The sequence below is a fragment of the Pterocles gutturalis genome, unplaced genomic scaffold, assembly GCF_000699245.1.
Source record: "Pterocles gutturalis isolate BGI_N339 unplaced genomic scaffold, ASM69924v1 scaffold1626, whole genome shotgun sequence".
Classification (NCBI taxonomy): domain Eukaryota; kingdom Metazoa; phylum Chordata; class Aves; order Pterocliformes; family Pteroclidae; genus Pterocles; species Pterocles gutturalis.
This window is the reverse complement of record NW_010102663.1, coordinates 44,233-105,588: the sequence shown is the minus strand read 5'-3', so window position 1 is coordinate 105,588 and position 61,356 is coordinate 44,233. Positions and strand designations below refer to the sequence as shown.

At 37.9% G+C, this 61,356-nt stretch overlaps 1 protein-coding gene across 1 annotated transcript; it reads right to left on the bottom strand.

Annotated features, from left to right (window-relative positions):
* Positions 1 to 1,371: 1,371 nt before the first annotated feature.
* LOC104471124 (talin-2) lies at positions 1,372 to 43,487 on the bottom strand (the record flags this gene model as incomplete). Its single annotated transcript, XM_010086355.1, has 25 exons — positions 43,352 to 43,487; positions 40,429 to 40,526; positions 39,644 to 39,773; positions 37,980 to 38,132; positions 36,959 to 37,101; positions 35,357 to 35,484; positions 30,077 to 30,140; positions 27,650 to 27,754; positions 25,711 to 25,866; positions 24,749 to 24,850; positions 22,504 to 22,580; positions 20,605 to 20,785; positions 18,586 to 18,699; positions 17,819 to 17,927; positions 16,918 to 17,126; positions 15,988 to 16,086; positions 13,874 to 14,041; positions 12,095 to 12,389; positions 9,598 to 9,764; positions 8,341 to 8,469; positions 6,677 to 6,790; positions 4,698 to 4,811; positions 3,211 to 3,345; positions 2,099 to 2,227; positions 1,372 to 1,474 (listed from the first exon to the last, which is right to left on the bottom strand). Coding segments are annotated over exons 1-25 (3,358 nt in total), but the record flags the coding sequence as incomplete, so codon positions are not given.
* Positions 43,488 to 61,356: the final 17,869 nt, after the last annotated feature.

The following is a 61,356-nucleotide window of genomic DNA, read 5'->3' as shown; positions in this document are numbered from 1 at the left end:
TCGCTGAATGGCAGCACAGCCTTCTGGCTGAATGCAGTCACAGAGAGGATGTCATGAAATTAGTTTCTGTGGTCTGTCTAGCCAACATCGCAAGACATTCAACATCTCTAGCGCTAAGGCATACAACTGTATGAGTAATGGTCCCATTCTTCTATTTTCGAAATTTAGTTTCATCGTCTACAATGATTTTCAGTACAAAGTGAAAAGAAACTTATGTGATGATTGCAGACAACGGGAAATTATTAAATAGTGAACATAAGCTGTAAAGATTTTTTATCACAGAGAAACAGCAGAACATCATAATTCAAACACTCAGTACTTGCTTGGGCACACAACAGTTTTTCATAACAAGACAGTACAATACAAGATAGAAAATAGTTATGTGAGCTTTGAAAAGGAACTCATTGCTTTGTAGGATTTCACAACCACACAGTTCTTACAGCTTGACGTTAAGAGAGCTACTAGATTCAATTATTTTATATCAGCTGCAAGTATCTGTATTCCTTTGCCAGATACCCAGTGCTAACTTCTGCATAACTCTGATAGAAATGCGAACCACTTTAATGCAATTACACACACCTCAAATGAAAGCAACTGTAAGTTATGTAGCCCTGATGCAATTGTATCCAACGAAGTGGTAATATCCATAACGCATTTTATCAGTAAGATTTAAAAAAAAATCCTACTGTAGTATTTGCACCAACAGCTCTCATTTCTCACAGAAATTTGGAGACAGAACATTTTACCATCTAAGTGTAAACCTTTTTTCCCCCGCAAGGAGTATTTTCCTTATCAAGGTGGTTTTGATTTCTAAAAGTACAGGTACAAAAACAAATTGCAGAATCTGTGTGCCTACATTCTCTGTTGGCTTTAACTCAAGCCATGCAAATGTGATCAATGAGTCAGAGAGACTAGCTGCGTTATGCATGTAAACTGGTAACATCTAGTACAAGATGCAGTTTTAAACCAAGCTATCCCAAGTATGTTTGTATCCTGTGCTTCAAAAAATATCCAAAAACCCTTTTAACCTTCTGAAAGGACATAGCAACATTTCCAGTGGCACTGACCTTTAGACTGCACTTCATTTTAGTTCTGTCCTTCAGAGTTTCAGTGGCATATATTTACAAAAACAACAGATGTCTCAATCTATTCTGATTATATACAGACACATAGCAGATTGCAACACTACTCTTCTGTGAAACACATTATTTACACTAGCCATTCCTAGTAACTTGCTGCAATTCACTATCAGCATAAAAAAAAAAGTGAGCAATTCCTTGATTTAAGTAGCTAGTGACACAAAAACCAAAAAAATCAAGTATTTTATGGAAAGCAGAGGTTTCGCAAAGACATTACAAAAAAACCCACTACCTGTGTAGTGCTCGTTGCCTTGAGCAGCACAAGTTAACAACTGGGCCATTGACGAACCGACCGCTTTGGATGTACTTCCCAGGTCCTGAGCACATTTCTCAAGCTGTGAAAAATGGTAAAAGGACAAAATTCTTTGTTTAAGCTCAACTAAAACATACTTGTTTTTAAAACAGTGTTAAAAATGTCCTCATTCCACAAAAATCAAGATTTTACCTCAGCTACTGAACATACACATTGTTTCTCTGAAATCTGTTTAGCATGTTTTCCCTGTCCAGGGTGAAATAAATTAACATATTAGATAATATGAACAACTCCTTCATAGTTAGCAATGGAAATCAATACCTTCATTGGAGAAGAAGGGGGGTTTTGCAAAACAAAACATTTAACTTTCTAAGCCTACCAGGACTAGTAGCCTTAGAATTACTGAGTTCTCATCTTTGTCACTATGAAAAAGAAATTCTTTTTGACAAGAAAAGACTGAAATATTGCTGCTACTAAATTGTAATTTGTACAATACAGAAGGAGGCCCTACAGTCCGATGAGTAATTCTGCTACAGAACATGCTTCTGGTATCGTAGGAATATATACTCTTTTTAAGAGAATTAGCGTAAAATCCTATCAGTGTCATCATTATCCAAAGCCTCATGACTTGTTTTGCCTAATACTTAAAATTTTTAGCAGCTAACTTTGTTTGTTTGTTTTTAAATGAACATCCCTCCTCAATTACAGTTTCTCCTGGAAGAGGTTTTAACTGTCCATCCACAGCTGCCATCTTCGCATCTTGCAGTTCATTTTTGAGTGTCTGTACTGTATTCAAAGCAGAATCGATTTCCATCGGGCCACATGCTTCATGAGCCTATTCAGAAATCAAATCAATATCATTGTTAGCAGCTGTAAGCCACTATCAGCAATAGTTAAGGCTTCAGATATAATCCCCCCCTCTCAAATTACTGCTCTAATGACTTTAGAGGCCACTGTGGGCACTTTAAGCGTTACACATCATGGATTCCAAACTCCCACACAATATTCTTAGCTTGTGAATAGAATAACACACAGTTAAGAGCCACCATGGGAATGAGATATACTTCACTTCTGTACACAGACCTTTACACTAGGCAGTTGAGTTACTGAGAAAATAACTGCTGCAGTCTGGACTTCACCTTTGACAAACAGCCTAACTAGACATCATGACTGCAGTCACACTGAACCCTCTGATGTGGCAGCTCACAATCATCAGTACCTGAGCTGGAAATCATTAGCTCAGAAGTAGCCACCTATATGCTACAATCCTGGTTTTGGGCCGCAGTGTACACATGCAAAAAAGAGCAGACTTTCCACTGATACTTTTTTTTTTTTTTAAAGCCCATATATAGTTTAGAAATTTGTGTGAGAAACACAGAGCTTCTGCTTCCCTGAATTTTAGAGATGATAGCTCCAGTTCACAATCACAGCATTCACCACAGCAGTGCCATATCTAGGTTCTCCCTGGCTTGGCAGATGCATGAGATACGCTCCCCTTTCCCTGCTCTCCCTCAGGTGTTAACAGCAGCTCAGAGCTTTGATGTGCTGCACTGTGTATAGCCTCCTCCTGTCTTTCTTGTATGGAAAGGGTAGCACAAGCTTTTCCGTTTTCTTGGCACTTCTTCCTCCCCTTTCTATTGTGACACAGAAGCCACCTGGGAGTCCGAGCAAACTGTGCACAAAAAGCAACACTGAAGTGAACACTGCCTGGGTACGATCCATTCCTTTGGGGGAGACATAGTGGGCCAAACAGGAGTGAGCCTGTGACCACCATCCAAGCCACCTTGCTTTAGCTGGTTAAAACTAGTCTTTACCCACCTTCTGGGAGGCAGTTCGTAGCTCAGCTAAGCTGGTAGCAAGATTCTTCGCACACTGACTTAGCTGCATTGCTGCTGCTTGATCAGTCACAGTGGGGACTGCAGCTTTAGCAGATGCCACCATTTTACTTCCAGGCTGTTTGAAGAAGAGCAGTGAACACAATTGGTTTTACTAGCTCATTTGATTTAAAGAAGGCAATAATAATAATAATGACAACAAGAACAACAAACTGCTTCCTCCATTCACACACTCATGAGGTTTCTAGGTCTTCTGTAGTGACCATTTAATGCACTTCCCTGCTCCTTAACCATACACCTTCTAGATCCCAGCCTTTTACTCACATGCTGCAGCCAGACTAATTTGTGCTTCACTAGTACAATGACTTCATTGGTCTCAAGGTCTGCCTGAGGCCTTTGAGTATTCACGTAGACTACTTAAAAATGTTTAAATGTGCAGTTTTGCCATTCACCATCCATGTAGTCTGAGCAAGTCCAGGTGACACAGAGGGCAAATTTGTCTCCATGTTTCTAAATATTAAAGTCTGACAAAATTCTATAAATGGAAAACTGTAATTCAAGCAATGACTCTTCACAGGGTTTGCTGCTAATACAATTAAAATACTTTGCTAATTCTCACCATCACCATGGTACACACATTCAGCCAGAAAGGAGATGGATCATTTTAATGACTCCAGACGGAATCATATAGCAGAACACTCAAACAGAGTGAGAGCATTGTTTGTGATACCTCTACCTACATGGGGCCATAAAGGACCTGCTAACAACAGTCAATGAAAGGGTTCATTTCCATTCCACATTTAAGGCAGGACTAACTGGTACTAAGCAATGATCATGTCATTACATGGAGAATTGGTTTCTTCTGTTTGTTTCTTGCAATGTCAACAATAAACCCAATAGTTTGTTATCAATGCTCAATATATATATATTTTTTTAAAAAGATGTTTCAGAAGACGCACAGAGTCAAATTTTGTGTTTTGCTCAAAACTTCAATCAAGATCCATTATGCATGCAGGGTAGTATCTGAAAAAACATGGTAATATTTCCTTTTATTTGTGAAGAATTCTGGAGCTTGTTGCTGCAACACTAACTTTACTTTCACTAAGAAATGTTACAACAGCATCTCACATATCCAGACTTCTGCTTAGAAAGATGCTGAATTTTCTCCATCTTGTTCTTCTTTCCCAGAAGGCAAGTGCCACAGCAATGACTGTTTCTTCTCCATACACTTTCATTTTCTTGCTACTTTTATCCTCAATTTTGGCAGTCTTCACTCCACAGATTCAACATACTTCAGCCATCTGACCTGAGTAACTAAATTCTCTTTAGCTATGGCACTCAGTCAGTGATGAACTTCTTTACATGGTTCTTAACAGTTTACTGCTTATTTATCACAAATGAAAACATACAGCACTAAAAAAATGCTTTTTGCTCTGACAGAATCTACTACAGTGACTTGATTCACTTCACCTGAAGGAAATTCTGGCTGGAATTTATTAAAGCAAGCTGGGCACTGAGGTCTTCTGCCTGAGCTTGACTTCCTCTTACACCCTGCACCAACTGAGGAATGTGGTCTGCAACATTCTGTAATAAACAAAGGGAGAAGATTTTAGTAAGATAAATAAAAACTCCAAACCCTCTGACACTAAAGCAAGCCCTCTCCCCACCCGTCTTAAAGACAACCTATAACATTCACAGGTACAATACTCTTGTGCTTTCACAGAATTTGTTTAGGATTCCATGGAACTGAATTAATACATGATAGGATTTTTCAGAGACATTCTACTTTTACTTAAGACACGTTTGATCCTACAAGACAATCTAAGATTTTTCTGCAAAATTATGTATACAAAGTATTTTTAATTACTTCCTTTGCATGTTCAAGTGCCAGCAGTGGAGGCTACAGATTTTTCAAGACAATGTCTTGCTTTCAAAATAACAGTCTTTTACACACAAGCACCTCAGCCTACTCTTCCTTTATTTCTAACAAACTTTATAGTATGGCTGGAGCATTCTAAAGTGTGTATTGCTAAAACTTGATGCCTGGACTCCCTAGATTCATGCTCCTTGTCCATCCTTTTCACAATAACACCTATTTCAGAAGTGCAATACTAATTTTTTCCCCCCCAAGAAAGTAAAAATGTAGGTATCGGATCTTTTTTGCTATCCAGTAAATCATCATCAAGAACAAATCAGAATGACCTGTAAACAATACAGTGATTCAGCTTTTTTCTTCTTCATACTGAAATAGCAGCTGCCTATAACACAATCTTGAGATGTACTTGAACTATCTTGTTCAATTCCAACATTTCTTAGCAATACTACCATCAAAAGAAATAACTGCTGAATGTTAATGTGGCTTTTAACGAAGCCTTCTTTAATGGTTTTGTTCTCATTCTCCACATAACTGCTGTTCCATCCAGAAAGGAACCCCCTTCTGCATTCTATTGTCTTTTTCAATTTTTTGTTCAAATGTAATTTCTTTAAAAACCCTGAAGCAACATTAGTCAGAGCTAGAAGTTAAGCTGCCAAATGTAGCTCAAACACAAAAGAGAACAGTTTTTCACCAGACTCTAAATTCTAGCTGGGAACTATATAAATGTGCTTGACTTCAATCATACCTTGAAATCTAAGGTCTTGGTAGGTTTAACTTCAGGCTAGGAATCCCGTTAACCCCATAGTAAGGTCTATAACTTATATTTTTACAGTGACATTTAAGGCCCCGCTTGCTTGCAGGCTGAAGATCAGAATAGCAGGATCAGTGTTTTTAGTTATGTAACCAATTACATAACCCACACATTAAATAAGGATTTAACTCAATTCTAGTACAAATCACTATCACTGTCCATCCTTCGTTGTGGAAAATTCAGAAGTTACCTTAATTCCATAGTTACCTTAATTCCATAGAGAGATTTTGACAATCATAGAGCTAAGTCACCTGCTGAAGACCACATTCATGCACTGAATGCATGGCCAAGACTTCTTGCCCGTGTACAAATTTCTGAGCAACTGCACCCCACCACCCAGTGCTTCTAGCATAGCTCTGCATATATACTGCTGCTGACTGATTTACAACAAAACTTTTACTTGAAGCACTTGCTTCAGGTGAATTGGTTGTTACTCAACAGATACATGCTAAGGTATATAAGCCTGTCCATCCTTTCTAATAAGGTGTTTGCAGGGGTATTTGTAACAGGCAAGTACTACATGGCACTTACAGTAGCTCAGCTTTCCAACTCTCTCCACACAGTAATGCATAGAAACTACAGATAACACAATAAATAAGGGTTCTCCAGAGTCCATACAGATGAATGGGGGTTGTGTTGATTTTGGTTGTGGTTTTTTAAAATCTTATTTTGAAATTGTACCAGTATTATTACAGAAGGTGATCTTCAGTTCCCCATAAAGCAGAGTTCAAGAGTTTTGTCAGTGGGTCATGATATGTTTACCTTACAGCTCTGCACAAGCTGCTGGTGGGCTGCTGTGTTCTTATTTGAGACAGCTGCATTCTGAGAAGCTGCAATTGTCTGAGTAGCAGCAGCTGCGGCTTGTTTCGCTGCAATCTTTGGAGAAAAAGAAACTGAGTTAAACCAGTGGAAAAATCTGAATAATTCAGAGGATTAAGTATATATTATAGGCAACTTTGACAGTAACAACTTTGACAGACTAATACATTATATCCCTTGATGTTTGATTTGCCTTCAGGAAACTCAGGCTTGCTCTTCTCTCCAGATTAAAAGGAGATGGAGAACAGTGTTCAGCTCAAACTTGCCAAAAAAGAAAAAGGTGGAACTAGAAGGATTCTAAACTCTTACTCCTTCATAGCTTAGGTTGCAATATGACCAAAACAAGCCAATTACAGAGAGCAGAAATGGTCTCATCAATTAACTCCTTACAAAGGCGGTGAGAGAAAACAGGCTAAGTACATATAGCGCTTCACATGGCTAACTACATTAAGACCTCTGACCAAAGACTCAAAGGAGCCTACTTCTACTGAGAGTGCTCTACGGCAAAAGACGCTAAAACAATGCAAAGACACAAAATACTCATATTACTGAGTCTAAAAGCACTGAGAAGACCTTCTTCAAATATCTAGGAGTCTTATCATCACCCTCTCCCTATTACAAAACTAAAAATTCAACAATTTATCCAAGGTATTCCAACAGGCTGTACAATACTTTCATTTAACTGGCCCACTAAATACAACCAAGCATGAAATTAATATATGTTAAATGAGCAAAACAAAAGAAGTCCATTCTATAAAGCTTTTTTGTATGCTGTTAGAAAATTGAGACATCAGCCTTTATTTCCCAAAATACTCTTAATTTTTAGTTCTAGCCAGATACAGTAATTTAAATGCACTTCTGGAACACTGTTACCTACTTAGATCTCCTTGTTTGTCTAATCTCATTGCACTTGAATCAGACTTCTGTAAAACCACAGCTAGGAATTATGAAAGGCTTCTTGTTTTAATCTGTTTTTTCTAGGTTTTAGCTGAGAATGGGAAGATCAAACCTTGCCTACAAGACAAACTTCAGAGATATTTTATCTTTAGTGCAGAGTAAATTGCCTTTCTCCCCCCATTGGCTGTCCTACCAGCTATGGTATCTCTTTTCACTTTTGTTTCTTCTGCTTTGATTTTTTGAATAATTTATCGTTTTTATTGGATATGGTGAAATTCAATATAACTTTGTACGGAAATTTACACAAAACTCTGGCAGATATGCTAGTCAAGTCACCAAAAGATATTGCGTGTAAATGACAGATCATACAGATAAATTAAAACACTATAATAAAGTAGTTTCAGCTCAGCTGTTTGAAAACTCATCTGTTCTAATTTTATAACTAAGCCACCGTCAAATACCTTCTAAGTCAAATTCTTACACCAGCTTACTATGTCAGTGATAAAAGTTGCTCAGTTTTCTGAGATTATGGTATCATATGCTGGCATCTCTAATTCCAAGCTTTGTACTCTCGAACTGAGTCTACAGTGCTATCATTCTAAGCTTAACACTCTTCCCAAAATATGCATTTCTACTTGCTTGAAATTATCTGCAGATTCTAATTATCAAAACTGAGTAAACTGAAAAGTCAACAACATCTACTTTCCAACCTCTAATCTGTTGACAATTTTCTTCTTGATGGCATTCTGTGCAGCAGCATTTGTAGCAACCCGCAGTCCCTCTGCTGCTTCTCTCAGACGCTGCTGCTGATCCTCATTTTCAGGATTGGCTGCAGCTCCCTGCACAAAATTTCAGAGCAAAACACATTAGCCTCAGTAAAAATTCCTGGTGAAAACGTAGATGAAGACAAAGGCTTTAGTTTCAGACAGTGTCTGCTATATCTGCCTTAATTTTTCTTATCTTAGACAAAGTTAGAAGAACATTAAAATGTTACAAGACTTTGAAACAGAAAATTTATTGCTAGTGCAAGGTTGTTACTGTATACGGTAGGTACTTTGAGGAAGGGAGGTCAACATTTGCTTCATCTACTACTTCAGGTGCTGGGGAAAAAGCCTTTGTAAACTGCTTCCACTATGATCTGTAATAACGCACTTTGTCTGTATGAATGTAGGTTTAAAAAAAAAAAAAAAGTTTTACAATTTCCAATTCAGTATGCCTTTCAGTAACTGCAGTCCAAACCTTGAGATTTAACACAGTAGGCTTTCTCCATTTGAAGTCTGAGAAAGTACTGGAAAGTCAAGGCTATGCTCTGTGGCCAGGCATACAGGCCTTCTAGAGCCCTAGCAGAATGGCTGGCCCTGATCTTTAAAAATCATTTAAGTGCAGGATCTGGGAAACAATTCAAAGAACATATTCCTCCCTAGTGGATTTAAATAGGTTTCTTTAAATAGGTTTCTAGAACACAAAGTGAAGAAAAGGTTAGATATTTGCCTCTCTTTTGAGAAGGCAGGGTTTGGGGGGAACAAAACAGGCAAGATTCCCCAGGTGGAAGAAACTGTTCCCAAGACAGAGGCAGAGTTCCTTGTTAATGGCTTTTGTAAGAGACATTCGTAAAGAGATTGCTATGGGTTTGTTGTTCCACTCGTATTGGTAGACTGGCACAAGACTTTGCATCACAGTGGTTATGTCTGGTGATAACTGCCCTTGATGGCTTCAGTCATGACCACCCTGCACACAGGTGAGCAAAGCAGTGCAAGAAGGGTTTTTAAAACCAAAAAAACCAGGTAACTAATAAATTGCTTTTTCTGAATGTACCTAGGATAAGCCATTAAATGCAGGACATTGACAAGGTAAGAAAAACCACCTCTACTATCAGCCAGATCCAATCTCTAACAGCCCACATACCATCTCTTCTTTGCGTATAAGCATACAATTTTAAGCTCACAGTTAGTTCATTTTCCTGGTACCTTTGCAGCTTCAACCATGCGGGCTGTAGAATCTGCCAGAAGCTTTGCAGCAGCCAGAAGCTTCTTAGAGTTGTCCATGTCGATTTCTGCTTCGGCATCTGACCTCATAGCATTGACGAGATCAGAAGTGGCTTGAGCCAGCACCCTAGCCTGCCGTACCATTTCACCTGTGGTATACAATTATATTTTTACTTTCCTTCTCTCTGCATTTCATTTTTTTGGTTTCAAAAGCCATCTCAAGCAGATGAAAATAAAGTTACATTTGCTGAAGTATTCTTTTGACTTGAAAATGATATTCAAGTAGTTCATAACTTAGAAGTTCCATAAACAAAATCTTGGATTGCAACGTAAATGTAGGAATACACTACAGCAGAAATTAAAAAAAGAAAAAAAAAAAAGCAGTATTTGCATTCTAGATAGCAAGACACATACAAAAAAAATCAATACTTTAAGGCAATTTTGAATCTACAGTTCAGGGAAAGCCCTGTCCCAGTGAAGACTAATAATTTTGCTTTCAAATTACAGCCAAGATTTCACTACTTTAATAAAAATTACCCATCTTTCACTTATTCTTCTTTTGAGAAAATTATTTTAGGGAATTATCTTCTGTCTAGTATAAACTAAATTAAGACCTCTGTCAGAAGAGAGTCAGCAGCAATTAGCTGGTTTTGGCCAAAAATAAGGTGTTTATTTAAGATACTGGAGTCATGTTCTGGTAATGGTGAAGAACAGAGATGGAATTGCAATGCTTCTGAAGTGGATACATGCCCTTTCTAGAACAGATTCATTTGGTCACTAAAACATACACTTGAACTCCTTCATAACAGATTTAAAGCCATAAAGCCTTTGGCTTTCTTTAGCTTATCAAAACAAGTAAGACACATTCGGGTCTAAGGCCTCATTCTTTCCAAACACTCTGTAAAAAAATCACGGGAAAGAAAATCAAAGCAGCATTTGCCTTCTGCATGAAGGTGACTTGTGGTCTTCAGAATTAAATGCCTTCTTACCAGGCTCCTTTGGTCAGGCACAGGAAAAAAAACATAAAGTTTTCTAGCTGTTATCAACTATTTCCCAGCATGCAATATTGCAACTGCAATTTTTACCAATAATGGCTAACTCAGCTCCCAGTCTAAATAATCTACTTGAAAAAGATCCCTTTAAATACACTTTCTTACAGTATTAAGCCAGTAAATCAAAGAGAAAGAATAACTTGCTTGGGCAACAATACTGAAGTCATAGCCGGAATCCCTTTGCTGGTAAAATTGCAACTGCAGGAGTGCAATAGTAAGTTGGAAACACCGACTGGAATCTGAATGCCTCGTACTAATATGGCACAACAAGGTATTTGACTGTGAACAGAAAATAAATGCTATCCAAGATCATCTCTTTCACTGCATCCTTCTGCACAGAAACTGAATGGTAAGTGACAGTTAAACATAAAGCTCGACATGCTTTCTTGTGCACATCTACAGTAGTTCAATTCTTTAGGGTACCTACAGAGCACCAGAAAACTCTTTCCACAGTTTTAAAGTGGAAGATTAAGAGTGGTTTAGCAAACATGCCTGTGCATCTTTTACAAAATTTAATCACTTAGATTTCTCGTAAAGAAGATTCTAGGGTCAAAACACAGTTTCACTAATTGCTTCCCTGCACCTATTCCTCTAGAAGAGTGCTGCACAGCTAAAATGACAGTTCCTTAAAAAGAGAAACATCTGAAAGTTTTACCTCTTAAAAGTAACAGATAAGAGGACTCTACAAGAAAAGACTGGTTTGTTCATATCAACTGTTACTTGAACATAACTGTGACTGAAATATTTACTTAACTGGCCCTGTGTTTATACAACATGAAAGAAAGGATCAAAACCACACTATTCACCATAAATGCTTTCAAAAACTGATTCCATTTTCAACTTCCTATGACTTGTCTTGATTACAAGTTGATGCTGCCCTATCATGGTGTTCTACTTGATAACATTTAGAATTATTGAAATTTCACAATTCGAAATAATTTAATGGTTCTTTACTAAAAATTTATATTGGATCGGTTAAATGCTAGGCATTTCAAGTTTTGGTTGGTTCTAGAAGCTGTATGTTTTAGAAATATCATAAGCAGCAGCAGAAGTAATTTTCAAAGCCTCCAACAAAATCTAAGCATAATAAAATAAATCACTGTGAAGCATTCGCTCAGGTACCCGTCTTCATATTTGGAGACAAGAAATTGCTACGTGATTCTGCAAAGTGAAGCAGTGCTAGAAAACAGACAAAATACTACAGTGATCCTTTAGCATGCTATTGATTGCTGTTGCAGAATATGCATTCTATCTAGCACACAGCTACATGCATTTTGCTGATAGAATATTCTGGGTTGAATGACTCGCCATTGCGACAGCACTAGCCTAGAAGCACAGTACACTTCAGAGGTGGTGTTTTACTTCTATTATTTGAAATGGGCACATCTCTGAATCATGGAAAGCTACTGTCCATTAGAGAAACTTACCAGCATCTCCCATCGAACTGAAAATACTCTCTGTGACACACATGATGGTATCCGTAGCCTGGTCATAGCGTCCAATGGGCTCTCCCCTGCTCGCAAACTGGCGGACATGCTGCAGGAGGTCATTCAGGGCTTGGCTGACAATGCTGGCAGCTGCACTGACCTGCTTCAGTAACTCAGTGTCATCTGTGGCAGCCTGGCAGGCCCTTACACAGTTCTCCACTGAACGGTCTACCAGTTTCCCTGCCTCGATCAGCTGTTCCTGACACACTGGAGAGCTGATGGTGGGACTCACAACCTGCACAAGGAAAGGACAGAAAGCATTCAGAAAAGGCTTACTTGCAAATTTCCTAACTACTAACAAGTGAAACATCTACTACATTAGTTTTTAACCTTTAACTTACCTGTTTTCTCTAGACAGAAAACCCTCAAAGTGAGTATTTAAATAGGAAGCTTCAGACATCTAGATTAGGAATCTGGGCTCTACAAATAATTAATTTAATCTCAATTTAGATTCTGAGAATGGAGGCCTCCGCTTTGTTTCATGCTTCTTCAGCAGCTGCTGAACTAAACAAACAGTAGACAGTGGTTCTGGAGGGCAGGCAGGGGCCAAACTCCTCCAGAGTAACTGTGTCCACTGGCACACTTCTGTGCCCTGGAATTCCAAATACAAAGAAATTTTAATTGGAATTGGTCTTGTAAAGCCTTCTTATTACCAGCCTTTTGTTTGTTTGTTTAATTAGAAGTAGTGCTTGGCACAAGCCAAACAATGTTCTACTTCTGGAGCCACAAGACAAGTAATAAACCCTGTAATCTACAGATTAGAAACTATCTTCCCCCATTTTGTTCAGGCATATCCACACAGCTTTTAGCGACAGGAAAACTGGGCGTATCTTATGAGAAAAACAGGATGCCACTGGGTGTCTTATGCCATACTGAAGAAATTCACAGAGTAAGAACATCAAGTCCAAACATAGCAAATTCATACATATGCAGTACAAAAAGCCCTTGCAGCCAGAGAAAGAAGAAAATTGAATACCTAATATTGGCTATTGATTTTAATACAAACCTTCTGAATGTTTCACAACAGTTGAATCCCCATCTCTGTGTGAAAGCTGGTACTGCAGACTCCAAAAGCAGAATCCAAGTAAGAAATGCAAACTATTTCATTTTTAAAATTAAATGAGTATTTTATTTAAAGACAAAAAAGGCTGCACAATGTTTAATGCTCCAATTACAGACTTCAGAATTCAAGGTCTGATCTCAACTCTTGTGATTTGCTTAGACTGAAAATCAGTACTTGGCCAAAAGCAATGGATCTATTAAAACAATTGGGCTACTGTAAATTAGCGCAAATATATTTAAAATCAATGATCACCAACTCAATTTTATTTTCAGCAAGAATACCAACTTTCAATTGCTTAGCTTTAGACCAGGTGAACTCATCCTAATTCTAGGCTTTATTAGAAAACTTGCACAGTCCCCCAGGCAAGCTGTGCTTCTTGAACTAATACTTTTTACTTTTTTATTTTATCAATATTAGTAATTCATCAGATGGGCTCTGTTATCTGTGGAACCTTCTCTGGAGATTACAGCAACAACTCAAATCCTCTGAGCTTCTGATTGCCACCTATGGGTGACAATTTATTAACCAACAACTTTGATATTGCGTAAGTCTAGAGCTATGACATTAACACGGCATATTGCCTGAGACCGCTGGAAACACATAGAAGTATAAACTCAAAATGATGCCTTCCACCTCACGAACGTTGCTAGCCTCACCTTCGCACAAGCCACAAGCTGGGAAGTAGACAGTGCACACTGTGTAGCAGCAGCGATGACCCTGTTCTGCAGGACTGTATCCTCAGCGACCTGTGCCACATTCTTGGCCTTCAGCACTAACATGGCAGCAGCATTTGCAACAGCTTTGGCCAGACTCATCAGAACATCCTGGTAAAATAAAGGGAAAACTCAGTCTTATGAACAAAAAAGATAATACTAAATTCAAGTACTTAATTGTGCTTAACAGTAATGACAACTGCCATTCCATTTTTGAAAATGCCATTTCCAACCACAAGATTTTCTTGTCCATGATGTAAATATAGGCCTACAAATTATTGCTCCACAGCAGAACTCAAAACAGGTCTTAATTCCAGAACATTTTTCCCTCGTACAAAAAGAATGTAGATAATTCAGAAATCTCAAAATTAAAACACACGCATGTGTTAACTCCTGCAATGAAAAAGTTCAGAAATTCTCTTCCTGTTTCCTCACTTCAAATGCTACATTCCATGTACTTCAGTTTTTCAGTGGGATGGAGTCTTCCTAATGCCTGTACTGTTAAAACGACCTGGCTTTCCTGTAAAAGGATCATGCAGATACTATTATGCATAATTTTAACTTCACAGCAAAATTAAAACTTTGGATTTCAAAAACTAAGAACACTGGCTTTCATTTTGTTTTTAGGCTATGAAGGGACAATAAACCATCCCTCTCCTTACCCACCTTCTCCAACACTCCATAGCACTTACCAGAATGTTTAGGTTTTTTCCCCTTACCCAAGATAGAGAGAGCTGCAATACATACTCAGCTAGGAATACAAATGAGAACTCTGATGAAACTTGCAAACAGATTTACTAGTAGCTCAAGGAAAATGGCCTGTAAGTTACATTAGCAGACATCTTGCACACAGTGCATTCCAGAGGTCTCTCTGTTGCTGGAAATTACTTCCCCCTGGTTCTGGTGCAAACCTGTTCTTGGCATTGAGCAACAAAATCCAGACATGTCTTTAACAGAATATTTAAGAACAATGGTTTTAAACTGCTAATAGCTAACACTGTTATTAAGTAATACAGGCACTTTAATTCTTAAAGGAATTATGTTTGTAATACAATAATTTTCTTCTACTCGGTTTACCAAAAGACTGTGTAAACTTTTGGGTTACATGCATATGTACAGGCACAGCAAACAGTTACGTGAAAACAACTATAAGAAAAATAAATACTTGTTATTTATTAATAAACACTCATTCAGTCTTTATAAATACATGGCATAATAGGTCATCAGCTTGGAAAGACGGTCAAATACAGGGAAGGCCAAGGATTGAAGTTGTCTGTGTGCATGTGAAAGTTTTAATACCCCTACGGCATTCAGAACAATTGATTAAGACTACGCATGTACCCCTGGAAAACTCAATTATAATTGCATCGTACACAGTGTACTTAGTGAAGATAGGCAGAGCTTTTAAAAATAAGTTGTTTGTTGTTCTTTATTTTCTGCATCTGCCTTGGCACTGTGCGATATAGCTTACACTCTGCTGCAAGGGAAGCAAATGAAAACTGTGATTCAAACATTATCAAGCAACATGTCAGGAATTTTAGAGATCAACAGGTCATAGGGTATCTCAAATCAGCAAATCTCTGAAATTCCATGACAAATTTTCCAGCTGTAAAATGGAATGACAGTTCCACATTCTACAGGAAAGCTGTAAAATGTATTATCCATGCAACATTAAGGTCCTGAAAGTCACCATAAAAGAAGCCAGTGATGAACATAGTGGTGAAGGTAGAAAGTATACTAGAATTTGAAAAGCAAAAATCTGACTGGTATGCAAATAGCATGAGCCATGCTCACTGAAGTGAGTACAGTGCCAACAGCTTCCCATGAAGCAAGAAAGTATCTGTACGTTGCACAGAATGAAGTAGGAGGTCCTATGAAATCAGCACTCTGTGATTGTGTAATTAAAAATAATTTTATAATGGATTAACCTCAGTTAGCATTGAGAAACTTCAAACCTAACATTTCCTAACTGTGCTTTGGGAAGCCCGGTTTTATGCAGTGGTGTCCTCACCAGAAAGCTGAACAGTTCTGACAGTAACAAGTAACTCCCTCATTACCTGGAACCTTTCATCTGTTTCATTCTCTCCAATTTGTTTCAGTAGCTCCCCACTTGCTTGCCCAATGCTTCCAGCTGCAGTCAAAACTGTCTGTCGAGGCTGAAAAAAAATATAACGGAGAAATAAGTTAATTCAAAGAAAATGAGCTTTAACTGAATTTTAGATTTTCTCAAGGAACTTCTGCATTAGTGTGCAACCAATATGTCTGAAAAAATTACACAACAAATACTTTGGTAAAAATCTTTACTTTTCCACATGCACAACTGCACATCCATATTTCAGGAGTTTCATCTGAAGTGCTCCCAGAGAATGTGTAAAAAATTTTGAAGAGCTTGAATAGACATCGTTGTAGTAACTCCAAGGATCATTAAGGATGGACAATCAATATGTCAACTGATCTGAAACATCAGAAGACCTCAGTTCTTCAAAACATAAATACCCGAAGAGACGAGATCTAAGGCAAACTGGCTGCCAACTCCAACTCATAACACACTGATCAAGATAGGCTATCCTGTTCACTCCTACTCTCATTTCTAGAAAACTACAACGGAGGAATGAAATTCTCATTTCATATGTCAAAGCAGACAAAGATAGCAAATAAAAAAGTAATGAATTAGTATATCTCCATTTCCTATTAAACTGAGTCACAGCACTGCTTGAAATTTGTTTCTAAAAGAGAATACAGTAGCCAGATAAATTAACCACTTCTTACACAAATCAGTTAACCACTGCATACAACACAGAACATTCTAATATCAAGCTGCAAGACTTAAGGCGTAAAGACGGAAAGAGATGAAGGAATAAGAAATAGACGTTTTTGCACAGGGGACATTATGTGGCACTGAGCAGGTGAGGCTTAGAAGCTACGTCTCAAAAAAGCCAAAGCCATGCACTTGAAAAAGGTAACCTGAGAAGTTTCCATCTACTCACCTCTCCTGAAGTAGGTTGCACAGCCTTCAGCAAGTCTGAGACAGCACTGGCCAATGTTCTAGCAGCTTTCAGCAGGTCTTCTCCACTTCCAACTTCATCATCCATGAGAGCAGCAAGGAGTTTCACACCTTTAGACATCTCAGTGAGGTTGGAAGAGATGGTTGTAATTGCACATCCCACAGCAGTGTAATCAGTGTCAACTGGGTCCCCTGTAGAGCAAACGTGTTTTTTTCACTATCAGAATGTGTTAAGTGGTTAAAAGGGAAAAAAAAATCAGCTACCACAAGCTACTGGTGAGAGACTACAGAAACATTTCAAGATAGCCACGCAATGCCTACTACGCAATTTCGTTGTCACTTTAAAAAAAATAAAGACTGCTATAATGTTCCCCATTTCTACATTTCTTCTTCTACAAGAATTGGTAATAGAATTTCTCCTCATTCAATGCAATTTTCTGTGAAGTTCACAGTTTCAGCTATCAGGATCCAAGGTAACACGGTACTGGCCCCTTTAAACCACTCATAGATCCTTCAGCTTGTAATTTGCTGAAGAAAAAGCCACCGTCAATAAAGAAAAAATCTCTAACAACTGTCAGATCAAAAATGCTTTTTTTGCAGTAATGTTGCAAACACCCTCTACCTTACTCTGCTGAATAAGCAAGCTACATTTTATCTTTATTAATGGTCATACCTTTAGCATGTGAGAGGAATGGAAGATACAAAAATTGTGTTGGGAGGGACAGAAAGCTTGTTCCACACGTCAATTAATTTAGCTATTGGAGTATTTTGGAAAAAAAACCCCAAACTTTCTCCAGCTGCCCCATACTCAGTCCCTATGTTACTTGAATTAGACCGATAAACACCTAAGAGACTGCAAGGAAATCCTTCCCTTTGAGATTTACCTGCTGTAAGGTTAACAACAGATGCAGTTCCTGCAGTGATCGCATCAACCTGAGAGTGTATTTCATGTTTTGATTCATCAACCTTGTTCTGAACCCATACTCTTGATGCCTGGAGAGCAATAACAGAAATAAGAATTAAGGATTGCTGTAAAGTTCTGTAGGAGGAGATAATATGTAAATCTCTTGCTCCTTCATGAGTCTTTAAAATGAAACAACAGGGCAACCATCAAGCCCTTAAAGTGAAATATATGAAAGCAAGCATTTTCTTTTGCTGAATCATTCACTACAGAATTGCCACCACATTTCAACAGCTGCCTTAAGGTAAATGCCATGCACAAACGCATCCAAGAAGGCTAAACACTTGACTGACAGCCCCTGACAAGCAACAGTATCTTGATCTGTCCTCCTGCCCTGATCTGGATCAGGAATGACAGAATCATATTGTGTTCTTATTTTTCAAGTGTCTGGGAGGCAGTCATTCCCGCCATAAACATCGCCTGTAATTTGCATTTAATTGCACACGTGCACATGAAAGAAACAGGATTCCAGACACAGTTATGCAAGAAAGCCTGCTACGTCTCATCGCAGAAGACTGATCAGAGTGAGGTGGAACACTGTGCGTGAATTTGTTAAGGAGAGCACAAAATTTTTATCTCATTTGAAAAGCTTCAGCAACACCACGTTAGATCCAGGGACAATGACTCATCTGACCTGTAAACACCCCAAGGCATTATGACCCATTTCTGTAAGGGATCAGAAAAACTCACCATGTCCTGCCCTAGAGGTGGCAGGTTATCAACTTCGCTGAGGTCGGCTTGCGCCTGTTGAACAGCATGCATACTGGTATTGATAGTCCCCATCAGGGCCTGCTGGGCCGAGGTCTGAAAGGCAAAACAAGGCTGTGTGCCATGTTCCAAATGGCACTTCAAGCAGATGTTACATATGCATGAAAAGACTGAGTGACAACAATCCAACAACCACAACAGGCCGTTTCCGATAGCTAGCTTTTCCCTGGTGCAATGGAGAAAGCAAAGCTCTCTAGCACTCCTCTCACAGTCCTGTTTCTGCCTATGCCATTTTACATTCCTCTGTACTTGCACACATTTATAAAATGCCGAACTTCTCAGATCAAACAATGTCCAACAAAAAAACACCAAGCTGTCTTACTGACTTGCATTCTAGGAACATGAAAACTGAATTTGCTTCTAGGATATCATTATTAATTTCCTGGAAGAGCCTACTAATGTAATCAAGGAAGATTCTAAAACTAATTTGCCATCAATATGCATAAGATAACAGAAAACAGCAGAGATTTAGGCAGAGCAAGATGGCCATCTATATTGGGTGTCTGTCGGAAGATTTTGGCTCCAGGTGGAGCCTCTATGAGAGGAGGCCAGGGGCTGCCCCATGCTGGGTACAGTTGGTTCCAGAGAGCTCCAACAGACCCACCACAGGACACAGCTGAGCCCAGCAGCCAAGCTGGTGGCACCTCTGGGAAAACATCATTAAGAAAAGGCAAAACACCACATGGCAATGAGTGGTTAAGAGAAAAAAAGTTCAAGAAACAGCCCCACAAACACCAATGTCTGAGAAGAATGGGGAGGAAGTGCTCCAGGCAGCAGAGCAGAAATTCCCCCGCAGCCCATAGGAGAGATGACAGCAGAGGAGGTATTTCCCTGCAGCCTGTGCAGAGGGCCGTGCCAGAGCAGAGATCCACCCTGCAGCTCACCAAGGAGCCCGCATTGCCGCAGGTAGATATCTCCCTGAAAGAAACTACAGCCTACGGAGAGCCCACACTGGAGCCAGGTCCTGACAGAAACCGCTGCTGGAGCAGGCTGTCCTAACAGGAACTGCCACTCACAGGGGACCCATGCTGGAGCCAGTTTATCCTGAAGGACTGCAGCCCATAGGAAGGACCCATGCCGGAGCTGGGGAAAAGTGTGAGGAGGAATGAGAAGCAGGGAGGGGCTGTTATAAACTGACCACTTGGGAGCAGGAAGTAGAATAGTCAGAAATGGAGGAGTGAAGTTCAGTCCGAGTAAAAAAGGGGGTGGTGGGAAGGTGTTTTAGTTTTTGTCTGTCTCTCACCATCCAACTGTATTTTAATTGACAATAAATTAAATTAATTTTCCACAAGTTGAGTGTTTTGGCCATGTAGGTAAATGGTAATCGCCTTGTCTTTATGTCAACCTATGTTGAGATAAAGCTTTTTTAATCTTATTTTCTACCCCTACACCTTGTTGAGGAGCAGGAGTGAAAGAGCACCTGGGTGGGCATTTGGCAATCAGCCAAGGCCAATTCACTACCCATACTAAGTTCTGGTGGCGTGTCATGATCTTAACCATTGATTATATTGTCTACAGCCTGTTTAGGCCTTTTGATAGTCATTTAATTTAAATGAGAAAACTCAGCATCAGCTTTAAGCCTGCTAAAAAAAAAATAAATCTAAATTGGTGGGCTAGTGACAAGCTAAATGTAAGCTTTTTTCTTAAAATTGCTTACTTTTGCCAGTCTTCAAGCCTTTTTTTCTGACCCCTGAATACTAGTTTAACTACTTAGAAGTAAAGAGAAGGCCGGAAGAGCTGGCTTTAAGAAAAGTGAAGAAATAAGTCAAAACATGATACCCTAAACAGGGTACGCTCTAAGCTTCTGTTCAGTAGGACAGCCAGGAAGCCACACTCGCTATCTCAAGTATAACATGCTATTTCTGACTATTTGCAGCACAGACAAGTTTTAAATGCAAAAAAAAAAAAAAGTTTCAAATACAAAAAAAGGAGTTTCCTCACAAGTGGGGGCATATGTCCTCTATGCATCTGACCAATTGTGACTTGTTGCTGGGGCGAAGGCATGATGCCAATGTTGAAAGTCTCTGGGCCACTGGACCCTGAACGCATAACAGCTGGTAGTGCCACAGAGCCATGTTCCACCTTCCCTGTTCGGTTGAACTGCTGTTGCAAGATGGTAGATCTAAAAAAAAAAAAAAAACCAACAAAAAAACACCAAACAAAGAAACACACCCAAAACCAAAAAACCAAAACCAACCAACCAAAAACACAAAAAAGAAAAATCCAACACAGAGAGAATTAGTTAGCTCCTGTGAATCAAATCCTGAAATATATTCTTCCTTCAAAATTTTAAATTGCATTTCACAACATATGAGAAGCTGGAATTTACAGTCTTTTTTCCTAACCATTTTCTAGCACATTAGAAAAAAATCTAGGGCTTTTGGCAGATCACATATTAACAGCACTAACGAGCAGGCACTATGGAAAGAAGGCAACGTGCAGTTTTGGTATACGTCATATAATGGCTTTACCCCTCTAAGATGCACGGCAAGCATAACCAGAACAAGGTTTATGGCATAACAACTACTTTGTTTCAGTTGTATCAGAGGCTGATCAATAGAAAATCAAAGCCTGAACCCTGTGGATGACTTTTGCAAGCAATCCCTAGATTTTGGATAGAAGCTAACATTCTTTCTTCTGTCTTTATACACACATGCACACACAGTACTTTCTAATAATCTGGAAGCCTATCAGATAATGGGCTGGGAGGCAGGACGCTTTCAAGAATAATGAAGTTACTGTCATCCATGGTCATGAACCACTTTGCCAGATACATTGCTTGTATTTAAATATGGTTCCAGCCTTAACAGCTACAAGCGTTGACAGGAATTCTGGCTTTAACAACAACAACAATCTGCTGGGGAAAAAAATAATTTCAATTGTGAACACTCTTGTTTTCACCTATTACAAGTTTTGGGCTTCTCTGCAAAATACTTAGCTAACACTACATTCTGGAAGTGATTTAGAAAAGTCAACGGCAAAAGAAAGCACATCTGAACATGTGTGATCTGTCAAAAGTTGAAATTTCACATAAGACCATGTGAAATATCTAACAAGTCTATCTCCTATAAACTGTATGCTTAACAATAAATCAAACAGACTTTTCACATACACGGGGCTGACACTGCCATCCTTAAAAGTTCCAAGAGGAGACCTCATTGGCTCATTAGAGCTTATAATGTCACAAACCTATTTCTATTCCTTCTCTGCAAATAAAGATTTAATATTCCTTTTCAAGAGTACAGCCAGCTCTACAGTTCTGCTTTTTTGCTATATTAAGTTACTCTCCCAGTAGAGCCTGATGTACCACTACCAAAACCTTACCTTTACCCACATCACCTATGACTGGTTTGTCTAAAGTGGTTTGGTGAAATAAATCAGCTCTGTTCATGACATAGTGTAAAACTCAACTGACAGGAGTCAAATTTACTGGAAACCATGGGCCTGGCAGACCCAGGCAACTAAAGCCTTGTAAATCCTAGGTGTTTGCATGAAGATCAAAAATCTAATATGATATTTTCCGCTCTGCATCACTACTCCCCCACCAGCATTTTACTAACTTACAGCCTGAGTTCCTTTGTTCAAGGGTCAAGTTACCACAAACTGACACCATTGCTGGTTGCCTTAACCAACAATTTTAAGACAAATACCTGCTCCTCAATCCTCAAATGAAGCTAGCCTGCTGAATTGCCTGGGGATAGTATTTCCTTCTATTGAAATACCTTGTAGGAAATTATTCTTTAATAGAAATAACTATACCATTTCATTTGAAAAAAGCTGTCACAGTTAAAATTTGTCAATCTTAAATAAACAGCATTTCCTCCTGTTGTATACACTCACTTCTTAGGTGAAACAGACTCTTCCAACATGGTTGATTCCTCATCACCTTCAAGCCCAAATCTATCTTTACTTTGTTTCTGGAGGGGGGGAAAAGAAAAAAAAAAAGTTAAACAACATGTGCTGCTTTTTGCTTTCTCTCCACAATTTCCTTGCCATTTATCAGGAATCTAGCCAAATTATTTGCAGAGTCTTGTCCAGTGCTAGGCACCACACTTTTTGGCAGTGCATAACAATCTAAGCTCCACCTCAGAAGAGGTGCCTTTCAGCATCTAACAGACCACATTCTAAGCCCTGGCAGATTAAGCGCATAAAGGAAAAAAGGCCTATTGGTGCCTTTTAGAACAAAGTGGTATAAAGAAAGTGCTGAGATACTGTCTTTTCTCACAGAAAAAAACAACATTCCGAGGACTGAGTGATATGCAACAACAGCAAATCCCAGCACAGACAGGACATGTACCAGCCCTTTTGCCATTCTCTTCTAACTCACGAACATCAGACTGACCCAGCTAACAAACTCAGCTATAAGCTGAGCATCCTGAAATGCTATTATACAGTGCTACCTACCACTATGAAATACATATCTATAGGAAAGATGACAAACGTAATGCTGTATCCAAGTTATTTTACCATAGTTACTTCAAACTTCTGGACAGTCTGCACATCTGATTTTTTGAGGCAGTTTTTTAGAGCGGTACAAGTGGCATAAATATACACAAAGGGATTAAGTCTAAACCACTAGGAGCAACAGGAAACTACCAAAGTCATAAAGGCAGTGCCTTGTAAAACCACTTCACTTCTGCTTCTGTAGTACAAAGATACTGTCTGCTTTCCATCTTGTTATGTGATTTGTAGTCTGAAAAGATATATATATATATATAAAGTGTGTAAATAGAGAAACATCCACTATGACCTTGGGTACATTTAACGGGAACTCCTCACGCATATCCATACACAGCTCCCTCCAACTTTCACTGAAGAAGTTCTTACTACTACAGTTTTGAGTTTACTCATGCACTGAAACTGCCTGTTTCTAGTCAAGATTGTGCCTTACTTCCATATCCATGTGTAGTAAAAAAATGTATCTAGATTAAAAAAAGGTAGAAGTTGCTCAAGTCCAGGGTTCCCTGTCAACTGATTAATGACCTATCACTAAAACTGCAGGACAAGAGTGGTTGGGGGCTGAGGGTGGGAAGTGTTACATCAATAATACTTTAGCAGAAAAAAAGTGCCACCAATCCACATCAGAGCAAATAGGTTGGAATAGTCCAAAACACACCAAGAATTAACATTAGGCAACTGAGAGCAATAAACCATACTTTGAGGCATGCATCACAGAGAAAACTGCATGGTTCTCATACAGATCATGAAGCATCACCGGTGTTTATTACTTAACCTGTTCCTAATTCATTCATTTTAAAACTGGCTGTGTCAGCAGATTGTAAAGAAGAAATCAAAGGTCTGGAAGGGAGTAGAAATACACATCTGTATTCTATCAAGACGGAAAGGCAGCTTTCATTTGGCACTAGAAAGTAAAGCTACTTTTGAAACTTAAGAGCTAGAATCAAGTTCTAAACCTTCTATAGAAACCTGGAGTTTAAGATTTATTAAAGTTTCAAGACAGTCTAGCTTCTTCAAAAATAGGTTTTATCCCTCTCTCTGCACAACCAAGATGTAATTCTTTTCTTTACTGATCACAATATTTTTAAAGGAATATAACAATATTTTTTTAAGTTTTGCAAAAAAACTTTCTCAGCTTTGATGCATTATGTCTATAATGCATCAAATAATATAATATATATAACATATAATAAGAGGCTGCTGGACAACTATTGTGTAGTCCTTAATGTAGTTTTAAATGTTATTTCCACTGGATCATTTCTTCCTGCCTGATTCACCACTTTGGTTCATGGCTTAAAATCCATAGTTCAAGCTTTAAGCTCTTCTCTAGATACACACAGAGCCAGCAGTTCATCTTCCAGACAGAAAAAACAAAGCCCAGGCATGCTGTGCCTGGCCCATATTACCCCTATAGTTAACAGCCCTGATATTTTCCAGAAGCACTCACTTATATTAAACAGAAAGAGCTTATATTACTTAAAGGTAAAAATAAGTAACATCAAAACATAATATACAACATTTGACTTAATGAGAGAAAGAAAACTGCAGCTTGCACACATTTGAGCTTTTGCAGCGCTGTACAGTGATTTTTACTGCATTTTTACTACATGTCATCTTGATACTATACCTTCTTTAGGATGATATCAATGTAACCTGCAATTAACTGAGAGATCTGCTCTCCTTCAGTGGTCTGTACTGAGTAATAACTTTCCTGATATTCACCAAAATCCTGAAGGAAAAGAGGAAAAAAAAACCTCTTTGAAAATGGAAAGTAATAAATGAAGAAACAGTATCAAATATGAGTGAGAATTCAAATTTTAAAATTTTTTGTATACATATTTCATCATATCCAACAGTAAATGAAACTGCTTCAAGATTCTAAACCAGTCTATACAGGGGGTTTAGGAGTAGAAGGGAAGGATGATTTTTATTGCAGCTTAATCACAGACGTTTGATAAATTGAAATGCCAGAGGATCAAGAGATACTTAGTCTGACTTTATCAGACTCAGTCACCAAGGGACAGAGAAAAGTCTTTAGAATTTTATTCTAAAGCATAATTACCCATACAACTGGAAATTAGAGGCACATGATTAAAGTGAATGTAATTTTCTAGTCACTGCCTCTTGCTCTACCACTTTGAGCAACCTTTCAATTAAAAAACCATCACATTCATCTAAGTTCTTAAAAATCATAATTATCAAATGTATTAATGAACCACCTAGCTTTGTTTATGTTCATACCTTGCAAGTTACAAAGCACTTTATGAATGGCAAGCACCAAAAGGGTTTAACCACGTGTCAGTAATGATGCTTTCCTAACTGTTTCAGTGATTAACCACAGAATGGATTTAAACAGTGTTTTTTGAAAAGATTGCAATAGTACTTTTGGGGAACCAGTCTGTTCAGAAACATCAAAATACGGCTTGACCCTAGACACCCATATGGGCCAATTCATTAGTTTAGGACTCAGGGACTTTATTGCTAGAAAACTACAGATAGAACAAGTTACATTAAAGAAACTGTTTTGAGTATAAGTTCATCTTCCCTTCTCCCTCCCCCACAGATCTTCTGAATACACAAAAAGATTACCAGAGTGAAGCTTTTAGGTGAGGCAGCCCAGCGTTTCACAGTTGTCAGTGGCCATTCCTGCAACACTTCCTTGGTCTTCTCATCCACACGCATCACTGAGTCTTTGGTGACACCCAGCAAACGAGGAACCAGCTTGTTTTTGCCTTTCATTTTTTCCTATAACAAGGTGTGGAAGATTGTTTTTCATTCAAATGCAGCTTGCCATAGGAGGAAAGCAAAGCGTGATGGAATGTAGTGACAAAGGGAAGCAACTGACATGCAGATGAGGACAATTTAAAACTCCAGGCTCAGTTTGTCTGGTCACAGACAGTGATTTTCAAGCAATACATTAAGCAGCACTGGTCTTTACTGGATCTTTGCTATGCAGTTCAAAAGACAATCCCTCTTCTCCCTTCTCCAGGAAACAGAAGCATTTCAGGGATTGTGTTAACAAATCTTTGGAAGACACTTAAAAAAAAAAAAAAGCCATCCTAGACACAAGACTTCATCTGTAAAACCATATTAGAGAAGCTGAATGGGACAGTGGCATCAGGAGGACTGGGAAGTTAGATTGTACTCACAATTTCTCTATACAATTTCTGGAGAGGTAAAGGAAAGGAAGGACCACTAGGGCTGTCAATTAGGATCAGCCATAACTGGTCATGTATTTTGGATTTGAAATCTTAGTTATTTTCAATCCATGAGAACATCCTAACCCATGCAAGTATCACAAGGGGGCTGCCAGCTGATGCCTCCTTATTTGTTGGACATTCTGCCTCTTTAAGTTTTCCAAGGTTGCAGAGCATAGGCCCAAGCTAGCAATTGGCTACATAAAATCCATCACAAAATATAAACAAATCTGCATGTCCCATTCCCCTGAATTTATGCAGGCCGCAAAGAATCGGTTCCTATTTACATAGTAGGTCATTTGAAAAGACTTTGTAAAAGATCAAGTATTCTCTCCAGCAGAAGTTTCATGACATGCTTACTTGATTCAGTTACTGTTTGCTTTAAGCTATGACAAAATAAAGCAAGATACTAATGCAAAATACAAAGACATTTTTACCTTTTGCCATACGGGTCAGCTACATTGTGTTAACAAATCCCCACTGAATTAGCAGCCTGTTCTAAAGGTGCATGCTTGTTCATTTTAATATTTCAGTTACTGAAAAGTACACACCACAACTTCAGTATAGTTTCTAATACACAACTTAGCTGCTAGAGCGTTGAGACTCCTTTCACCATTAATGGTGCCTAACAAGACCTTTTCCCTTAAAGGAAGCAAGACAATTATTTCATAGGGTACTGTATTAATAGTATTCTCTGCACATTTTTCATTGTATTTTCACCTCCTATTAACCTCACTAGAATTTGTGGACGACTAAGTACTTTAGGAAAAGGCCAGCTACCTACAAAGATTCTGTACTGTAACTGCAGGAACCTAAGAATGAAAACATTTGCCTTGGTTTAGCCTCCTTTCTATTCTATGTTAGTGGTTACTGAATACTCGGGCACTAATGCTTCAGTCCTGTTTTCACAACAGAACATCTATATCTTCATACCAAATTGTTTCAACAGCCTTAAGATCACGACCTGTTTTACTCTAAGGACTAAGAGAAATTAATCATGCAGGTGATAAAGTTGTTCTTTAGATGTAGTTTTTCAGTATGCAATTCCTACTATCATTAAACTTTTAAACAAGGACAACTTATGAGTTCTTTGTGAATGTTTTTCTGAAGACAGTACTTCGATGGTAATAAAAAAACAAAAGAAGAAATGTCAATTCAAAGAAACTAAATAATGACAACTTTATTTCTGGAAGCAGCATGACAAGGATCTAAACTGAAATTAAAATACTGTCCACACTTTTTTCCAAATGCTGATTTCAAAAAGAAGGCTACAAGAACACCTTTGACCCTTGGCAGAATATGGTCAATATGGTCACCAAGATGTACATTACCTTAACAAGAAAAAATGACACTCCATAGGTCCGCAGGGAACGGGCTAGCTTCACATACTTCACTTTGGCTTCTATTTCAGTCATCTCACCACAGTTTTTGTGCTCCTGTAATGACAGTTCAGTATCACTTAGGCAGAAACAATGCTTTCTGGAAATAAACAAAAAAGTGTGTAGCTTTTATGTGTTTAAGGATGATTAGTTAATAATCATTACAACTAAAATATTTGAAAAAATACTGGCTAGAAATGTTATCAAGATTGTATCCCATAATTCCTCACACTGGAGAACATAAACAACCTGTACAAATGAAACACACTTCTTTCACCATCATCCATTCTACCTGTGCCTCACATCAAGCACACTTAAATGACTTCTGAAACAGTTTAAAATTCTAGGTATTGCTGCTGTTTGGCAGCATTAGGTTTCATACAATTAATGCCTCTTTACGCAACTTTAAAAAATCATTTGAAAGTCACAGCACCTGTATTTTGTTTCCAGGAACAGACTATTTATTCCTGCTTTCTGTCCAAAACTTCTGATTCATGAGAGCCTCACACCTCCTAATTGACCATTTCTCATTTCTTTCAGGTATTTCCAATGGGCTTTTTTTGCCAATTGCACTGTTATCCACATTTTTTTCATCACATAACAAGAATTTTACAGGTGAAGTAGTAATGATTTTTCTAAATAGTTAATCCTGAAATACTCATCTAGGTGTGTCTTGTAATTCAATTTCTATTTATTATTTAAACAATTTACTCATTAGTAAACTTTACTACCTATAAGTAATGACAGCAACCAATATTACCTATTCAAACTTCATCTCAGCATCTGTCCTCCTACCCCAGGTCATTCTGCTGAAAATCCTATCCCAATGTCCTGCTATTTAAACACTGCTTGTGGGATTCCCTATCACAACTCATCCCATCTTCCCCTCACATTCTTCTGAGCTGTTGCTTGCCACCTCTTTCATGATGACTTATGGCAATAGGGGGAGCACCAAGAACAGTGGAAACCCTTTCCTACTCCAGTTTAAGTTTCCATCTTGACACCATTCCACAGAGGAGCACTGGGAGGAGCAATTGCAACTCCAAAACCCCTTTTGCATCCCAAGGACATAAACTGATCATATCTGCCAAGTTCAGCACACCAGGATCCAGGCTCCCAAAAGCGCAAGGAGCCCACATGTAGCCACTGCAGACACCCCCCCAACCCTGGAGGTGGTCAAGGCCAGGCTGGATGAGGCTTTGAGCAACCTGGTCTAGTGGAGGGTGTCCTTGCCCATGGCAGGGGGGTTGGAACTTGATGATCTTTAAGGTCCTTTCCAACCCAAAACATTTTATGATTCTATGATTCTAATATTTGTCCAAAATCACCCGCCAAACTCAAGAATTTTATAACTTGAGGAAACAGCTGATTTTTTCAGAAAGACAGCTTGCTTATTCTGTCTTGCTGTTCTATCTTTGGCCAGCACCAGTGCCCTTACTAATGAACTTCTTGTCCATGCACTGAAGTATGTAATGATTGAAACTCAGATCATATTTGACATGGGCAAAAATCACATGCTATGAATAGTACGATGATGATGATACTCAGAAGTGAATTAATCTTTTTTTGCTTGAACTGCAACATCACCGCCACTAGCTAAAGGTATACAGAAAAGCATTACACATCCTCATCTACAGTGAAGTACTACAAGCTCCAGGTAGAACAGACTTACTGAGTTACAGAATTCCTAGACTGGGAGTGTAACAGACACAGGGAAGTATGCGACCTGTTCCTGCTCTTCAACTTGCCTCCCAATTTGAGATCACAGATCACAAGTATGCCCTTTCAGAAACTGTATGACTTGATCTCAGCTGTCAACCTCAGAATTTTTCAACTTGTATTGCCAAACTTGTATTTCAATAGGCACAGATATTTAGTGCATCTACAGTACTCAAATTCTGAGACCATTTCCAACAGTATTAGTACTTTTTATACTCAGCTGCTTCAGTCTTTTACAACTCTGTGATTCCCAGACACATCACTGAACTCAGACATTAGCTAGCAGAACTCCATATTACTTGAAGCTCAGGCTTGAATAATGAAAGCAAGAAATTAAAACTGGTTTTCCTAAATGTGCTTCTATTTTAGTACAAATACACATCCTTACATTTCAACACAACTGAGAAAAAGGTCTTAAGAGTACTGAATATTCACTCTCTCCCCTTCAACAAAGTACACTGTTTAACCATCAGTGAAGAAAAAAGGACCAGGACAATAAATCTGCTGAACAAAGACAACAAAAGGTGTCAGATTCTTTACACTTGATTTTCTGCTAGTTACGTAATTCAACTATACACAGATTATACACCTGTGAAAGCTCATACTTTTCTTACAAAGTAGTAAGTGAAACTACAATAGGTTTTTCAGCCTCACAATTACCTGAAATATTCTCTTTTCAGCCCCTCTTTGTTTGGTATATTCTTTTGGCAGGAATTCTTTTAGGCTAGGAAAAAAAAAAAAACAAATCAAAAATTCCATAGTTAATGGCACCTTCTTGAGGAAGGATGCTTTGCATGCTCCTTTATTGGCATAAAGTCCCCCAAGCTTCCTAAAATGGGCATAAAGTTCATATACAATGAAACAAAACTCTGGCTAAGCAGGGTGAGAGCAAGAGGCTACTTTGCATAATTAAGAAAAAACACTGTAGTTACATCCCCATGTAATACCTCTTCATGTTTTGAAAAATCATCAAAAGTAAATAACAGCTGGGACATTTTCCATTCTTAAACTGCCTGATGTTTCTCAGCAGCTCAGAGGGGTTCACATCTAGATCCAAATACACTCATTGCAATCTGGGGGAAGAAGGGGACATCAAAGCTGGAGCCAACTCTGTGTCTGAGTTCAGACACTGCTATTACTTCCCAGTAGCACTTGGATTTACTGACGTGCAGGACCGAGTTCTTCCTTTGTGTCTTCCAAGAAATGTTAGAACACTAATATTTTACTGAAAAACTGTAAAGCCATTTAAGTGGACACTTAATACCAGTCACTATCTCAAAAACTAAGTCATAAATAACCAGTCCTAATTGCTGTAGCACTCAAGATACTAAGGGTCTCAGAATATAAAGTAAGCCAGGCAAGTTCAGCCTCCATGACAGAATTTAGTCAGAAAGAATCTTTGAACACCTCACCTGTACCTCCTTGCTGTATAATAAAATAAACTGTTCATCTCAGCCAAACACCACCCCAACTTGAAGACATACCAACATCACACTTCAACAAACATCAGTTCTGTTCCAGATTGCACCTTCCCATCAACAGTCAACTCTGATGAAACTATGTCATATATTCAGCGGTTCATTCTCAGCCTGAAGAAACTTCCAATTCAAAAAAGTGGTTTCTAAGGATCCCCCCTGCTTTGGACTATTAAGAATCACAGGAAAAGTATGATTGGAGAATCTCCTCCTCATTTTGATTTATTCAGTAAGCAAGCAACACTATTAACACAGAAAGCTGGAACTACCTACTACCATGGAAAGTTACAGGTTTCAAGAAGGATAGATTTTTTTAAACAAGAGTGGCAAAAAATTTGCTCAACTGTTCTGTGGGGGTTTTGTTTTGTTTTTTTTGGGGGGATGTGTTTGTGGGTTGTTTTGTTTTAAACACAAAAGCCTACCATTGCAGACAACAAACAAAATAACTCAAAAGAGTACATCAGGTTTTTGTGCTTTCTTCAAAAATAGTATTTGGTAGTGAGATAATTAATTTTGTTCTTTCCATAAAGTTCTAACAATATAAATCAAAGTAAGAACAACTCCTTGCTAATCTTTCTTCCAGTGCTCTGGTAGTTACGTCTCACTAATAAATGATAATGAAATCACTTGTCTGGACTTATCTACATGACACATCACGGAGTAGGGAAGGCTAGAGAGCCAAATTAATTTTGTAGATAAGGACTTAATACAGCTTATTATCCTAAAAAGCTGGTGCCTTTATTTTGAAACAACTGGTGCTTTTATGAGAATTTCATAGGTTCAAACCAGTTCGGTTAAATTAACTTCCAAGGCAAATTAAAAAAAAAAATTAAAACAACCCACCCCAAACCTCAATTAAGCCCAGTTTCATTCTGAAAGTGGAGTTATATAGAAAAATAGTAATTATCAATGCACTTCCAATTGTCATCTTTTACTAACTGGAGTTAATTTTTTCAGCTATCCGTATGTAGATAAACTATCAAGACCATTACATTTTTAAGCATACCTACTTACTTTGTCAACTAATATATATTTTAAGATGACATTGCTGAGCAAACATTATTTAGAGCTTCTTAAGCAGCAAGAATTAAGAAAACAACTTTGCGCTTTGTCCTCTAAGCACCAGTTGGTGTACTCTTGCACACATAGCTGGCAGTTAGATTGGTTGCTTTGTCCTTGTATCACCTTCCATTATTTTTCAATCAACAGACAAGTAATCACCTCAGCTGAAAAGGTGAAAGGCTAGTTGTAATGAGTCTAAAATTACTTTAATGCTACCTTTAATCCAGATAGATTCTTTATGATGCAACAAACAACTGTTCCACTTTATTTAGCAGACTGTTTAATGGAGTTAGAAAAAACACCTGGAATATATTATAATTTAGCCTTCTTTAATCCCTTTAATTACCCATTATTACAATGGACAAATAACCCAGTTAAAACACATCTAACAGCAAGCAGTACTTATTTAATGTCATTTCCTGTGAGTTTGTTCCTACAGTTCTTTAAAAAAACTATACACGAATGCCAACATATTGTTTTTCATTAGCATAAAGGTATATTCAGTGTTCTTGAAAAAGACAGTTCAAGACAGTAAAACAGGCTAGATTAAAGAATTGAGCTTACTGGTCACCAAGTGTGCTTGGAAACAAAAAGTAGAGCGGGGCAGTTTTAGCTGCTCCTTTCCTATCTGCATATGAATAGTATGAGGGCTCTATTAGATATCCTTTCAGCAAATTTAAACACAACATACTTCTGTAGGTGTAATGCAAAACTTCAGTTGTATAGGGAAGGGCATGAAGAAGTACTATTCGCCATTTGGTAGTTTAAGAGCTTTCACAATTTACTTTGGCCTGAGCTTCAAGGAAACTGCAACAACCAAAGTGTTAATGAGATGCAGCAATAATCTTCATCTGTGCCAAGAATCATTTATCAATGACAAAAAAGGATACAAAAGATCTCTCTATATAGACATATTGCAGACATGGTAAACTAAACTAAGCTGCTTCAAAACAATGCTATGAAATACTAACACTATTCTGTTACATGCTGTTATCTGTATGAGCTGACAGATTCTCCTTAAAGGAATCCATAGCACGTTCAGTTTTCAGTGGTAAGTGGACACCTCTCAAATGTAATACTTGAAAAGAATCAATGTTCATCCACCAAAGAGTAGGAAATAGTTGGATGAAACTTTTAAAAAGCTGAAATCTTTTTAAGAAAAAAAACAAACTAAAAAGTTTTTCTGAAAAGACACGAGATACATTTTCAGAAAAAGAAAAACAAACCAGCATTTATCTATACTATTTATATATATTGTTCATAATGAGTCAGGAGTACTTGGCTTCTTTAGACTCACAAAACAAAAGCATGAGGTTTCACAAAAAGGCTGTCATGAAGGCTATGTACAGCCAAATGCATACAATACTACATCATAAACACACTTGAAATTAGAAGACAATTACTAGGGCCTTATGGCTCTGGAGCAGGCTCTTCTACAGAGTGCAAAAAGAGAGTTACTTCTAAATCAGAAATCCTTAATTTTATAAAACTGATTACACACCAGAACTGCAAGCATTATACTTAGTGATCTCCAAGGCTTGATCCTAATACAGTCAAAGCTCATTTAAATGAAAATAAAACAATAGTAGAGAAAGTTCCCTGCAGAAAATAACCACAAATTATTGCTTGGAAAAATTCTGGAATTCCATTTCTAAATTATTTCCACCAGAGTAATCTTCTCTTTCTAACATATGGTTCAGTTATTTATACTTTTAATTTCTATTAGGATAAAAAAAAAAAAAAGATAATGGATTTTATATGTGTGATGACTTTATTCTGTGATGGACTTCAAACTATCTAGCATTGCATACAAAGCAGAAATATCATCCAGCCACCTGTTTCAGTCCACCTTGAAACATCGTTACTATATGGGAGGTTAAAAAAGAAAAGAAAAAAAGAAATCTTCACACTGAAAAGACCAAGAACACCACCTAGAAAAATTTAAGCAACTGAACTCTGCACAGCAGTTTGCAAAAACTGATGGTGAAGTTTGTGGGGAATTATTGCTTTAAAAATTAAAATCAACAATTGCTGGGAACACCTAACCCTTGAAATCATTACCATGACACAACATTAAATTGTCATGAGGTAATACCTTAATGGTTTGCTGGAGGAATACTCTTGAGTGGAGGGAAAAGGGAAGAGTAAGCAGACAGTGGACAAATTCTGGAGAACGACTGTTGCACAACTGTTCTAGGGAATAAGACCGAGGTGTACGCTGAAGCTACTACACTCAGTCTCCATAATTCTCAGAGACACCAGTAGCTCTATGAGGAGAGTTTAATGGGCCAATCAGTAGCAGACAGACAGTCCAAAGAAAAGCTGGTAATTAATTGGAACTGAAGAATGTTTGTTCATGTAGTTCGTTTGCATAACCGAACTGTTACTTCAAGAAAATCTTTCAGAAGTGAAGTGTTTGAAACAACCAATGTTACAGCATTGCATGTTCCAAAGCAAGCCACCATTTTAAAGTGATTCCCTGAGATACAGCAAACCCCAGACCCAGGGTCACAAAGTATGAGGGTCATCACTGAGCACTTGGCCAGTGGAACAGGACAGAACCCAAATATGCACACACTGTTTTCTGCATTAAGGTATCTATGAGCCTCATATGTAGGCAAGGCTTGATGGACTGTTCGGTAAATCGCTTCCTTTTACCTTCCTACGATCCTCTCCTCAGACTCCAGCCCTTGGTTAATTCTACTGCAGGCAAACCAATCAGGAAATCAAAATCAGTAGGAAAATGGGACATCTAAATTTCAGCCCAACTAAACTTGCCTTGCTGATAGCAGTAAAGTAAGTATCACACTAAAGGTTAAAGGATGGGTCACTTGTAAGCAGGACTCCTGTCCACGTCTGAAACAAAGAGCACAATTCTACATCTCCATTCATACGATGCCATGAGAGGGTGAATCTGAACAACAGATCAAAGCCAAAGTTTGGAAAATTTAACCTCTACACACAGAACCATTAACTTTATTCAAATGACAAAGCATCTTTCCATTCACATACTTTCCCAGCAAATCAAATATCTGTGGTACAGACCGACGTATGCTTAATTCACACATTGCATTACCAAAGGCAGGCAGGAGTAGACTTCTAAGTAAGAAAAAAATCCCAGCTCTTCCCCATTACCAGGTTGCTGGGGAATCCCGCTGCATACTTAATTGGCACCCTGGGGGGAGCTGGCACCCTGCACTGCCTAATAAGCCACTGCCAAAGGTCCCCTCAACAGTTGGCATTGCTGATTTGTCCAACAGGGCTCCTTCCACAGGGAGACTGCTACAGAAAACACACTGAATTTGATTACCTCTGCTTGGAGTACTAAAATGCATTTAGTCTGTGACAACTCAACATTAGTTACACTTGAGGTGACCCAAATTTAGAAGTTAGAAGTGTTTACTCTAAAAATCCAGGTTTATGTTTGTGTTCTACATGAGGTCCAAACTGGATCTGTGCTTGAAAGCCTCCAAACTCGCAGGCCTTCTCAAAGGAGACAGGGTGGGAACCATTCAGAATGTCGTCACGAGCCTATAGGAGGTAAGCAAAGATATGTCAGGGACATCCAAAATAACTATTACATCTCTGAAATTCCTCGAAAGCTCAATCATGGCCCAAGAATCCAGCAACACCTTTTCTGTCTGAATGTCTTCTTCCATTCTGGATGTGTTTATGACTAATAAAATAAACAAAGGGATAGGATAGATTATTTTATGATTAATATCTACGGAGACTTATCCAAACAACGACTGTAACAACTTTGATCAAAAAAAGAGGACTTGACACCTGCTTCCTGCCATCTGTGTATACAAAATTCAACATAACACATACACTTACACACATATATTTGTGGGTGTACACATACATATAAAAGCTTTTATCTTACCACCTTGTAATAGCAGCGAAAACGATTTGCATAACTAGTAAGTAAAAACCAGATTACTACTATAGAAATGGCAACAGGAGAAGGCAAACAGCATTTTCCTTCTTTTTGTTTCAATGTAGTGGTCATAGAAGATGATGGATGCTCTGGCAACAGAAGGCTCATCTATCCACAGACAACAGAACAACAAGGCAGTACCAACACATACTGCCAGCAGACTGAAAGAAATATCTAAGTGGCAGGAGAACAGCTCAGCGTGATACAGTCTAAAATACTTGAAAAATGTAACGCAGTCTTACAAGCAATGTCATCTTTATCTTTTTCTCAGAGTTTTAAAATGTAATTTAGAGGAATCCCATTTGAATCAGCTGCATGATTAACAACTGAACATTCCATTAAACTTCCAATGGTTTTTTTTTTTACTTAAAAAAAAAAAACCAACAAACTTTAACAAAGAGTTTAAAAGCCTTCTTTTTTTTCAGACTGTATTACAGGCAACTGCACTGGAGCCTTCAGTTAAACAGTATCTTCTGCATAAAACTCTTAGCTTTGCTAAATTATGTATAGTACCTCTAACAGTTTGGGGATCCTGCCTAGGTGGGTTCCCACCGTGTTATATGATAAGATCCATTTCGAACAGAAAGCCTGTCTGCCTTGCGTGCTGTCTGGGTTGAAGACTGGAAAGGGAGTGCAGAAGCAGCATGCTCACTGATCAGGCACAACAGAAAGAGATGAGAAGCAGAAAGCTGGTTGCAAGACAGACCTGAGTTTCCACATTATAGACAAAACATCACTGACAGAAGAGAATGGGGAGAAGAACTAAAAAGAACTTAACAAGACTTCAGACATTAATTAATTTTAAGGAAACCAGGATAAGGACATAAAAGTCAGTGGATTTTTGGCTGAGTGCCCTTTATTGGGTTGAAAGTATTTGATTAAAAAGAACCAAAGCCTCTGTACTATCACATGATCTTGGAGGGATAGACAAAAAATTAAAATCAAAGCAAGTCCAGAACTGGAATTCTAGAAGATGGAGTACTTCAGCAACAACATTTTTCTAATTAACCTACACAGGTTTCCTCAGATGAGGTAGAACTCATACTTCCGGTCTACATACTGTACCTGAACATAAAGCAAATTAAGCTGAACAGGATCTCTTGAATCCACATTCTGATCTGAATAAAAGAACTTTCGTCTCAACAGTAGCGTTTCATTTTCATCGACTCCTTGTTCTCTAAACGTTCGGCTGTGATCTAGCCAATTTACTGTAATAGAAACACAGACATGTGCATTGTTAAATACACAGTGCTGCCAGGGTTAATAATGGTTGTGAAAATCATGTGATAACTGGCGTTTCCACTGGAGGGGGAAACTCCTCAAAAAACGTTGGTTTAATTTCTGTTTTACTCAGTGTTGAAGGTTGCTACAAATGAGAATTGAAGAACAGCACTACTGAGTAACAAGAACTTACTGCAGCATAAAACACCATTAATATTGTTGAAGAAACAACTATGGTAACATTTTAATACTAAATTTAGATCTTCAAAGCTTCATTGCAAAATTACTTTAGTTTACCATATCTTCCCCCTAAACCCAATTGTTCTGTTTACTTTTCTTATCCCTGAATACAATTTTACAACATCTTCCTGCCAGTCACAGTTAAGCTTAGTGCCTCAATGTAAACCAGAAAAAGTGGTTATTGTGACTTTACATACAAAACAAATCAAATACTGTCTTAGTTCTTTGGCAAACTACATTTACACTTAAAATTGATACCTTCAAGGACAAAACTACCTTCTAATGGCTTTCAGTAGGCACCAACATTTAAATATCCAACTTTAATGAAGGGGAGATTATGGAAATAATCCTTCATACTTAAGTTACAACTCCCCTACCAAAAAACTAACAAAAAAACACTTCAAAAGATCTGCTAACTCTCAGAGCTAGAGGCAACAACTTGTCCACTTAATTGATTTAAAAAATACTCAGTAGCAGATGACATTATATATAAACAGATGCAAAATACAGGCAGGGATCAACTGAGACACGCTGAGGAATCTAAAAATGCATTCCTGTATGGTTTTCTTGCACTATACTGTGGAAAGATATTAATCAAAGAATTATCCTGGAATACACTACTCACAATCATCATCCGTATGAAGCTTTGCCTTCAGTTTTTCCATTTTTCTTTCGTCACGCAGCAATGTCCTATCTTTCTTAAGCGTTCCTGTACTCTCTTCTTTCTTCTCCTCAATGCCCTCCTGGATTAATGAATATTCCTCATAATTTGTTATTCCTGGAATTGTAAATAAATCCAGTGTTTGTAAAAAGATAAATGTAATACATTTTAGGATGGGTGAAATATTATTTTCCACATATTAACACACCAATGGTTAATTTCAAGTATAGTAAAGATATTGCAGATGAAATGCTAAAACACTGTATGGAGAAGGAGATCCCAAGAATAATCTACAACTTCTGCATTCAGGACATCTCTCTAATATCCAGCATTATCTGTCAAATACATCATTCCCTCTTCATATGTTGCATTTGCCACTTTCAGAAAGATATTAAGGGTTTTTTTGCTATCTACCAAGAGAAGCTGCCAGTTTAAAAACATGATGGAAGTTTAAATAGCCGTAAATTTCAGAATGGAGACATGCCATAGTGAATTTCCTTTCATGGATGCCTACAATAGCCTTCTGAGAACTGAATAATTTCAGTTTGCCCACAATGTGTAGAAGAAACATGGCAGAGCAGACTGAGGAATAAAAACTGCATGAAAGATATGATTTTTTTTTTTAGTTTTAAAACTCAACTCTTCCTATGAATTTTACATGAAACTGAATCAATAATCAGTTCACAACATTTAGCATATGTGCTAAGTTGCTCTCCTTTCTTTCTTCTACTTGTTTTTTTCCACTGTTTGTAAAGCATGTTTATGTTACACAGGAAAGCAAATTATATGTTCGCCTACATGACCACATTCACGAAAGTAAGTCAAACTAATTTTTTAAGTACATTAGTTACAGAACATTAGAATCCAGCACAGAAACACTGAAAGAAAATTGAAATAGATTAATTTAAATTTAGCTTAATTCACTTTCCAAGTAAATTAATCTAAATCAAATTAAGGCCACTTTAATTCTAAATAAAAATTAAGCATGGGTTTAAGATGATTTAAACTAATCCAAGTTGGATTCATGTTTATAGTTAAATACAAATCAGTTTTCTATGTTGGATGCATGTTTATAGTTAAATATGAACTAGTTTTCCAAATTGTCTCTATGTAGACAAATAAAAGGACAGACCATAACCAATATGACACATTTTTCACCAGCTGCTCTGGACAGCTTCCATATGTCATTTCACAAATGATATGGTACTGTGACCAACTCTTAATCACAACAACATAGAGCTCTAAAGTTTAGGTATATTTCAAGGTTAACAGTATTTATCTTTTATCCTATTAAAATTAAGTATAAACTTAGTTCTAATTCTCTACCACATAGCAGGAAAGCGTATGTAAACATAACACACAATAAAAAATTTATAACTGTACTGGCAAATAACTCTGTGCCTGCAAATGCTAAATATTGAAGTTTAAGACTACAGCTAACACTCTAGTGACTTTCATAAAACCTGGACAGATTTCAGAAAAGTGTTTGGTAAATGTTAACTGATAACAAATTCATTTTTTTTACATATGTGTGAATTTCTAGACATTAAATACATAACATCCTAAAAAATCCGATGCAAATATATCAGAAAAACAAATTCTTAAGTATGCGGGTCCCAAAATCTTACCTATCCTGCTGCAAATTGTAACCAGCAATTCACCAACTGTTTTAGAATCATCCACCATGACTGTTTTCACTGAACCATCCAGCATACGTATTTTCTGAGGTCTCTGTTTCTTTTTGTACTCCAGTATATCCTAGGGAGTAAACAATACCATTTCTAAATGCTTTTGGAAGCTGCCACAAGCCAACTCACTAACTTAGATACCTAACACAGGATCTCCTCCCCACCCAAAATCTGGATCTTTCCTTTGTTATAGTATAGGCAAACTTATTCATGTAACAAACTCGAAGTGACTACTTTTAGTTCTGTCAATGTAATTTTCAAGAACTTGTCCCATCTGGCAAGACCAAAACCTAGACAGGGCAGGACAGGCCAAAGTATCTGTGTGCTGCAAAAACTCGTTTAGCATTTACAGAAGAAAGCAATGCCTTCTGGTTGTAAGCAAGCTGGCCATAATGTGAGCAAATACAACCTCATCATCTTTCGTATGCAAGAAACTTACACTATAATGCAAGATCACCTCAAATACAAAGCTTATTACAAAACTTACTTTTTGTTTTTCTGTTAATCATTCAGTGAAGACCCAATTGGCCATAGTAGCTCACAGTCACAACCAGATGCAGGAAAAAACTAACTACTGAAGCACAGCAAGGAAGAGAAGTGGGACAATTTCACAAACATACTCGAGACCCTCCTGCCCCTCCAAATGCTAAGCATTCATTTTGCTACTTAGGAAACAAGTTTTCTAAAAATGTGTTGACGAAAGCAGCAACAGACTTGCATCATACCCCATTTCTCAGCATGTAATAATCCAGGGTTCTTCCAGCCTCCAGCCATATACCTTTTCGAGGATCTTCATCTGATAAAAACAATCCATAGTCAGAGGCTGTGGAACAGAAGAGACAGAGGCTCATTGGAAAAATATCAAACCTAATAAAGCCAACATGCTTTTATTCAAGGTTATTCAGCTTCAGGATTAAGTTTTCGTTATACTTACTTTCCATTCTTAATGACATTGGATATAATTTTTTTCTCTTTTTCAGAAAATATTTAGCTTGTAAGCAGATAACAGGGTAGGATCAGGCTTTACAGAAGACTTAAACTTAACTTGCTGCACCAAGCAAGAACATGTCATATCTATTGGGTAATTTGTATTATATTTGTCATTATTTCTCTTCAAGATGACCTTTTTTATATGCTCATAGGTCCTGCTTTGGAACTGACTAACCAAAAATACAAGCAGTTTGGGCTTAATCATAGTATACTATATCAAGCAGTACTTCTATTTAAAAAAATCTGGTTTGTTTTCAACCCTTCAGATAAAGATATGATTTTTTTTTTAGAGTTTTAAAACTCAACTCTTCCTATGGATTTTACATGAAACTGAATCAATAATCAGTTCACAACATTTAGCATATGTGCTAAGTTGATCTCCTTTCTTTCTTCTACTAAACTTTGGAATCTTTTTGGTAGATGCTTCAGGTTCAGGCATTTAAAACAAATATGAAGGTTCTAGAATTATATCCATAACAATGATCTCAGGAAAAACTTGCATCTATTGCAGGCTAAACACATGTCAATTGATACTTTCAGAATCACAAGTAAATGATAAAACTCTTATTGTCACAGCAGAACAAACCCAGGCTTAGGCTTCAAAGACTAAACTCCAGGCACACAAAAGGAAGGTCTGTGACTGTCAACTGCCCATCCAAAGCATCTCTTCTTGATAAACATTTGCATGAAGAATTGATACAGAGTACACTTCATTATCACAAACAGTGTAAACTACTGTTCATCAGCTGAGCCTGCTCTAATTGCAGTTCTAAGTTTAAGCCAAGAGCTTTTTTCCTACAAGCCAGCCACCTGCGTACACACCGCCTGTTACAACAGCTGGGTACTTTGTTACTTTCAGTCGTGTGTTTGGACCCTCTGATCAGAAAGTCAGGTAAAAATAGCTGTAACTTTTGGAAATTGTTTCATTTTTAAATGTCATACATAGCAACAATTTACATTTAAGAGCATTTACATTAAACACATTGTTACTTACACAACTATAAAAAAGAGCTTACACTTAATTGACATGTAAACGAAGCATAATTTCAAAAAAAAAGAATCCTTCCAAAAACAACTGAATAGGAAAAACTTTTCCTGTTGACCTCAGTTGAAAACTCCACTGAAAAGCCAAGTGATCCACACATACAGAGATGTTTATGACACAAATTCAGTACAAAATCAGTTATGTAAATTTTAGAATTTGCACCTATAAATAGGTTGTGACCTTTAGAAGCATACACAGCGCCTTGCGCAGAGCACAGAATTACCCAGGAAGCACAGACTGCTCTGATTCTCACTTCTAGGGGATGCACCCTAGTAATGAAGTAGTAGTAGCTGTGCAACTTACATGTTAATCATGGTCACCTTTGTGCCAGCATGCAAGCTTGTTGGAGAAGTGAAATCTGCATGGTTGACAGTCGTAATGCAGGACAACTACATTTTCGATTGTGGAGGAGATCAGTCTGTACTCCACCTCTCTGAGTCTTCTGAACTAACAGGCAAGCACTCACATTTTAACAGCCACAAAGAATGGGCAAGGATGTTAGTAACCTTATCTGTTCATAAAGTTGTTTGACATTCGTAATTGCACTGCAGTCAAATATAAAGAAAAAACCTACTGTATAATCTGAAGAGAGTTCCTAGTCTTTTCTATAAAGTTCACGATGTTCAGGGATATTTATTACTCAACCTCTCTGAATTCAACAGCTGTTCAAAACAGCTGCCTTGAGAGATCAGTATGGAAAAAATGCACAGCTTGTATCTGAAAAATTAAAGCTCTATAACTAGACTTCCTAAGGACTCCTGCAAAGGAAAAGTATAAGTAATAGTATTATTGTCCATTTCTAGTAAGTTTTTCTAGCTGTTCAGACAAGTTCACAACAGCTCTAAAGGTTGAGAGCCGTGCATAAAACTCAATAAGGAATCTTCTTTAGGAGTTACATTCCAGTGGCATTATATATAGTACAGTTCAAAATGATTTGCAGAATCTGAATTTTTTTACAACTTTTGACTACACGTAAACCAGAGCTGTTGTCCAAGTGAAGACATATTTCACAGTCTGCATTAATCTAATTTTCTCAATAGAGAACAGAGACAGTTAAGTTAAATTTTACTAATGCGTAGCAGCATTCCAAGTATGGTACACACAGCATGGTGATGCTTTTTCTTATTTACCAGTTTCAAGCAGTTCCCTTTGCACATTTTGAAGACATCCATTCATTCTTCCATAATTCACCTTGTCCCTCCCTTTGCTGAGGCACAAAATAAGCCTGCCCAGATATTCCTAGAAAGCATTGCCGCAAACACTGCTTTAAAAAGACAGTACCACAAAAATTGCTCTCCAAGTGGGGAAAAATCATCTTTCCGCTGAACAAGCAATTTACTTAAGAAGTCAAAGTTCTACAAAGAAGAATCCTTTGTAGAAAAAACTCCGTCAGGACAGAAGGAAGAAAAAGCAAGCCGCTACCTTCTGTCACTTAAAAATCAGTTTACACTTGGCACCTTTCACTCCAGAGCCTTATGATTCAAACAAAAAAACCTCAAACCCTGCAACCTGAAAAATAAATAGAGGAACAAAACAGGGTAAAAAAAAAGATGGGTCTATGTATATTTTCAGTTCAGCCAATGAATCGAGTAAGGACAAATGCAGGAACTCACCTTGCCCTGTTTGAGCCTCTGGCACTCGTTCACGAATAACTCTACAGGCATCATATACTGCAGTGGATGGTTCAAACTGCATCGTCTTCACTACATTGCATTGGCGGACACAGATCTTCAAGGAAAGAGCTACCATGGTGTCAAGTCACTTGCAGGTTCCAACTAAAGTACCTGAAAAAGCAGTAATGGCAGTATTGCTTGGAATTTTCTATTTAATGCTTTAATACACTCAACTTTCCATTAAGAAAAAATTAGTTCAGTAGAATTATATGTACTCAAACTATGTAAAGTCTCATTAGCACCATCAGGCTAGAAACTATCCAAACCACATAGTTTTCTTGGTATATCAGAAATTAATTTTCCAAAAACTTGTGTACACATACTTAAAATGTTGATACTTCCTCTGAGGTGTGTCAAAATGGTGCACAGGAAAACAACAGACTTATTTGGTATATTGCCAACGTATTTACTACTGACAGAAAATTATTTTTCTCTCACCACACTTTTTTATTAAACCATTTAGATTTGATGGTAACTAACAGCTTAGAAAAAACTACTTAAATGAAAGCAGGATTTTCTTAGTACATAACTTCTTTCTGAAGATTCTAAAGTGCGCAATCCTGTGTTGTGTTTTTTTGCAGGTCTCCACATAGATCTGCTAGATGTTTTTGTCCTGCTGCACAGCTACCCAGAGCTTCAAGAATGACCTATTTTTCATTTCAGTTCTTTTTCAGAAACTCCACTGAATTTGACAGCAATCATCTACAGAAACAGGAAGCTACAGATGCTTTTTGTTTTGTTTCATTTTGTAGATAGTCTGGGTTTTGTCTCAAGTGTCTTCCCTTGCTGTCATAACACTCCAAACCACTCTTCTATCATTAGACTTTCCACAGTGATCTCCAAGAACGCTTCAGAACTGAAGTCCTTTCTGCATAAACACAGAATCTACTAGAAATTCCAAATCCTTTCTGCATAAATCCACGTATGTGTATTTCAAAAAGGAGGATGTGAGATTCTGTGGACTACTGCCGCTAGTGATAATTTGAGCAGGACAAATGCCAGTAATTAAAAATAAATTTAAACCTGAGTTGTGCATCTTTTTACAGCCCAGACACTCAGTTCTGTTTTGCAAAAATCACTTTAAGGAATTGGAAAGAACCACCATTTACACTTCATCAATGCACTGAGCTCCTTTCTCCAAGGCACAAACAGCACACAAATAATTTCTCTCACAATAATATTTAGGAGCCTCTTTGGCTCCAAGATGTCACCCTCCCCCATATTTTAGTGGCAGCCCATCCATCTGCCATTCAAAAGCAAATAATCCTACTTCATATTTTTTAGTACTTCCACAACCATCGCTACCAGCATGAAATGTTAGGATATGATAAGACTATCTGACAAAGGACAAGGAGTGAATGAGAGAAAAAAACATACAAGAAACACTAAAGTACACACCTCAATGCCTTCCTAACCTATCCATGTCTGATACCAAAACAATCTGCATTTTGAAACAATAATTCTAGGCAGAGGTCTCATAAATAAATAAAAATCTCTCCCTACTACCAAATACTAGTTCCTAAAACCCATCCAAAAGGTCTTTGTTTCAGAACTAGTGATTCAGTACAGCAGCTGCACAAAATACATGCAAGAAAAACAACAAATCCCTGCAGTATTTCCAGAGATCCACCACAATGGGTTTCACTTTATCATTTATACATAAGCAAACCTCAGAGCATTACAAAACCAAAAATACACCAAGAAACCACAGATTGGAATGCTTTTACACCATCCAGAATAGTCTCAGGCAGAATAATTATATTAATGTGTACTTATGTGCACTGTTAAAAAAAAAAAAAGGTGCCACACTAAACAGCAGGGAAAGCAACAGATCAGCTTGGAAAACAGCCTGACAAAGTTGCTCAGAAGGCAGTTAACTCACAGGTGACCTCTGAAACCTGGCTGTCAGCTTCCAGAGGGGTAAGGTGAGCCACAGCTCCTGCTGCCTCCTCTGGTCAACATGCTAAAGCAGGGCCATTATAATGCGGCCCTCCAAACTCTCTCTCTCTCCCCTATTTTCTCCTTCTCTTAAAAAGGAGGAAATTATTATATGAATAATATAGTGAATAATATATTATTCATATTCATGTATTTAATAATATATTATTATATAAATAATATAGCAGTGAACAAATAAGTTCTAGAAAAAGCTTCCCTCTCCTCTTTGCTTTCTATTGCACTTGAAGGTAAGACTTGCAAGCCACACACATCACATCTTCAGACTTCACTTGATTACCTTGTCTATTAAAAGGCAGAATGTATACTAACCTTTTCCTATCAACTTTCCCATGAAAAAGCTGCAGTTTTAACTTCCAGAATGAATGACTTTGGTTAAAGGGAAACAATAAGTCAGTAAAAATATAAACACATTCAACAATCACCTTTAAAAAAAATAACTTGAGTAGAGACATTAAAAGAGGTCTCCTCTCTCCTGCTAACACACAAAGGAGTAATACAGACAACTGAATCTATTCTCTGACATCAAAGGAAAGTGAATATCATGCAGTTGCACAGGCACACTGCACTACCTTCTGAAAGATAGAACTAAACTTATTTTAAGATAGAAAACAGGATCCACTTGAAAAATCTTTGTGTGTAATGAAATTATTGACTGCTTTCTGGTATAGAATACTAGACAAGTGAAGGAACAGTCATAAATTAGCACATGACTTTAAAGTTTCATGCCATACAAACCCTGTATTACCAGCACTGACAGTACTGGATCTTGTGTAAGTTATGGTGATGTAATATGCTTCCTAAGTATAGCTGAATCTTTTAGTATTTCAGAAAATAACATTTTCTTTTAAGATGAAGGCTCACAATGTTATGGCATGAAAATAGATAGTTACCTGCAAACAGAAAAATCTACTTAATCTTTTAGTTAACCCTTTTATACATAACACTCAAAAATGGATTTTTTAAAAGGGCACTCACATCAAGGAACATCCAAATTCAGTCCAGTGTCTAATCTCCCTTCATGAATGGAAAAAAAGGGGGCAAAGAAAAGCCAAATCGTTGAGAGTAACCATGAAACTTTAACTGGAAAAATGAAAAATAAATTAAAATATTCTGGTTAAATTATTGTGATTTAGCAGTTTGTACTGTTGTTTTTACTACGTTAGCATAAATTTGGCAAACCAGAGCATTCAGATAAACTTGATCTCATCTGTGAGATCCAGAACAGAGTAAGTCAGAACCTGAAAGCAATTTAGCCAATACAGCTGTGCATCACACACTTGATAAAAGCAAGCAGAGGCCCCATTTCTTAAAATTTAGAGGAAAAAGAAAATATTTTAAAATATATTATGTAGTTTCTCATCTTGTTAATATTTTCACTTTGTGATCATGCACGACAGAAACCATAAAAATGAGTGTTGGAAGGAACCTCAAGAGGCAGCCTAGCCTAGTCCCTTCCATTGCAAAATGATGCATCCCATGGCTGTTCCTGACAGATGCTCATCTAATACATTCTGATAAAGCTCCACTGAAATGGAGTCCACAACATCCACAGGGAAGACGCTGAATTTTTACTTTTCTTTTCACTACATTTTGGGTAGTTCCCCTCTACCCACCCAAGCTTTCAACCTAGATCTTCTACTCTGCAAAAGAACATTTTTCCTCTGCCCTACAAAAAACAGACATGGCAAATTGATCCCCATCATCTTTAACACAATTTTACAAGCTGGGAACCTGTTACTGTGTCCTCCCAATGCTCTTCCTTTTTTTCAGGATCAAATTCAACTCCTTAAAGAAGGAAGGACCTAAACACATCAGTGGTCTGGTCTCCTTCAACTCAGTGCTCTTGGTTTCAGAGACACCAAAGGATGCTTTATTCGAAAAAGAGCTTATGAGAAGAACCCATGAGTTACCATCTTCCTCCAACACTGTGTTCTCAAACTTCAGAGAATGGTTTTCATCTGCCTTCTCCAAATTACCCTTAGGCTCTAAACCTCCCCACTTGGCTTTCAGTAATAATTGGGACAGGCAGTTTCCATCTCCTGGGTAACAGCCAAAATAGGACAGCTGGTTTTCCTCAAAAGAACTAAGAACTTGGCCATGAAAAAGGGCTGAGATCACAGAGAAAAACAAGGAAAAAATATCTTTGTGTTCCCTTTATCTTCTATACACTGATTCACACCATACTTAAATATATCTCTGTGCAGGTAGTAGACTCTTTATGCTCCCCAGTATCACTCAGCCTCTGGAATGGCTAACCAAAAGTCAAAGGGTTCCTGGAAATTAAGAGGATTTGGGAAGGAATGGTCTGTCTGGTACTAAGTCTAATGCTCTGTGAGCAATCAAGTAGGTAATTTCTAAATCAGACTGTGATCTGTGCTTGCAAGGCTGGAGACTGAAGAAATAAGTTATGGATCTGACAGGTTTAGCAGAGGTAGCAACAGCTCTGAGCTCTTAAAAACACACACTGATCATCAGTGAGAGAACCCAGTGCCTGCAGGTACGTATCTGGAGTTTCTACGTCAAGGCCTCAAGTTGAACCCCCACAGTGCCCAGGTTCTGGGAAATCCCAACAAAACAAGATTATCACACCAGTGGTTGACTCAAAATGAGCAGGCATCTGTATGCCCACAGAGATACCTTGCAAACAAAGCAAACAAGCAAAAATATTTCAAACATATAAAACCCAAGACATTGTCAAGTGCTGACAAGTAAGCTATAAGAATGAGGCAATACAAAGGCTCTTTAAAGTAACTTCAAGCTGGAAGAATGCCTGTCATTCCACCTGCAGATCAGCAAAAGAGTAAACACGGCAGCAACCAGCTCCTTTTCAGCTCCAGAAGTTAACAGTCCCTCCCACAGCTGCCAGTGTTTCTGTTTGCATAATCACTTTCTCAACCAATTCTGACACTTCTGTGTTGGCCATTGTGGTTTTGATGAATCTTTCCCTTAAAACTTCCCAGTTTTTGACAGAACTGGGTTATGGAGTGATTATACACAATTTTCCAGAACATCCAAGGCAATAGTACTCTCCAGCAGAGGAGCAGGAGCAATGTGTGGTAAGGAATGGTCACTGTCTCAGCTGGGTCACCACAGCCTCCGGTCACTGAACCTCGGGACGATAAAGCTTGCAGCAGGCACCTGCATTTCCACATGCACAGCTTTGCTTCAATTCTCAGCTGAAGTTACTGCATCCCTCCCAAATGCTCCCTACATACACACGTTTTCACAACAGCTAGACCTAGGATACTCTTACTGTCAAATTAAAATAGGTGCGGGCTTAGAAGCAGATACATTTTAACAAACAGCTAAAATATTTTCCTTTAACAACTTCTCTTCATTAAAATAAATTTTCTGAAATTCTAGGGACCAATATTTACAAAAATAAAAATCTCTTCACCTCTTGTAGAATAGGTATCTTCAGTGAAACAGTTTGAACATTAAATACGAGAAAACATTATTTGCTGAAATAGTTATAAATACTTACAGATCTGAAACATTTTTTTCCCTGAAATGAAATACATTTGTAAAGTGCTTTTCTATTAATTTAATTTTTTGATACAAAAGCATCCAGAAAACCAAGATAACTATGGACAGCAAGTCACAAAATCATAAATCAAGCACAAACTTAAATATATTTGTTTGAGCAATGCCCCCAAAGTAACAGGAAGAAAAGTAGATGCCAAAGCACACCCACCCTTAATTTCCACTGGAAATTAATTTAAAATTGCTTTTCCCCCTCCATTTGAGAGGACCAGAACAGAACTATCCAACACCTAGCAGAACTCCCAGAGCTGAGTAACATACTCATTTTCTTGTATCCTACTGCACCTCCTCCTTTGTCAGTCGCAACAATAATTTCTACATGCTCTCCGTGCTACCAAACCAAGAAGTGAAGAGCTTTTGCATGCATTTACTCTCCAACTCCCTTCTTCCACATAGCCTGGCTGTCTCCTGTTGAGGGATATCATTATTACTACACAGTCATCAGAAAATCTACTTTTCAGATAAACACTCAAGAGTGATGGATGGCCCTGTGCTCCATTCAGGAGAAGCACAGCAGCCCGTACCACACCTAGCTAGCATTTGATCTGAGGCAATACCAATATGCTACCGCTGTTGGAGTAACTATATTATAGTGTAAAATCAGTAAATAATAAAACCAGAAAACAGCACTTGGAACTTTAACTGGTGAAAATTAACCCCACGGTTCAGTAATGCGAAACCAGTGGTGTAACAGGATTAACAGATGCCCAGTTGTAATAAGTGTAAGTGCTGCATGGTTACAGGTGCTCTTTACTCAGGCCCCCAGTGCAAACCCCTGACTGCAATCATAAACTACAGGAAACTAAACCAGTGGGACAAGAAACTTATTTCTTCCAGGTTCCTCACAGGTCCTCTGTATCTCCCCTCCCAACAGATGACTAGCGCCAACACTACCTCCTAAGATTCTTCCTGAATGAGGAAAAAGCTGCACATCAAGGATTGGCACATCCTGACAAGTGCCTAGGTCCTTTGCACTTACTGGAATAGTTTGTGTGAAAACTACTAAAAAGTAATTTGCAGAAAATGCACCGTCTAATTGGCAGGAAGTGCACCATCTCATTCTAGCTACCATATTATGCCTACACCTTGCTAACAAATCTGGATGACCAGATCTGATGTTCTACAACACTTAACTCTAGTTGCTGGCTCAGTCTGTCTAACAATGAATTGAGCACCACGGCACCAAAGCACAATGAAAAAAAATACGTACTTCCTAGAAACACCAAATACAGTTACTTGCCATATGAAGTAGCACTAAAATATTCAAAATAGATGGTTTTTAACAGTGATGAAGTTGGTGGATTTTTTTTTAAACTCACGATGACGCACCAGAGGTTTCCCAAATCACTTTCTTCACAGCAACAGATGTGCACTGCTGATGTACCTTTACTAATTTGTTTGTGCTACTCCATGGTCAAAGTATTTTCTGTTAACAACAAAAAGTGAAACAGGTATCTATAGTCCCTTTTCTCCATAATTTCTTCCTTCTTTGTGCAGCATGCACACTTTTTTCTTAACTTGTGCACAAAAAAGAGCTCATGGACCCTAAGCAGCAGCCTATCCAGTCACTCTCAAGCACATTTAAGGAAAAACTCTAAATGATTTCTCTCCTAAGGAAATTTTTTTCTAGAACAAAGGAAGTTTTAATGTACAAACATTTGCCTGGACAAAGTTTTATTCCAGTGACTCCAGAAGTCAAGGTCAGCCTGCTCTATTTGTTCAGAGATGTAGCTCACAGGTTTCATTTAGGTGGTTTTGTCCAGGAGATAGGCCACCAGGCACTGCAAGCAGGGGGTACTAGTGATCCAAGATATAAAGCTTCTGGTCTAGTGGGAAACTTCTTAATCTTTTTGACCATAAGAAGAATCTACAGGAAACCAAATGGTACCGCCAAGGAGCTTAAGGATCCTTTGACTGTTGGTAAACTTCTCTGCTGCTCCAACAAATGCCTCTCCCAACCAGTTCCTTAAACGTAATAATGAGTTGTCTATTATTTGTGGATCTGTGTTAAAGGCATTAAGATGGATGACACCCTTACTGATCAAGTTTAGATTTGCCTAGTTGGAAAGCTTATATGATTTTTGTCAGGCTCACCGAGTGCTGAACCAGCGAGGGATCCAACTCTGTGCCACTTTAAAAGTTTACAGGTCAAATCAATACTACGGGTGTGTCTCAGGTAATGTACGGAACATGTCTCTGCCCCACAATATCTCGCTCAGATTAACCAGTATAATAAAATGACAATTTTACAGAACTTCCACCAAAGACTCCCCAAGATACTAAATTGTACCCAAGAGCCCAGCTCTGCTAGACTGGGAAGGTGGCACTGATGTTACAACTACCTCATCAGCTGTTGTACAAAAAGACAAACTAAGGCAAGGGAGAGCAGAGCTATCTAGAGGAGCATTTAACAAGAACTCTCAAGAGACATGTAACCCAGGGTAAAAGGCTGTGTCTCTGAATACTGATGAGAACTGAAGTTTGCACCATGGAATTCCAACCTGAATCAACTATCAGCAAACTAAAAACATCAAATAAAACAGCAAAAGAAGGGCATGGGAAAATCAGACTTAGAGGGGAGACCAGTTAGTGAGCACTGACCTCCCTGATCATTCATCTACCCACCTGGTTTAATTTGTACCATTCCTCCCCTAACGTCTGCGGTGTCTGACAGCTGGTGTTATCTGTATGTTTTGAATTACACTGCTAAGCAAGCAGAGTGCAAAATTTCAGCTTAATGTTATCTCTGCTTAATCCTACGAGGATATGAACACTTCTTTGCCTTCCATTTCACACCCTTGCCGACAGAGTGAAGTAAAACACAATCCAAAGATATCTGCATTTCTAAACTAGGCAAACGTGGAACAGCTAACACTGACACTGTCAAATACGGACTACGCCCACCCAGTTAAAGGAAAGTTGCCTCTGCCAGTGCTATGGTTAAAAGACAAAGCTCTGCTATGATTTAGTAGAGGTCTGTCTCCCTGGAGATAATTCTTAACTGGTTCATTCAGGCTTGAGCAAACACAGATCTAGGTTACGAGACCGTCACAGTCTAAAAGGCTGTACGCATACATGCTAGTATAGGCAAAGCCACCTCTTTTTATATGCGATTAACTTTGTAAGAAAATCCAGTAGGTCAGAAGTTCTCCATTCTCTTCAGTACTGCCTCCACCTACCTGCTGGCACAGGACACCAGCAAAGCAAGACACTACACTTCCTGTTGTTCACGATGGTTGAACATCTAATTCTATTGCAACACGCCAAGTACTTTAATGGACTGGTGCCTAGTAAGATCTCCTTAAGCAACAGGCACTCAAAAATACAAACTCAGTTATACATTTGATATTTCCAAAATTATGAATGCAAATGAAAGCATCATCCTTCAAAATCACAGATGATGGAACCACAAGGCAGGCAAGTGGGCAGACAACTGCACAGGCACAGAGGGCAACAACACACATTTTACTACAAACTCACAACAGCACTTAAACTAGTTAGTCTTTGCTGCTGGTGGTATCCTATGTGCTTATCATATAAAAGGTCACACTGCTTCTTTTCAAGGAAGATCACCCTCTCTTTAGTGCTCCATTGCTGTCAATTTTTAACTAATTTATACCACAACACTCTCAAAGGTGCTTAAGAGGTGCTATTAATATGCTTTGCTAGAACACTAGGCTGATTCTCCACCAGAACATTGCAGAGGAGCTGAACGATCATCTGTGGGTTTTATGCCCAAAACATAGGTCTGTATGTCACAGAAAGGTCTCCATCATCAAGTCCTTGATGGACAAGACACTGAAGATGTCATCAGTGGCCAGCTGCTTTGTCATTCCACTTCAAAGCACCGGAACAGGCTGCCCAGAGAGGTTGTAGAGTCTCCTTCTCTGGAGACATTCAAAGCCCACCTGGATGAATTCCTGTGTGAACTGATCTAGGTATTCCTGCTCTGGCAGGGGGATTGGACTAGATGACCTTTTAAGGTCCCTTCCAACCTCTAACATTCTGTGATTCTGTGAGAACAGTGTAGAGAGGTGCTTCAGGGATAACTATCACTGATGGGCAAATATCACACTTGTAAACTGCTAGACTGGAACTTGTGTCTTGTCAGCAAGTCTAGAAGGGAGCAGTATGCACTAATCTGGTGACTAGAAAAAAAATAATCTCAATTTCTCTCTAATTATCTCAAAGATGAAGACAAGAACAGTAAACCAATAGATTAGGAGTTGATGTTCAAAATGGGCAAGGAGTACAAAGATATCAGCTTCGGGGAATCCAAAGGCAGCCTGACAACCTCAGGCACCACGTGCTCACTAGGGTGGCTAGTCAGAACCCTTGAAGCTTGAACAAGCAAGCAAAAAAGTATAATCCTTCCTTCCATCAGTTATAATACAGGGAGCTTAATAACTGTACAGCACAAAACACTGTTTATTCTCTGTTTGTAAATGTGCGTGAACAATTAAAATGCAAGACCTCTTATATGCCCCCTGCCCCAAGAAAAGCCCTACTCAACCACACTGCCTTTATGCACACACCACACATCCTGATAAGTTTACAGTTAAAACCTTCAAGAATCTCAAGAAAAATTTACAGCATTTATCTGTAGCATGCAACAGTGAATCTTAAAAACAAACCACTTGAAAAACAGTAAAACGAAGATGAACTAGGGCAAGCTTTGAAAGGCTAGTGTGAAAGCAGGCTTTGATCATTAGTAAGCATTAATCATGCCATTCTCAGTTCACACATTATAGCTGTGCAGGAACAGCATCTATTTGCTAAGAACCCAGCAAGGAAGTACTTTCAAACAGAGTTATGTAAGAGACCAAAATATTTGAGTCTAATTAAGAGCTGTTTATAGGACAGTCAGCTTATTAGCAATTCAACTAGTTTGCTTTTTAAGTCAAAAGGCATGTCTGCAAACTAACTTGCTTGAATGCATCTTCAAAAGAAAGTATGAATTACAAGGGACTACAGGAGGAATCTTACTGTTCCAAACAAAGCTGAAATAGCTTTTCAGATAACAGAAGCAAAGAGTTTGACCGGAACTAGTTGTAACATAGAAGTCTGGGGTTGAAACTAGATGATCTTTAAGGTCCCTTCCAACCCTAGCCATTCTATGATCCTATGACCATTAGCCTCATGTGTAGGAGCCTCCAATATGGCAGTCAATGACTAAACTCTTTGAAGAGGCCTTCCAGGCTTTTGTATTTATTTTGCAAGAACACTTGAGGGAAAAGCTGAAACAGGGAACATGAGTTTCTGTAGAATTCAGAAGCGAATCAACATCCTTTTGTTAGGTTCCTCTCCAAATGAAGTGCTTCTGTTGTAGAGATGAGCCCTTTTAAGACAGTCCTTGGAAGGATGGTAATAAAGATGTTCACAGATGCTAGGAGTATAATTAAAATCAGTATCTGAGATACAGAAGACATTTTTATTTGGTGGGGTTTTGTTTGGTTTTTTGTTGGTGGTAGTGTTGGTTTGTTTGGTTGTTGGTTTTTTTTTTTTTTTTGAGGGGTTTAGTTGTGGCAGAGTGTTTTTGCTTTATTTTTTTAAGTGACGAGAACCGCTTGTAAGGTTAATCATCACAAAAGCTGCAACTTGCTTACCATAGGATATATACTTATATAGCTTCAAATATATTTTCTGATTACTGGTAATTAAAGACCACACAGGTAAAGTATAGAAAAGAACAACAAACAAAGGTTACACATACTTTATTTTCTGTGGAAGAGTTAAGATGATACAAAACTCATGTGCCAAAGCAGCAGATTTGAGTATTTGAAGCATTTCACCCACAGATTCTAAATCATACTACCAATAGTAATAGGTTGAACTACCAAGTGGGCTGTTAAATCCAGGCTAGCACAGTTCTGTATACTCACACTATTTTCAACTGCTGAAATGCTATAATTTTGTAAAGGACAATTTTTAATCTTTTATATCTAGGTTTGCAACCGTTGAGCACACTCCCTTGGATGCTTTTTTCTCTGAATTAATTCAAAGCAGCCACTCAAAGTTCTGAACTATGCCTGTCATTCTTAGGAACTGCCCCAAAGCAGGATGTAACAGATCAGTCAGAGTTGCTAATTTAGTCATTAAATGACACAGCTAGGATGCAACCTCTTGGGTTCACCTACTGTGGTCTAGATATTACTCTGTTTTTTGCAAGCAAAATAACTCCCTGCTGAATTCCTAATATGAACCACAGAACACATGGCTATGGCTATGGGTCTGGAGTCAAAACAGAAAAAAACCCACTAAGTGCTTGCCACATATACTTTTCAGACTCGGAGACGCATTCTTGGTGTCACTTACAGAGAGTGTTACCAGTGTTGAAATTTAACATTATTTTCTGCCTGCAAACACAATTGGACGAGAACAGTGATCCTACTGACTCAACCCAATGCAATTTTTTTTCCGCACAATGTGTTACTGAAGAGGCCCCAGACAGGAGTTATAACATGGAGTTTTCAGCAAAAAAAGGTAAATGACAATTCACTGGAAACGACTAGCCAAAGAGACACTTGGAAAAACAATCTTGAAAAGACATCAACTGAACAATGTAAACTATTATATGTGATTCCTCTCCGTGTCTTTCAATACTGCTTGTTGCAAGTTCCATCAGGAGGCAGGTTGTCCAGGATCAAATGGTCAAGCAAGTCCACCAGAACCATTCACTAATGGCATTTCTTCAACATTTGCTTTACATAGCTATATCCATTGGAACCACCCCCACAGGCTGCTGAGGGGGTTCTTGAAAGAGGGTGGGATGTTAGAAGCCAAGACACCAGACGATTTGCTTAAGATCAACTAGAACACTTGTGGATGTGAAGTGTTCTTCAAAACTTGAACAATTACTTTTACTCCCCCACAGCAATCAGACTAAATCAGGTTTCAAAAAAACAAGTACAAGAGAGAAATAAAAAGAAATAAAACAATCCATATCAAGTCAAACAACAGCTTTTTTTCATTAGCATCATATAGTTCACTACAGTAAATACTTTTATCATATTTTTTCTTTCCACCTAATAAGATTTATTAGAGAATTCAAAACAAAGCCAATCACTGCTGAAACCCAAATTATAATTAATCCAGTTATGTTTCTGCCTCTTAAATACTCTGGTCTCAATCCTATCTACTGTAGCATTATCATCCAGACAATTTTTGTACACAACCAATCACAATTTGGAATCAATATGAGATTAACACAATTTCTGTATAAATCACAGTTCTTTATTAATTTTAATGACATGGAGATAAGGCGGCTTACAGAAAAATAGTAAAAATCAACAAAAAAACTGCATGTCAGCAAAGACAGCAATACTGATCTTAGATACATCCCTCGCTAAAAAGGTGGTCACACAGAACTGTGATCATTTCATCATACCCTGGCAAATGCTGGAGGTATATGCAACAGTCTACATCTCCAATGATGCATTCATAAAACACATCAAATTGAAAAACATCAGATCACACAATCTCTTTCCAACATGTTTAAAGAGCTACTAAAAAAAAAGCTTTTCCTGCTCTTTTCCAGCTGCCATCACCTACTGGAGATTTACTATGAACGCAGTTACCATCACAGTTTACAATACCTAGAATGCCAATGGATTTGCAGATGGCACTGCAGCAAGCTTGAATGAGCCTAGTGCTTGCTCCTTTAATTTATAGATGCTGTCAACTGAACAGAGAAGGAAAAAGGGAAGAAAAAGAGTGTCTCAATACTTAACCATTTCGTGCCATCTCAAAGGGTAAATGCTACTTGCAATGGTTTCTTTTAAACATCAGCTCCAGTTGCAACAGAATGTTCATTGGACTGCTCGTATCGAATTATATATTTACAGTCTGATTAATAATGCAATACTTCAAAAACTTGAGGCAATCCTATCCATGGACTAGCAGCAGCAGGATATACAAAAAATACCCAATGGAAAATTTGAAATAAAACTTCAGTATAATTGCTGATACTAGTAGCATTACCCCACTTTTTTTTTTGTTGGAGAGGTGAGAGGGCCTGCTACCACAATTAATAAAAGAAATGCCACAAAGCACTGCTTTTTACAAGATATTTATCTAAACATATTTAGAATTAAGCATTGTGCTAAGTTTTATGTTACTCACCTGAATGATGTACAGCATTCACCCAGCATTACACAATTTAAACCTACACTAGAATTCTTATGCATAAACATGAGATTAATTGACTGACTTTTTCAAGCCTTCCACATACCTCTTAACTCTTACAGAAATGTTCCATTATAGGGTAAAGTCCTTTCATGCTGTTGTATTCTACTTGCTTGTGCAGCGCCAATTCTTTCCCTCTAAGACGTACCTTACTGTAACAACTAGGCCAGAAAGGAGTGAAATGTTTTCTCATGTAACACTTTTCTTGCCTAGTACAACGTAATGCCACCACTACTTTTTCCAACCCACTCCATATTTTGCATTAAAACATCAAATAGATTTCTTCACAGTTTCAAGTTTCTATCTACATCTTATTCTCTCAGTAAAAAACATACACTTTATTAAAAAAAAAAAACCAAACTAGGACCATAATACTGAAATTAAATATTGAAAATCACCAAGCAAGCCAAGTATTAAAATCAGTAATCTGTCCAGCTTTGTCAGGAATCTCAGTTTTATTGCCGTTTCCTACTTGCTTATTATGTGCTGTGTCACAACCATTCCTCACTGGAGTGCCCGCTTCTTGTGGAAAGCCTGCTAGAGCAGTCGCTTTAAGTGCAACTTCAGTGACACTATTAACAAAACCTGACAGTAACACCCTGGTTAGGGTTTAGGACACCGTTCAGGCAAAGACATTTGGATGCTTCCTTTGATTTGCCTAGATCATCTTTCCCTCAAAAGTTTCTGTTTCCCCACCCATTCTTTGCCAGAACCTGCACAGGCTTTCAACAATGATGCTTCCACCGAGCATTTACCCAACAGTTTCACGTACTTAAAGAAAAGTAAGTTTAAATTACTTACAAGCTTCTCATATTCAAGATGACAGTTATGTTTTGCTGAGCCTCAATAATCTTAACACTGGAAACTTAGGAGAGTTGAACAGGAAATTTCAAGGAGAAGTTAGTTAAACGCTGTTATTTCAATGAAAGTAACAAGATTAAATATGATTTCTCCTCTCACCCTGAAAAGAGCTAGAAAACTTTTCACCTGATTATATACTCCCCCTAAATAATGGCATCAATAAGAAGTTGTAATCTCTTGTTTGGATCACATATGAAAAAGATAAAGATATCTCAGAAGAAGTCATTTTAAAAATAAACTAATTTACTGTATTTTCACTTGAGCAAGTTCTTCCAGTGCTGATACAGCAATTCAGAAAGCACTCATTCAATAGCCTTTTGACCACTCTCATCTTTTGTCCATGTGTTCCCAGAACTAAAATTGTCCACGTCAGCACGTTCTTGTCCTTGCAAACTCCACAAAGCCTTTTTTGAAAGTTTTAGTTCACAGAACAGAAGCAAAGTAGATTAAAAGGCTTTCCATCTTGGGGTGATGATTTTGAATATTCAACACACACAGTACATGGAAATCCCCTTGATCCAGGATTCAGGATGGAGACTTAAAACCAGCTCCCCAGTGGCAATAATGGGGTTTATCAAGACTACAGTTACTGCACAGTAAAAAAGGGTGACTAATTTAAACCACACCCTATTAATCACCACCACAAGAAAATTCAAACAAAAATTCAGAATGAAGGGAGCAACACTCAAGAAACACAAGACCTAATTCTGATCTGCTTGCCCTACATGACTGTAATGACTGCAGAACTAGTTAGATGCTGACACTCAATCTTTGGAATAAGTCCATAAACATTTCATGCATTGTGGTATCAGGATTGTTTTAAAAAGTTTTTCAACTATCATCACCATTAAAATAAGTTAAACAGTAAAAGATCCTAAAATGAAAGTGACTTAATTTTCTTCAATTTCATAGAAGGAAACAGCATATTGTGGTGAGCTCATCTCCAAGTAAAGCATGTTTGGGTTTCCCACCCCTGCTCCCCCCTCCTCCCGCCCCGCCTTTAAGACCTAACATTGTAAAATGTGGATTAGGACATGGAGGTGTGTTTCCCTATAACAATATTTTAGAATGTTTTCCACTTAGGAAAGAAAAACTAAACAGAACAATTTAGCACAGAGACCCTGCTTTTTCTGTTTGGGAGGTCTTCTGGGTTTTGGGTTTTTTTTTAGAAATAGGTTTTACTTTGCTTACCACCCAGTGCGTGCAAACATGTTGTTTGGTTCTGCTGTGTTACAAACTAATACGACTTTTAACTTAAGAAAGGATAAGATTTTCTTCTCAGAGAACTGCTAGCCAATCTACTCAAGAGCAACACCACAAGTAGGTTTCCAAATTCATTCAACATTGAAAAAGTGAGCCACCCTATCAAAGCCATATAAGGGCAAGATTTCTTCAACATCAAGTTTCTTGTGTCTTAATATCTGAACGACCTAATGCAGAAAAACCACCGAATCATGGCAGACAGGCAATAATCAGCTTCCTTGGACATTTTTGTGTCAGTAAATTCCAAGTAAACACATGCCATTAACTCTCAAAAGTCTTCTAACAAATAGATTTCTGCAGAGACAACCACTTAACATTTAAAGCCAACTGAGAGAATTTTCAGAAATTTTAGCTTTTGTTTTCCTTCCAGTGTATGCAAAAAGAAAAGGGTCTTACTATTCATATTCTTCACTGTCAGTGATTCCACTAGTGACTATGGTTACTTTCTGCTGCTACTGGGATATTGTTCCATCAGTTAACCAAGATCCCATGTGAAGAAGTCACTGAATTTCTGGACTACAAGTTTATTCTCCTACACACGAAACAACTAGCAGCTAACTGACATACTGCCAAAAGAAAAGAGGGAAATCATTGTGGACTTTCAGAGATTCATTCCTGAATGAGGCCAGCATGAATGAACTGAAAGTGTTTCCTGGGAGAAATCTTCTTTCATAGTTAAGAAACAAAGAATATCCCCAAAAGCACCTGTTTTGTCTGATTAGTAAGCAGTTACCAATCCAGTTCAATCAGTTGTACAGCCAGACATAACTAGTTTAACTACATGGAGAGAGAATACTATTAAAAAAAAATTATAAAAATCAAATGCTAATAAAGATCTTTAGCTGTGTTATTTGATATCACAATTGATGACAGTGATCTGACAGCAGCATCAGTGTAACAAGGAAGACAAAGACATTGCAAAAAAGGACTTAATGCAGTGTTAATTCTTAAAAATACAAGAGTTACAAAGTTCTTGCTGAGAGGCTTGATTATAAGAATGCCCTGCGAATACTTAGCTCTAACTGTATAATAACAAGACCCAAACACTGATGCTAACCATCTAGCCTTCTTTTAAGACTTGCACCTATGATGAAATGCATATCCTAAATGACTACTTACTCTTTAGTGATTTTACTTTATTTAACCTTGTCCTTAGACATATCTGATATAAATTGACATGCTGCTTTAATTATAGTCTGCTTTGAAAGTTCACTAAAGACATTTTTCAAACATGGAAAATAGCAGGATAAAAATCCACTAGTGACCTTTTAGTATTAAAAGCATCATTTCCAGATGAGCAGTCAAAGCCAGAGACACATTTAGAACAGTAATGTAGCCAAGGTCAAAATAACTCCAACAGATTAAGATTCTGGAGCAAGATTTATCAACATTCTGCTCAAAGCCAGTTTTACTATTTTGTGACATTCTCTTCTCAACACATTACAGTATAGAAATGGTAATGTATCTGTGAAGTTCCTGTAGTAATGACTTTTCCGTGTTCTTTTTGCCACCTCTTACATGTACTAAGATGAAACAAAGTTAAGTCATCTTCTCAGCTATTTGTTCTCATACCAATGAAAGGCACAGCCCTTTTTCCTGAGGCTTAGAGAACTCATTTATTATGTGATCATATTCTCCAGTCTCCCTGGAAACTGTTTAAAAATAGTCAATAGCTGTAATGGTCAGGTTAGTCTTCTGGCTGTTAATTGCAATGTTTACTTGGAGCTTCAATATTCATGCAGCACATTTATTTTTCAGCTCAACTCCTCTCACAAACACAGTCACAGCTGTATACATTTCACGCACTCTCTAAAGAAAATATTACACTAATATATACAGGCAGCAGATAGAAGTTTTTAATTACTGTAGGAGTTCTTATGTCATCATACACACAACAAAGAAAACTAAACAGAACCTTACCTCAAAATTAAACTTCATTTAATAGAAAAGAAGCTTGTCTGAAAGTACTGCTTGACCATGTGGAATGCTTCCAGTAACTCGGTCTGTAACACAAGATACAAACAAGTTACTTTCTTATCCCCAGTCCATTAATTTCTAGTTTTAAAGTACCTTCTGCCAACACACTGGAAAGGAAGGAACTCAGGATGTTCTAAGTTTCCTTTTCTCTTTGGCAG